Raw genomic sequence first — 72,089 nt, 5'->3', positions numbered from 1 at the left:
GAGTTATTGTAGAGACACAGAAGGACCCAAAAAAGACGCAAGAAGACACACAACCGTAAAAGGAAGATACAAAGGGATTACAAAAAGACCCACAATAGCAACAGAACAATGAAAAAATGAGTATAAAAGCACAAAACGGACACACAAAGATGCAAAGTGAGACAAAAAAAATATGTAAAAAAGACATGAAACTATTCAGAAGAGACAACAACTACACAAACATACAAAATGACAAAAAATGACACACAAATTTACAAAAAAAAACTACAAAAGATGCAAGATGCAAGAGGGTATAATCATAGATTGTGAAGGAGGATTGTGGCAATAGCTACACCAAGACGCAAAGTACCTACAAAAAGATACAAAACTACAAAAAAACGACACACAAAAGCTACTGAACGATGCAAAATGAGTACAGACACACAAAGTAACTACAAAAAGACACTAAATGACTCAAAATTACTAGGAGGAGACACACAACAGTGACAGCTCAAAGCAAACACACAACTTTATAGTTTGCATCTCTTCCTCTTTGCTTTCCTGTTGCGTCTCTCCAGTGGTTGTGTGTCTGTTTTACTTCAACTTCTGTTCAGTTTGTGTCTCTGTTTCGTTGTTGTGTGTATCTTGCTGTTTTGAGTGTTTTTGCTGTTGTGCTTTTCGTCTTTCACAACAACAGACACACAAACAGTCGATTAAAGAACGAAGGTGATGAAACACGTCTTCACATCAGAGCGACAACAAACATGACACAGTCCTGTCACTGTGAGTCTGTCATTTTAAACTCAGTTCCTTTGTGTACTTTTACTTCTAGAAGTGTGACAACTCGCAGTGCATTCGACGCACAACATTCTCAGAGGAAGTGTGTGTCTGTGGAAGGGAAGCTGGTTGGGTGGAGGGCGACTCTATTCTGGGGACTCCTTCCTGTTCGGGTGTGGCTTCACAGCACTAGTAAACACTGAGTGTCTGTGTGGCACATAAAGATGTGAAGAGGCGACAAACAGACACGCAACAGCTACACAAAATGATGCAAAGAGACGCACAACAGCAATTAAAAGATGCAATAAGACACAAAACTGCTATTGGGAGCTTTAACGATACAACATACAGCAACAAAAAGATGCAAAGAGACACAAAACAGCTAAAGAAAGATGCAATGAGACGCAAAACGAATCCAAAGAGACACAACCACGTCAGAATGATGCAAACAAAAATAAAAACTAAACTTGTGTCTCTTCCTCTTTATGTTCCTGTTGTGGTGTTGTATCTTTGTATCTGTGTGTGTGTGTGTGTGTGTGTGTGTGTGTCTGTGTGTGTTGCTGGTGTTGTGAGGACATAAATCCGTCACATTGTGTCGACTGGAATCATTAAACTACGATAAACACTCGGTTTAATGTGAGTCCTGTGAAGTGATGCAAACCCTGAGTGTGTTTTGTGTTGCTGGTGTTGTGGAAACACAGCTGTGTGTGTGTGTGTGTGTGTGTGTGTGTGTGTGTGTGTGTGTGTAGGCGTGTTCTCATCAACGCGCTCCGACACGCTTCACTGTTACAGTAACCCACACACCCGAACACGCTGCTGTTTCTGCTGTTTCCTCTTTGACCTCATTGGTTGCTTTGACCTTTGACCTTTGACCTCCGCAGTTGCTGGAGCCAATAGGAGAGGAGAACAGGCATGACATCACGTGACATCATCTGCTCAAGTCACAAGTCAAAATGGAGAAAAAAACATGAAGGGATAATTAGAAGAAGTCAGAAATGGACAGTAGAAGTTTCATAGATATAAAGTTGAGTCGTCTGTAAAGAGATGGACTTTTAGTCAGAATGAAGACAAAATAAAAACATTAATGAACCCAAACTAGAACCCTGAGGAGCTCCTTTATTAAGAACTCTCTGGTATCAGCTTATCAGATGTGGATATTTGGCAATTTCCTGCTTTTCTCTGATCGTAATCACAAAATTTAGCAACATGAACATTTGGATTTCCATATTTGGACTTCAGGGAATTTTAAACAATTAAACAATAAAATCTGTTATTTTTTAAAGAAAATGCTCAGATGTATTGGTTTTGCATGTTTTCACATAACATGCATAAATATTGTAATTTTATCTCAGAATATTTCTTATCTGACATGGAGCTGATTACAAATGGACTGATGATGTCATGACTGTCTGCCATTTTTAAAATTATTTTACTTTTATGTTTTTTAAAACAGAAATATTCTTCATTGTCACTTTACTTCAGTATAAACAGCAGAAAAAAGTGTTTCTGCTCTGCAGGAAGCCAAGCAGCTGTATGCCAGACTGAAACGTCTTAAACAGAAAAAAATAAAGCGGTCGTGACGTAGAAACTACCGGCCGCCTTCAAAATAAAATTGAAATGTAACAACTACATTGCTGAGAGATTGGCAACGAAGAAAGTCAATGACATGTCACCCAAACACGAAGTACATGATGTATCTGAAGTAAAAACAGCAGCTGGGAATCTGTTATTATTATTTATTCATGTTCTTATTTTGTAAGGTCTTAACTTTATAATTTAGATTAGTCTGGTGAATTTATTTAACTAATAATATTGTTGTATCTCAACCTTAATATATGGATTAGTCAGATAAATTCTCTTGATAAATAGTATTGTAGATATAATCAGATAATTTTGTTTTATGTTTTTAATTGGGTCTTAATTTTAATATTTAAATCAATCAGGAAACAATATATAATTAATAATTCTGTAGTATCTTAACCTTAACATTTTATTTTGTAAATAAATTTTCATAATAAACAGCTTCGTCATGATCAGAAAAAATTGACTTTATAATTATATTTATAATATTTTTGGGGGCGAAACAGTTTTAATGTTAATAATAATAACAAATAAACTTATAATTTTAAATGTTATTTCACATTTTCTTCCTTTTCATTTATTTATTTGTTTTATATTTGTCTATTTGACGTTTCGAGACTTTTACTTTGAAAGAGGGAAGCGACGCTCTGGCGTGTGTCGCGTCGAGCTTGACGTCAGACGCGGCGGCGGCAGGAGGGAGCGGCAGTGGTCGAGCGACGCTCACCGATAGCGGAGGAGAGAGAGACGGACGGTGGATGACGGTGAGTCCCGCTTCTCTTCCTCTCCTCCATTTTCTCCTCTTTTCTCCTCTTTCCTCCATCCATCACGTAGCCGGACGCTAACCCGGGACGGACCGGGGCTGGGGCCGACTTTGGGGAGACGGGCGGGCAGCGGCGGCAGGCCGGTGTCGAGCCGAGCCGAGCTGGGTTGGGTTTGCGGAAGCGAGCGACCGGCGGACAGACAGACAGACGGACGGACGGAGGGACGGGGAGGGAGACAGAGGGACAGCGGCTCCGGTAGTAGAGAGGTAACCGGGGATGGACAGATGGAGGCGGCCGTCTGTCCCTCCGTGGGTCCACTCCGAGTCTGCTGGTGGTTTGTCTCCGGTCCTCCAGAGCAGCGGGGCCTGCTGGCAGAGCTGGCCGGGTAGTGAGCGTTCTGAGGCGGCCATAGAGCTGCAGAACCCCCGCTGCTCTGCTGGAGGAAAAAGATTAAAAAAAAAAACTTATGACAGACTGTGGAGTTAGAAGCTGCCTGTCTGTCTGCCTCCCTGTCTGTCTGTCTGCCTGTCTGTGGACTCAGACCAGGCTCGTCTGTTGTGCTGTCAGCAGCCGGTATTGACAGGCCCCACCTAGTTCTGCTTGACTCAGGATCTTTAGACCATCTTTCTCCTCAGACAAGTTTACTTCAGCAGATTAACATCAGCACAGGTCCAGACTGAGTGCACGAAACACTCCAAAAAACACATTAACTGGAGGTCCAGAGGAGTTGGTGGTGTAGGAAGGAACAAAAACTACAGTAAAACTTGAAACTGCATGTGTTCTTCACTTAAATTGATGTCATTCCTTAATGCAAACCTGCAAGTAAACATAGTTTTCATTACAATTACCACAGGTTTATTAATTATTCAGTTTATCTGAGGACTAAAAATCATGGAAAATCAAAATGTTTGGTTTAGAAATGATGATTTGATGATAAAAACTGTTCATTTAATGAGTCCTCTAGTTGTTGCAGCTTGAAAACAAAGATTTCTCTGTTTTAGCTGGTTCAGAGGACCGTTATTATGTGACGATTGGCATTGGTTTGTCTTTCTGTTTGTCTGTATGCTCGCAACATTACTCAAAACGGAATAACGGATTTGGATGAAATTTCCAGTGAAGGTCAGAAATGACACAAGGACCAAGTGATTAGATTTCGGCAGTGATGCAGCTTATAGTCTGGCTCTACGGATTGGTTAAAGATTTCTGTATCATTGCCAGCTAGCGGCACGGCGTCACTGTAACCATGACAACAAGTGAACGCTACGTCAGCTGCCTGCTGATGATCACATGACAACAAATCGACTACTATGGACTTATCGGGACTTATCTGTCAGAAATGATACAAGGAATAATGGATTAAATTGTGGGGGTGTTTCTGAGTCCCATCAATTCCCACCGTCCACTACATATTTAGGTCACATGGTTCGGTGTCCGTGAATAACGTACACACGTATAACGTCTGTGCTCAGTGCAAGGTCATTTTGTTTGTGGGTACATGTGTATTAAATGATGCAGTGATTTCTGCCACAACTTTTTTCAAGATTTCATCCGTCGGAAATGAGCAGCCTTGGAGGAGGACTGCTCTCTCTGAGTGCTCTTCTTGTTAACCTTTAGGGTCAATCTGCATGTTATTTTTGTAATTATTTGGCTGAATGTTATGTTGTTGAGTTTATTGTAATTTAACTGTAGTGGACCGAGACTAGAGCCCTGTGGTACTCCATAGCCAAACCTTCTCTGGTACCAGCAGGTCAAGTTGCTGTTTTATGTAGTCAGATTGCAAGTAATTATCATTTTCATTACAGTTGCCATGAATTTATTCATTGTTTTGTTTAAAAGAGGACTAAAAAAAGAAAAAATGCAAATATTTGGGTTTAAAATGATCATTTGATTATCAAAAACTGTTCACTTAATGAATCGTCTAATTGTTGCAGCTTGAAAAAGAAAGATTTCTCTGCTTTAGCTGGTTGAGAGCACCATTATGGGTCAATCTCTGTATTATTTTCATAATTAATTGGTTGAATTTTATGCTGTTGGGTTTGTTGTAATTAAACTGTAGTGGATCGAGATTAGAACCCTGTGGTACTCCATCGCAGAAAATCTGTGGTGAAGTTGCTTTTTTATGCCATTAAATTGCTCATTCTTTAATCCTTTAATGTAAGGCTGTGAAAAAAGAGAATATTTCTGTCATTTTTAAATCTGATTATGAATTTATCTAAAAGAATGCTAAAAATAGCAGAAAATACCTTCTACTTTTATCTTTTGCTGTCTAGAACTGTCAGTTATTCCATTTACGATGACACGGAAACCTACATTTTTATTACATTTACAAAGCTGGAATCAGCAAATGTTTGTTTGTTTTGGTTTAAAAATCATTTGTTTGAGTGTCAAAGCAGTTTTAACAACTCCACACAGAGTTATTATTTATATTATGGATCAGTCTGCTTGATATTTTTATAATTATTTGGCTGAATGTTATGTTGTTGGGTTTATTGTAATTTATCTGTAGTGATCCAAGACTCGAGCTCTGTGGTACTCCATCGCCAAACGTTCTCTGGTACCAGCAAGTGAAGTTGTTTTATATAATTAGGTTCCAAATAAAGCTATTAACATCGTAACATAAAAACATCAGATTTTTACATTTGACATGCTGGAACAAGCAGCTATCTGTTTTGTAGTTAAAAAAAAAGATTATTTAATTACCAAAGCACTTTCTTTAAGTAAATGGTTGAATGTTTCGTTGCTAGATTTAACGTTAATTATGTTTTATATAAACAGAGGACTGAGAATGGAGCCCTGGGGTACTCCATCGTCAACAGTTCTCTGGTACCAGCCGGTGGAGTTGCTTTTCTGTGTCATTAGATTTTCAATTCCGTTCAATTCAATTTTATTTATATAGCGTCAATTACAGTCAAATTATCTCAAGACACTTTACAGAACCCATATGCCTGACCCCCAGAGCAAGCCCAAAGGCGACAGTGGCAAGGAAAATACCCTTTTAACAGGGAAGAAACCTCGAGCAGAACCCGGCTCTATATAGGGGGGACCCATCTGCCTGCTGGCCGGGGGGGTTGAGAGGGACAGAGGAGGGCAAGGGGGAGGGATGGGAGAAGAGGGAGGGGTGGGAGAGCAAGGAAAGTACAACACACATTTGGATACATGCATGACAGGATATGTGACACAAACAAAGTATAAGCTAACATTGAAAACTGACTCATAGTTTACTCTTATGATGTACGGCTCTGACATTAAATATACTACATATATAGCTAGCAGTAAAATTCAAACAGTATGTAGATTAGCATAGTAAGGGCGATACAGAGTTGACTGGTGGAAAAGGGCAGCTGGAAGCGGAGGGCTGGAGGAAGGTCAGTAGCATCCCACAGTGGACATGATGGAGACCTGACCAGTTGGTGGAACATCGACCGCAGACCTGATCACTGATTTAAATTTTCCATGAGTTTATTGATGTTTTTTGTCCAAAGGAAGATTGAAAATAGCAAGAAGTGCCCTTCGTAATTGTCTTGTGGTGTCGAAAACCCAAAAATATTTAATTTATTATAGCAGAAAAATATCAAATCTTCACATTTAAGAAGCTGGAAACCAGCAAATGTTTTTTTTATTCTTTAAGTTAGCATGTGATTAGGATTTACTGTCATATACAGCTGGAAATTTGATATAATAATAAGTCATCCTGGGTCTCCAAAAATGACCATTTATAGTTTCGATCAGGCTGTACATTCGGCTTTTTTAAAATTGTTTGACTCAGTACATGAAGGAAGACATATATTTTCTCACAAAAAACACACTTTATAAAAGAAAAACTTTCTTTGAATTCTCTTTTAAAAGTTGTTAAAAGTGATAAAACTTAATTATGCTGTTATTATCTTGTAAAAGGATGTTTTATCCGTGAAGTCACAATGCCTTGTGAGTTTTGTGCTTGTTCGATGAGGGTTTTCTTAAACATAATGATTGTTTCGGACATTTTAATTCACTTTTTTAACAGAAAGACATCTTTTAGATCGGCTCTGACTTGTTCTTTTGCTGCTTTGTTCTGCTGTTGTTGCGTATCTACGGTGGCATGTTCTGCATGTGGCTGCTTATGTTCAGTCAAAGTATTGCATCAGGAAGTTTTGAGGGAAATCCAGATCCAGTTGTGCTGATTTAGGTACAGATTTGTATGAAGAAATCATGAAAAGCCTCAGAGAAGGAAGTTTAGGCAGATTTCTTCTTGAGTTTGATGTGGATGAAACAGAAAAGTTGTCAGAGTTTGATGTTTGAATTTCAGCTCTTCCAGCTTTCACTTCATTGGCCTCGCCTCTGCTGCTTCGGTCCGCTGTTTCCTGTGATTTGTTGAACTCGTTGGGACTTGTTGCATTAAAATTGAAGACTGACGCAGTCAGGCAAGTCCTGTTCATACCTTCAGGCAATGAAATCCATCTCTCCCGATTCCTGCACTTACAGTTGGATATATTATACTCCAGGTGTAAACGCCTCCTTGTGTCCATCCATTCAATTTATTCACATTTAACACAGGGATAGATATATAGATAGATACTTTATTAATCCTGAGAGAAATTCGAGATGTTTATACCAAAGATGTTATATGTACCATAGATGTTTTAGGTTATATAGTTGTGTGTGCTGTGAATGCTGTATGTACTCTAGAAGCTATTGGTACCTAAGATGTTTTAGGTACCATAGATGCTGTAGATACTGTAGTACGTGTTTGTACTGAAGATGTGGTAGATGTCGAAGATGTTGTAGGTACTATTGATGTTTTAGGTACTGTAGATGCTGAATGTACCGTAGATGTTGTAGATGCTGAAGACACCAAAGGTGCTGGAAGTGTTGTTGGTACTCAGAATGCAGCAGATACCATAGATACTGTAGGTACAGAAGATGTGGTAGGTATTGATGATGTTGTAGGTAGCAGAGATATTATAGGCACCATGGATGCTGTAGATGCTGAAGATACCGTAGGTGTTGGTTATGTGTAGGTAATTAGCCTAGCCGCGCTAGACAACCCACGGCAACGAATTTAATTCTCTGCCAGGGTGGGTCTAGTTACCCTCCATAAGCCTCGAGGCTGGATTCTCCTAAAACTGGCCGACGAATCACCATGAAGTGTAGAGTCAGAAGGCGGGCGTAACGAAGTGACGACAGAGGCGCGATGATTCTGACAGAAACAACCGGAAACAACCATAGAAACAAGGATAGACAAGAAGATGGCTGCGCACAATAAACAGCAATAAACAACTTTCGACTCGGCTTTGGCCACAGCCCTTAAAGATTTGAAGCTAAAATTCAACTTGAAATATAAACAAAGTATAAGATAAGAAAGATAAATAAGGCTTCACCGAACTCCCGCATCCTCTGATTTCCGGCGCTCTAGGAACTACGTCAGCCTATTCGTTGCGCTGATTGGTTGTATACCTACCCAATTGCTGCAGAGTGATTTGAAAGACAACCTTTTAGCCCGCCTCCCTCCCTGTCGAGAGTTCCTAGACCCTTGCGTCTTCAGACCTGGGTCTAGCGCGGCTAGGCTAGTAGGTAATTGAAATGCTGCAGATACTGTGGATACGCAGGTACCATAGATATTGTAGCTACCGTAGATGTTGTAGGTACTGTACATATTCTATCTACTATAAATGCTTTAGGTACTGTAGATGCTATAATTACCACAGAGGCTGTAGTTACTGTCGATGCTGTCAGAATTGTACATACTGTATGTACTAGATGCTGTAGGTACCAATGATACCGTAGGGACCGTAGATGCTGAACTGACTGTAAATATTTTAGATGCTGCAGGTAGCGGGGATACTATAGGTACCGTGGATACTGAAGATGCGGTGTAGGTACTTGAAATGCCGTAGGTACCAAAGATGCTATTGGTACCATACCGTAAATGCTTTAGGTACTGTGGATGTTGTAAGTATCACAGAGGCTGTAGGCACGGTAGATACAGTAGTTACTGCAAATACTGTAGATGCTGTCAATGTTGTAGTTACTGTAGATGCCATAGGTATTGTAGACACTGAATGCATCACAGACACTATAGGTACTTTAGATGCTGTTGGTTCCGTAGATGCTGAAGTATCGGTAAATGTTTTAGATGCTCAAGATGTTGTACTCAACGGAGATACTACAGGTACCGTAGATGCTGAAGGTACTGCAGGTGCTGGAAATGTTGTAGGTACTTGAAAATCAGTAGGTACCATAGATGTTGTAGGTAGTGTATGTAGATATTGTACATAGTGTAAACACTTTAGATACTGTACATTATATATATATAAAATCACAGAGGCTGTAGATACCGTATATGAACCTTTACTGTGAAAGATGACAGCTGTATCTGTTGTAGAAGTTTTCTGCTCCCCATGTTTATAACAGATAATATCAGCTTTTGAAACAACAAATTCTCTTTAAATATAAGTTTACTGTTCAGTCGTTTGGGTTTTATTTCGTTGGGAGTCAGATTTGGAGTCAAGAATCGTTGAATCTAAACATTATTGGTTCTGACATGACGATATCCCATAATGACTCGTCACCACGAGTTCCAGTTTTGTGCTCATAAAACCAAAGACTCGATCACACTGAACGTTTGTCTCCGTCGGTTCGTAGTTTTTATCTGTGTCGTGTTAACAAAGGGGATTGTAGGTAAAATAAGAAGTCAGACAGAAATGTTAATGTTCGTCCTGACAGCCGCCTCGCCACACACACTTATCTCATCACCACGGCAACCACAGCAGGCCCTCATTAACAGACATGAGATGCTCGGTGTGTGTGTGTGTTTACTGTAGTGTCTGTCTTTGTGAGGACATTCTCAGGAAACTTAGGACAAAGTCACAAATATAGCTGGGATATTTTCAAAATAATGTGCCAAAATATCAATGAAATAATAAAATAATCACACTAATAACAGATATTTTTATAAGGCTGCATGTTTTTAGCTCTTTTGTAGCTTTTCTTCTTTTTTAAATGTGCAAATTCCTATAAAACTACAGCATCTTTATTTGATTTTAAACAATAATTCACTTTAACTCTACTCCTAGTTTGGGCGTTATAAAGTTATCCACACGTCTAAATATTTCACTCTTTGATTTAATAAAAAGACAGTTTGTTGGTTGATAATTAAATGCTCTATGACACTCTTTTGAAGAATTAAAATTGTATATTAAGGGTATTTGTGTGTATTTTTATCACATAGAAAAACAAGGAAATCTACAGAATTCAAGAAAATTACAATTCAATACGTACATATACACGTAATATAATAATAATAATACAGTATATTGTTATTAATAATAATATTAATTATTAATTTGTATTATTATAAATGTATGAGAAATATTTGCATGTCAGCAGAAAATTCTTGATTTAACACAGTTTCTGCAGCTCTTATTTTGAAGCCAATCGGTGTTTTCTTGTGTTTCCTTGCTTTTTGTGTGTATCTGAGTGATTCTGCTGTGAAACAAACTGAAAACACTCAGAAGTCAGTCGTGGTTTTAGTGTTTCTGCTCCGTGTCAGCGGGGGTCCTCACAAACATAGAAATGTGTGTGTGTTTGTGGCTCCGTCATGTTGCTTCTTGTTGCCGTGACACCCGGGGGCTGCACACACTTGGCGAGGCACGACTGGTATGCACACACACACACACACACACACACACATCATGTCGGCGCATAGCAACAGTAACCAGGAAGAATTCCACAGCCGTGACATCACCGCCAGCTGTGCGATCACATGACCTCGCTGGTTCCATTAAGTAGCCCCAGTGCATGCTGGGTGATTATCGCCTCCCAGTGAGACGGAGGAGGTCCTCATCTGGGTTTTTATGCTTCTGTGAGGACCGGTTTGATCTTCAAAGAGCCGTTTGAAGGTTAAAAGTTGATCAGCAGAATTAATCGGCGACAATTTTTACTGCTGATGACTCATTTAACGCGTCCAGGTTAGGATTTTATCCCGCATCAGGAGAGAAATCAGCGTTTCTACCCTAAAACGTTGATAACAAAAACAGCTTCAGACTTCCTGTTTCGCAAACTTATGGAATCGATACCATGAACTTCCCGGATGATGGTTTTCTGTAACATTATTCCCCTTCAAAATAAAATTACCAGCATATGTGACTGAATTACTCCAGTCCTGTAGAAGTGCTTTATAGTGAGCTGGTCTAGAGGAAGCAGCGGTGCTAATGGTTGATTGGAACCATCTTTCTGAATAAAAACATTTTGAATCGATAAGACAGAAAAAGAAGAAGGTCTTGCATGTCAGAAATGTTACGTAGATCAGAGGAGGCGTCACTCAGACTACAGTTCATGTTGCAGAGGGAATTTTAGGGGTTTAGCTAATAAAGCAGCACCATGACAAAGACTTCTGTGGTAGTTAGTGACCTCCAACCAGCACTCTTGTACTGAGTAATTTTGGACCATGTTGAATAGTTTTAGGCTAACTTCAAGTCATTTGAGTAATTTTTAAGAAGTTTCAAGACGTTTTGGTCGTTTCAGAGTTCAGCTGTAGTACCTGGTTGCTCCACCAGGTGGAGTCTCTTACTGTTTAATACTGTAGAGACCAGAGGAGGCGTCACTCAGTTTCTTATTTCCAAACTGAGAGCATTGTGGGAGTTCAGCTAACAATGGGGCACTATGACAAAGACTTCAGAGTTCAAATGTCATTTTGGACAAATTTTGAATCATTTTTGATTAAAAAAATTAAATGTTTTGGTCAAATCTTCCTCAATTTGGACAATTCTGAGAAAGTTTGAAAAGATTTTGAAACATTTTGAGTCTTTTTCCAATCAGACAAACTGGAATCAACTGAGACTGAGTATCACAGTGACAAAATACAATAAAGCTAAATTATAATATACTATATTATAAATTAGCTTTATCCTTTAACTGGGTAGTTAATATGACTGAGCTGCTTTAATGGCAAATTTTACGTGTCAATGTTGTGTTGATATTGTGTGATGTTGCGTTGATGTTGTTTCGATGTGTTTATATTGCTTTGATGTTGTGTTGGCGAGGTGTTTCTCGTGTTTATTTTGGTTCCTGCGTGTCGTCAGTGTCGGTCCTCACAAAGGTAAAATTCCAGACGGTTTGTAATTGGTGGTTTTCCAGCTGCAGGTGTATCAGGAGGCGGAGCTTCCTGTGTTGCTGCTCTGTGATTGGCTGCCATGTAGTGATGTCATTAATGACCTCTCTCTCTCTTTCTCTTCCAGCAGACAGGCAGTCAGGATGCGTGAATACAAACTGGTTGTTTTAGGATCAGGAGGCGTCGGGAAGTCCGCTCTGGTGAGTCTTTAATCCTCCAAACCGTCTTTACTCAGCTGTTTGTCAGAAAACACGTCTGGAGTTGGTTTTTGTTGGTCTTATCGTCAAAACACCTGATAAAAAAAAACAACAAAGTGACACTTGAAGGTTCATTATTGTCTTTAAAGTCTGTTAATACTCTCTACAGCACCAAATGTGGATTAATCCGCCGATGAAAATAGTCCCTCCTCATAGACACATAAGTTTATTATATGTAAACAAAAAGAATGGAAAATAAAGGATCTCTATAATAGCAAGCAATTAAATTCTAGAAAATAATGTAATAAATATTTAAATAAAACAACATAGAATACAAATTAAATAGAAAATTTAAAAAAAATCGAAGATAAAAACAAACAAGAATGCGCTGAGTTATTTTTTCTGATGTTGCTGACGATTGTTTTTATTATTATTGTTTATTTTTATTATTATTAATAGAAAAAAGCATTTCCTTTGAAACTAGAAATAAAACAAGTGAAAAAGACAAATAAATAAAAATTAAGTGAAAATTAAGTTAAAAAACAATTGAAATCAGGAATTTATTTTAAACAAACAAAATGTATTAAAAATATTATTAAATATTATTTAATTACAGCATTATTTAAGTATTTAGTTTTATATGAATATGAAATTAATATAAAATAAAATACATGTAAATAATTTTAGAAAGGCAAATGAATATTAAATAAATAAAAAAATGAAAATTGCAATCAGGAATTTAGTTCAAACAGACAACAATGTATTTTTAAAAAAGATGTTATTATTAAATATTAATAAATTATAACACTATTTAATTGTGTAATATTTAATTTAATATAAATATTAAATTACTTAAAATAAAACAAATTTAAATAACATTAATTTTAAAAAGGAAAATTAAGCATAAAAAAGTTCAAAAATATATTGAAATCATAAAAATCTATTTAAAAATATTATTCTTTAATATTTTATTATAATATAATTTAATTATTAACATTTGATTTAATATAAATATGAAATATTTATTATTATTTGAAATAAACTTCAATGCGTTTTGTTGAATAATTCAGTAAATTCTTACTTCAATGCGGGAATATTTTTAGTGCATTATTGATGAGAAAAAACTGCTTTTTTGTTGCTTTCTTTGTAATTAGTTTTGTTCCATAGTTTTATATGTTTTTGAAGAATAATGGGTCGTTTTTGGATATTTATTAGCGACTCTTTCTTCGATGTTTGAGCTCCAGATTATGTTTGAATCTTTGAACTCTTCAACGCTGGAATATTTCCTCCAGAATTCCCCGGAACGAGTTGGACTGAGGTCGTCCTGTTTTCTGTGAATTATCTCGACACAATGCCGGCCTTTAGTCCGGAGGATATAATGGAGACGTGTCAGTGTGTCGCATTAATTCCATCCCAACGACCTCCAATAGAACCAGAACAGAGCTCCATTAACGCTGCTGTCCTACTTCTGTTTGTCCTCCAGACGGTCCAGTTTGTTCAGGGAATCTTTGTGGAGAAATACGACCCGACGATAGAAGATTCCTACAGGAAGGTATTTAAACACGACCTCCAGGGTTTATTATCGTCATGTTTAGGTCGTTTTAGATTAAACTGGACGTTATTTAGCACCAGTAGGTAATTAAAAACAGTATTATTGCAGTATTCAGTGTTTATTTTGGTTGCTTTGGTGCGTTTAACTCATGATTTTAATGTTTTTTGTTCATTACCTGAAAATACTTTGCTGATGGATGTGATCTGTTTATGTTAATCTGTTCACTACTTTTAGCTAACTAATCCAGTATTTTAGCTAGCTACTTGTTACTTTTAGCTATCCATTTAGTCCAATAGTTTAGCGATTAGATATTCATTACCTTTATCTAACTAACTAATCCATTATTTTAGCTAAATATTTAGCACTTTAGCTAACCATTTATTCAATTATTTAGCTGGCTATTTGTTACTTTTAGCTAATTATTCTTTACCTTTAACTAACCAATCCAGTATCTTAGCTAATTATTCATTACCTTTAACTAACCAATCCAGTATCTTAGCTAATTATTCATTACCTTTAGCAAACTAACTAATCCAGTATTTCAGCTAATTATGTAGCACTTGTAGCAAACTAACTAATCCAGTATTTTAGCTAATTATTCATTACCTTTAACTAACCAATCCAGTATCTTAGCTAATTATTCATTACCTTCAGCAAACTAACTAATCCAGTATTTCAGCTAATTATGTAGCACTTGTAGCAAACTAACTAATCCAGTATTTTAGCTAATTATTCATTACCTTTAACTAACCAATCCAGTATCTTAGCTAATTATTCATTACCTTCAGCAAACTAACTAATCCAGTATTTTAGCTAATTATGTAGCACTTGTAGCAAACTAACTAATCCAGTATCTTAGCTAATTATGTAGCACTTGTAGCAAACTAACTAATCCAGTATCTTAGCTAATTATGTAGCACTTGTAGCAAACTAACTAATCCAGTATCTTAGCTAATTATGTAGCACTTGTAGCAAACTAACTAATCCAGTATTTCAGCTAATTATGTAGCACTTGTAGCAAACTAACTAATCCAGTATTTTAGCTAATTATTCATTACCTTTATCTAACTAAATAACAGTCTTCTATTATTTTGTGCTTTAGCTAACCAATGAGTCCATTATTTTAGCTAGCTATTTATGACTTTAAGCTAACCATTTCATGCATAGTTTTAACTAATTATTTAGTACTTTTAGCGAACCATTTATTCAGACATTTTAGCTTGCTAGTCATAATTTTTTGGTCACCATCTAATCTATTATTTTTTTATTTATTAATTTTTATTAATCATTTAGTCTCATATTTTAGCTAGCTATTTATTACTTTTAGTTCTGTGTTTAATTCATGATCTTAGCTAACTGTTAATTAATTTTAGCTATTTAATGCAGCATTTATAAAAAAAAAATTTCAATAATCACTTCAGTATTTATTACATATAACTATCCATTAAATTCGTTATTTTACCAACCATTTATTTAAATGATTTCAGCTAGCGATTACTGTAAAATATTATTTTTTTAACTGTAGTTTTTGTCTAGATTTGTAAACAATAACATAAAATATTGCTAAAATATGGAGGTGAAAAGTTAAAATCAAGATGTGAAAGCTGCAAATTATAAACCACGATTATGACTTAATAACTAAAGAAGTTCAGATATTATGCCCTCGTGATGAGATTATATTAGAATTTATGAAATAAACGTATATTAAGACGTGTCACGGTTAAATATTAATGTTTGTGTTTGTTTCTCTGCAGCAAGTGGAGGTGGATGGACAGCAGTGTATGTTGGAGATCCTGGACACGGCAGGAACAGTAAGAATGGAACGGCGTCCACAAACTCCTGGTCGTTTTCTACCCGTCTGTCTGACCGACCGTCTGTCTGTCTGTCTGTGGTTCTGTAGGAACAGTTCACGGCGATGAGAGATCTGTACATGAAGAACGGCCAAGGCTTCGCTCTGGTTTACTCCATCACCGCCCAGTCGACCTTCAACGACCTGCAGGACCTCAGAGAGCAAATCCTGAGAGTGAAAGACACCGAGGATGTAAGAAAGACCCAGAAATGAACCTTAAAGACGTCTTTGTTAGGCTAAAATGCGATTTACCTGATAGAAACTCACTGTCGGTCGATAAACGGAGGTCGAATCCCAGCTATAAATGCATTTAGAGGCCTGAAATGTGAATACAAACCCACATTTAATGGTTGTTCTTGGCCCTCAAAGACACAAAAAATGATTAAATTCATTGATCGTACACCAATTACAGATTTTAACCTTTAAATTAGTGGCTCAACATTTTAGAAAATACGTTTGTTTCTTGTCATTTTCACACAAACAAGATAAAACGTGTAAATCAAAGAAACAACAACAGAAGAAAACTGATATTTCTGTCAAAATGCTTAAACCTTGAACTGTGTCGCCTCCTGCTGGACGTCCCAAAGATTTACAGTGATGAAGCAGAAAATAGAAATATGTTATTTTCAACAAGCAAATAAGAAATAAATTCATGATTTGAAATTAATTTTCAGCATATCAATAAGTCAGTAATTAATACATTTCCAGTCAAATATTTATTTTCAACAAACAAAAATAAGGAAGAAATAAATTCACACATTTAAAATTTAACAACATAAATTTCCTTTGAAACTAGAAATAAAAATAAAAAAGACGAACAATAAAAATGTATTTAAAATAAAAAATAATTTAAAAACAAATATTTTTTAAGGAAATAATATGTTAAGACATTGATACATTTAAAAGACATTTTAAACAAAAAACACAATAATAATAATGTATTAATTTTACAATAGAAATGTGGAAATCATTTTCAGCTAATCAACATTTTTAATAAATAAATGTATATATTTAAAATGTATTTGTAATTTTTAAAAAAAAGCAACAAATAAATCCCATTTGAAGTTATAGGTTAATATTAACTAAAGCAAATAAATAATAAATAAACAGATTTTAAATTAGGAATTTATTTTTGAACAAAAGCAAAAAACTAATAAATATATTTGGAATAAGAAGCTTACTTATCTGTAGAAAGCAAATAAAGACAAAAATGAGCATTTATTTAAAACACGCAGAAAATGTATTATGTTTGTAATGTGGAAAATTTGATTAAAATGTACCGAGCTACAAATTTAATGTCATAAAGCAGCTTAGAGCTCTAGATTTAATTATATGGGACGTTTGTACCTAATAAGACCTCATTAAACTCATGAAGATGCTTCATCTCTGAATGCTTGATGTTCAGTTTTTGGTTTAAATGTGGTCGTTTCAGGTCCCGATGATCCTGGTGGGGAATAAATGCGACCTGGAGGTGGAGCGAGTCGTGGCCAAAGAGTCGGGCATCGGACTCGCCCGCCAGTGGAACTCCTGCGCCTTCCTGGAGACCTCAGCCAAGAGCAAGATCAACGTCAACGAGGTGAAAACCAGTTCCTACGTCCTCTAACCGGGACGGAAACCTCTCAGAGTTCAGCTGTTTTTTATTTACTCGTCTTCGTGTCTCTGCAGATCTTCTACGACCTCGTCCGACAGATCAACAGGAAGAGTCCAGTTCCAGGAAAAGCTCGTAAAAAGCCGACATGTCAGCTGCTCTAATGACAGGTAGGTTCAATACAAGGACATATATAGTATTTTATATGCATATATATATATATATATGTGTAGTATAGTATATATAATATAATACATATATTCTATATATAGCATACTACATGTATAGTATATATAGTATAGTACATGTATGCTACATATATAGCATAGTATATATGTAGTATAGTACAGGGGTATTGTACATATCAGAATCACTTTATTCATCCCCGAAGGGAAATGAAGTTGTCAGGGTTCTACAGTACTACTACAGTACAAATTATTTTTAGTAACCGAATTACTAAAATAACTCGAGGAATCGTTTCAGCTCTACTCCAGTGCATGTTGTCACGCACACATGTCATACGTGTTTATATTCACACACTCTGCTTCTCTTTGCAGCTTTCTGCTCTCTCGACCAACAACCAACCAACCAACCAACCAATCACGGGACATCTTCCAGCTGGCCACACCCCCTTTATTAACACCACGCTATGTCATCATCAACATCAGCCACCTTTGACCTCTGTTACCGTGACGACCACATCTTCCCCATCCCCTCAACACACTGTCAAACGGAGACTGTTGCCTTGGAAACATTAAAACCAAACATCAAGAGACTGCGATGATGATGATGATAACGATGATGATGATGATGATGACGGGGATTCTGCCGTCGGCAGGAATGTGGGGGTTTCTCCGAATAACTGCCCGAAATCTAAACTCCGGTTCCCATCATGCTCTCTGCTAGGCCGTTCTGCGCTGGGGAGTGGCTTCTCGCTTTTTTTATTTTTCATTTTAAGTGTTCCTTTCCTTCCTTTTGCTTTCTTTTTCCAGTGGCACCAAGCCACGGACGCAAAGTTTGGCCGTGGTTGTCATAGCAACGGCTGCGCGTTCGTGGTTCCGGTCGAACCTGTGGATTCATAAAGTGATTATTATTATTAATATTATTATTATTATTACAGTGATTATGATTATAAGTCTGTGTGAAAAGATATAAAAAGTCATTTAATGTTTTTGATTTTGATTTTTGGGTGGGGGGAGGGGCGGTCGGGTTGGGAGGGGGGAGGGGCAGCAGGTTGTGATGTCAGCTCACCGTGGTGATAGCATTAAGCTAGCTTAGCTAACAGCTAACTTACCTAACAGCTAACTGAGCGAGAGGATAGGTAACATTCAGAGCTAAGTATTCAGATTTGTCAAAATGTCTCTTAAATGTCACAAGATTCTAAATTATTCCACCTTAAGAACTTAAAAACAAACTATTTAGATTTAAAATTTTTAAAACTACAGACCCCACAGTAGGAACTCAGTGCAACAAAAGTCCTTTCATTACTAAGATTCAGACCTTTGACGTCAGGACTATGCATTCACTGTGGTCATCAGATGTTTGATTTTTCTTTTAACTTTATATATCCACTTTTTTATTGGTATATACTGAGCACGGAGGAGGCATCATCATCTTATCTGTCAGTATTCTGGTTAATCCTCAGACATTCACCTATATATGTCACCTTTTGCACTCACACAGCTCCATATCAGAACACCTTTATCCTTGATTTACACTCGGCATGGAGGAGGCATCATCATTGCACAGGTGTGTTCTCATCTCAGTTGTAATAGAATACAGTCAAAACATTGGGAACAGATGCCGTTTGTGGGGTGTTAGCATTGATAGTATATTCCTAATGAAACTGATGGTAGCCATTGGTTGTTGGGTTGTTAGCTCGTAGCATCAATATGACGTAGCAGACGAGATGCTAGGAGAAAACATCGCCAATGCTAACACACTGTGGAGCCTTTGTTAGCATTTTCTTTGGGAAAGCTTTGGTCTACTCTTTAGCATAATGGCAAGGAAAGGAACAGGCTAGTTGCTAGTTCCAGCAGTTAATCAAAAGCACTGGTAGGAGTGAATGCTAACCTTGCTAACACGCAGTTTGTGACATTTTTAGCCTTGTTAGCATTCTTTTAAAGATAGTAATGTATAGCTTTGGGCTACATTAGGAATATTTACAATTTTATTGTGCCGTTTGCTAGCTTCTAGCTACAATAGCTGATGGAATGTATTACCTGTGTGGTGAGGAAATTCTAACATTTTGTCCACACATCAAGTTAGTGAGTTAGTTTACCACTTCAGAAAAGCTAATAATGCTAACACGTGAGGCGTTTTGAGATATCAGCAGTGCCCCAGAGGGAAGTATTAGCTAGCTGTGCCATGCTTTCTAAACAAAGGAGTGTTCCTATCTGTGAGTTATCTTGTTAGCTTAGCATCACTGCGGGCTGACGTTTGACCTGCTGCTCAGGGCGGACATGTTGCCTTTTGACAGCAGACTCACACTGGTCCTTAACTCTGTGTGTGTGAGTGTGTGTTTGTGAATGTGTGTGAGTGAGCTGTGTAACAACGACGAAACCGGGCCAGTTTCTATGACGACCGGCGGTGTCGTGTTGTATTTACCGAGCGGGACAGCCGGTGTTGTTTCTGTGGTATTAACCGTATAATTACATGATTATTAATTTCATTAATGTGGCGAATCTGAGGGGGAAACTCTGAATTTATCCCTTTTCGGACACGTTTCTGCTGTTAAAGTGACGGCATTCTGTCATTCGTACGACGGTCGAGTTTAATCGTCCACATGGCTTCATTCAAGCTCCACAGTGACGGAGAGTTTGTATTATAATAATAATTCAGGAATAAACAAAGACTAAATCTACATTAACATGTAGAAACAGTTGATAATGATAAAGTCTCTTGATTTGTGACGATAATATAACTGCTATCAGTAAAATGAAAAATGTCTGATGACCACAGTGGATGCATCGCTGTCAGGATTATGCATTCACTGTGGTAGTCAAATGTTTTATTTTTCTTTTAACTTCATATGTCCACCTTTTCATTGATTTAGACTCAGCATGGAGGAGGCATCATCATCATCTTATCAGCGAGTATTGTCCTCTGACATTCACCTATAAATGTCTCCGTATCATCACACCAGGACGACCACAGTGGATGAATAGTTCTTCACTGTCAGGACTATTCATCCACTGTGGTCGTCCTGGTCAGGTTCCAACACGCTGGACTCCCGACAAATTTATCTTCATCTGACCGCAGAATGTTCTCCAACATTCATCAGGGCTTCTTTTCATGTTCTTTAGTTCCATCTGGAAGTTTAGCATCCTAGTGAGCATAGTCAACGAGGAAGGATACTGTCTTCTGGACTAACACTGGCGCCGAACTGTGGAAAAATCGTTAGTGAAATATTACTCGATCCAACCTTACAACTTTTACGTCGTTTTCAGACAGATGCCGTCAGGTTAACAGGAAGTCGTCTGAAAGGGGCTTTATTGGTCCAGTTGGCTCCTTAAACTGATGGATGTTTAAACCATCCATGTATGGGGCACCGAACTCGAGTCGGTCGCCCCGTACTCTTGTCATCTTGTGGTCTTTGTCATGCTAACACTTTAGCATGTACTGGGTCGAGTGGAACGAATCTCAAAGCTTACATGCTAAACTGTTAGCATGGAGTACCATTATTCTTATTAGTTGAGGACGCATTTAAATGTCGGTGTTTCTGTAGCGTGACTGACCAACCAGAGGGGGTTGGGCTTTAAGCAGGAGCCCCGCCCCTTTTCTGTAAGGGCGTGGCTTGTTAAGCAGCAGCCACAGGAAGCCCTTGAATAACTGTTTGTAATGTGAGCGTGGTCAGAGGTGGTAACCTCTGTGAGTACTGCTGTGTTGTACTTTGGGGAGTACTGCGGTGTTGTACTATGGTGAGTACTGCGGTAGGTACGGTGCGGTACTGCTGTCAGTACTCTGGTCCTCCTCCTTCAGTCATGTAGCATGTTGATGTTTCCGTCAGTCGGACCTCTGGGATGCGCTGCGACAGTTTGCATGCCGAGCAGAAGCTTCCGGGTCACAGGTCTGTTTGCAGCGAGGCGAGGCGAGAACGACGACGACGTCCAGTACGAAAAGTTTAAACTTCAAGCGCTGCAGATGCTCATTACTGCCCCTAGTGGTCGGAGTTAGGAAAACACCCACTGCTGCTACTATAAACGAGCCAAAAATGTGCTATTGATCAGTGTTTTCTAACTGTATTTTTTCGTCTTACTTGGAATTTAGCACTTCTGAACAGTATATAAACATTTAATTGATAGTTTTTGAAACTAAACTATGACGCAATTATTAAGTGTTTACTTATCTTTTAACGCAGCAATGAGCCACTTCGACTATCTTTATCAGTGTTTTGTAACTGGATGTTTAACAAACAAGACTCCAAAAAAAAAAAAAACGCTGTAAACTAATTGTAAAGCGACAAGAGGACATTATTATACATTTACCCTCCTGTTGTCCTCATTTACAGGCACCAAAAAACATTGTGTTGTTGTCTGAAAAAAATCCAAAAATTCAGCAAATTCCCCAAATTTATGAAAATTTGCAAAACCTTCAGGAAGAAAATTCCAATAATTCCTTAAAAGTTTCCCTTAAAAGTTTTCTTAAATTAAAAAAAAAAAGAAATCCACCAAATTTGGTCAGGAAATTCTTGTAAATATTTTCAAAAAATGAGTAAAAATCCTCCAAAAGAAATCCTAAAAGAATCTAAAGTGATTCCATGTATATCAGTTAAATTTCCAGTATTTTCTTTAAGAACATTCACATAAAAATCAACCAAAATCCATGTGAATGTTCTTAAAAAAAACATTTTTTTACATTTCTTGTAAAAAAAAAATCCCACCAAACAATGTTCAAAAATCTCCCAAAAATGTTGAAAATATGGAAATTTTTACTGTGAAAATGCTTCTTTTCTCCACACAAGGATTAAAAAACACATTTAGCTTCAATATTAAGTCTTGACCCTAAAAAACATTCTTGAATGTACAAACAAGTCATTAATAAATGCAATTATGATAATTCATTTTAAGTGTAATAAATAGACACTTTGTAATATACAATTAAAATATGGAATTTATTGATTATAGTTGTTCATTTGCAGGAGACAAACACTTAGAAATGTCCTCATCTGTCTTTAGAATTACTTTAAATTGAATGATTGAGTGTTTAAATGCAGCTCAGACCAAATTCTCGAGGTTTTTCTTGCTGTTCAGCCGAGCCGAAGCTGCTTTCAGACCTGTCCGACCTCCAACGAATACCAAGGCTGCAGCAGCATTCGTCATTTCGTGCCACTTTGGTTTTATTTTTAACAGATCTAACAATGTCTTCTCGATGATTTCTGTGATGTCAAAGTCATTGGAAGACATTCATAATGACGCGTTGAACAGAAGCAGTCGAGAGAAGAATGGAAAAAAGCAAACTTGGCCTTAATTTCACTGTAAAGTCGCTGCGATTGTTGGTTTGTCTTCTTCAGAAAGTTCAGCTGAAGCATACGGAGGCCTTCCCGGTTTTTCTAGCAGGTCACACTCTGCTTTGAGTTCCCATATTTAGCATTAAAAACATTTATTAACGCGCCATAATGTTGTTTTGAGCAGATGTGAGTATTTATGTGAATTTCTTTGTTTTATATTCTCACATAGACGTCCTCATTCCTGGTCACAGCTGCATTATAACGTGTTTCTGGACTTATGTTTTGTCTTTGTATGTTCTACTTAACCCTCCTCTTGTCCTCATTTACAGGCACCAAAAAATATTGCTTCCTTGTCTGAAAAAAATCCAAAAATTCAGCAAAAAAATTAACAAATTTCTGAAAATTCACAAAACCTTCCAGAAGACAATTCCAATGATTTTTTAAACGTTTCGCTGAAAATGAATTTGGCAAGAAAATTCTTGTAAATATTTAAAAAAAAAAAAGAATAACATTCTTCCAAAAAAATCATAAAAATATCTAAAGTGATTACATATATGTCAGTAAAACTTATGTTTTCTTTAAGAACACTCAGAAAAAAGTCTGATTGAGCCGTTTTAAAGTTTGAAATGTGGAAAAAGAATATATTTTCACAGTGAAACTTCTGATGTCCACATTTTCAACATTGTTGGGAAATCTTTGGACATTTTTTCCACCAAAAAATGTTCAAAAAATTTCCCAAAAATGTTGAAAATGTGCAAATTTTCACACTGAAAATGTGTTTATTTTTTTTTCTCCACATTTTCAAACTTTAAAACGGGTCAATTTGACCCACAGGACGACACGAGGGTTAAGGTGAGCTGTCACCGGCTAGCAGTTTCCCTTTGTTTCCAGTCTTTGTGCTAAGCTACGCTAATCGCATCCAGACCGCAAAATGTCGTCGTGACGATTGCAGCTGCAGCCAAAAAAGAATCAATTTTCCATTCCTGAAATAAATCTGCTTCTTTTTTCTCTCTATGGCATGACGACCAGTGAAATGTACAAGAAACCAGTTTGGTCAGTCGGGTTGAAGAGATTTAAACTGGTGTGGAGGCGGTCTGAACTGGTTTCCTTCCAGAAAGCAGCAGGGGGAGACAAACGAGGGAGGGAAGGGAGGGAGGGGAGGGGAGGGGGGTGAAGCCAAATGTAAAGTTAAAACTAAAAAGCCTTAAATGAATAAAAGTGGTGCAATTTTGTAACAGCAACCTGCGATGTGGAGTCTTTCTGAATGAGATACACAGAACTACAGGCAAGAACAGACAAATGAAAAGTATTTATAAACCACATTTTAAACAACAGACATTAAAGTAAAGTGCAAAGAAATAAGATTAATGTCCCAAAACAAATTTTAAGCCTGCTATATTATATATATATTATATATTATCATATTTTGTTATTATTGCAGTTTAGTCGTTTTATAATGTATAAAATATCATCATGAAGCAAAACTAGTGAGAGTTTTTGGACTTTTCATATATATAGGTACAATTTATTGTACAGTATTATATTTAATTAATTATATTATACAATATTATATTTGACTAAAATTAGGTTAAGACTTTTGAACATTTCTCATTACATAAATTGACCTGATTTAAACATAATGATATAATATATTAAAATGTTCTTCTTATTATTATAACTATTATTATTACAGTGACAGAGTACTGTAAAAATAATGTTTGTTTTTTATTAGTATCAGGCAGTCAAATATAGTATGATTTACAATAAATGTAGTTGTTTAACTTAAAAAATTTATTACTTTAAAATTAATTTTGAAAATTTGAAAATCATGAAATGCAATTAAATTTTAAATCAACAAAAATGGCCTAAAATCAATATAATCCTTTCAAAATGCTCTTTTTAAAATATAATATTTTTATTTATTTATTTTTATTTATTTATGGATTTATTTAATTTTTAAATTAAATTTTACAGATAATTTTATTTATTTCATAGAAATATTTATTTATATAGAAAAATGTTATATATATTAAATTTTATATATATTTATATATTTCTATATTTATGTATTTTTACAGTGACTTAATTCTGAAAAAATAAGCAAATATAATTTTAATTTTGTATTTATTTTTTACAAATGTAAGTAATCAATATGATTTTGTTTTTGCAGAGTAAAGTTTATGAATTAAACTTTGAACTTTAAAAATCCATTTATCCATCCACCGCTTTATCCTCACTAGGGTCATGGGGGGTGCTGGAGTCTATCCCAGCTGACTCGGGTGAAGGCAGGGGACACCCTGGACAGGTCACCAGTCTGTCACAGGGCTACATATACAGACACACAATCACACTCACATTCACACCTACGGACAATTTAGAGTAATCAATTAACCTCAGCATGTTTTTGGACTGTGGGAGGAAGCCGGAGTACCCGGAGAAAACCCACGCATGCTCAGGGAGAACATGCAAACTCCATGCAGAAAGATCCCAGGCCCAGGCCGGGATTTGAACCGGGGATCTTCTTGCTGCAAGGCGAAAGTGCTAACCACTACGACACTGTGCAGCCCACTTTAAAAATAATTACTATTTTATTTTAGAAATAATGAAATTCCAAAAATCATAGAATGCAATTAAATTGCATTTTAAATCAATAAATGCATTGAAAAAAAACTAAATATATTCCTTTTACAATGTTCTTTTAAAAATATATACATTTTCAGTTATTTTTATATTTATTTGAGGATTTATTTACTCATTTAATGAATTTAATTTTACAGACAACTTTATTCTTTTCATATAAATATTTATTTATTTATTTCAGATTTAATAAAACCTGTATTTTGTGTAAAATACTTGTTTTTACAAATTTATTTATTTAAATCTAATTAATTAAAAACGTAAAAAAAAATCAGGAAGCTGCTGCTGACGTCACTTTTCAACGGTCTTGCCGCCACCGCGCCTGCGCAAGACGCTGAGCTGCCATGGCAACGGCTGCAGCTTGTCACCACCGGAGCCGGAGGAGAAGCGGGGCCGCTAGTTAGCTCGTCTCCGAACTGAGTTAACGACTTTCTCCCGCTTTTAACTCGCTCGTTAACGAACTCAGGACGCAGCGGAATGACGGAGGAGTGAGTTCTCGTGGTGTTTGGTTCACTGCGAGAGCGCCATGACGGTCCGCTTTAAGGTAAACAACAGGTGTTAGCATTAGCAACGGGATAACCAAACAAAGTGATGCTAACAGACACCTGCTGACTGACTGTTTATAGTTAGCTAGTTAGTTAATAAGTCAGTCTGTTAGTTAGTTACTTAGTTAGTTTGCTTGTTGACCAGGTTTACTCAGTAACCTACCTGAGACAGCAGAGTCCGGATTAATATGGGTTTAATCTGATTGATCAGTTAATCCATCAGCTTCATGAGAACAGACCTCAACTGCTAACACACAAAACTACACAGTAACGGAGTACATCTACTCCAGTACAGCTCTGAGGTACTTTTACTTGAGTATTTTCATATTAAGCTCATTTATAACACACGGTGCAGGATTAATACCTCTTTAATAAACTTTTAGCTGATTATTCCACTCACATAGCTATAAAATACATCATAATATGAGATGATATAAATCTATACTTCGCATTTATCTATTAGATGTGACTCATCACATGTCATTGAATCAATCACTGAAGTTTTTGTGCCTTTTCCATGTGGATTCTTTTTTATTTTTAGTCAGAGAGGATCAATGAAAACAAAATTGTGCAAGTAAATGACAAAAAATATTACTTCAAGTACATTTTTTGATTAAAAAGAGGCTTAAAGGCTTCAGAAATGTTATTGTTGACTTTGTAAAGTGTAAAAATTCCAGAGAAGACATTAACATTTTTGTATTATTTTGTCATATTTTTGTTATTTTTTGTCTTTTTTATCTGACTTTGTCGTTTTGTGTTTCCTTTTAATGTCGCTTGTGTCGTTTGTCTCATTTTCTGTCATTTTGTTTCTCACTTTAGTCGTTTTGTGTCTCACTTTTGTAATATTTAGTTTCATTTTTGTTGTTTTTGTGTGTTTTTTCGTCTGACTTTTGTCTCTTGTCCATTGTTTTGTTGCTTTGTAACTTCTTTGGCAAATTTTTGCCTTTTTTTTGTTTAGTTTCATCTCGTTTGTCTCATTTTTTTTTGTTGTCATTTTGTGTCTCATTTTTGCAATATTTTGTCAGAATGTGGAAATAGCCTGAACTAAAAGTCTGACACCCCTGGCATAGATGGTGAAAAAATGATGGTTGCAGTAAACAAGTGAAGGTAGAGACTCTTATTCGCAACTCAGAAAGCAGAATCTCAGTTCTGTGTGTTTGTTTCAGTGTCAGAGTGAATACCAGAGGAGTTACGGCACTCATCGGTCTAGAAGTGTTTCTCCTCAGCGCTGCACGCCGTTAGCAGGACTTCGATCCGATCAGATGGGTGAGAAATTTGACGATTAAAGGAAATAGCGTTTATAGAAACGCATGAGGAGGCCTGAGCAGACTGACTGATCCTGCAGAGGTAATCCTTCATGTTCTTTGTCTGTCAGTTGTCACCAGAGAACCTCGTCTGCAGCACCGCAGGAAGCTCGGTCCGGTCGGTCCGGCTCGGTCCTGCAGCTCTTTGCTTTTTCCAGCGGATGTGCAGAACTCTGAGGCTGAACCAGCTGCTCGCTCTCACACCGGTAGGAAGGCCAACCTGAATATTTAGGACAAGATGAAACGAAACTTCATCTATCTGGAAGGAAATTCTTCCCCCAGATGTTGCTCAGAAAAACATAGAATAAGAAATGTGGTGCATTAAAAGTAGAAAAGCAATAAAATAAGCTGTTATTTAACGTTATAGTAACAAAATGAACTGTTATACACAGCGTATTAGCATATTAGCATGCTACACTTGGCACATCAATGATTATGTAAATAACAGCTTCCAGAAGCCGCTCAGCCGACACCAAGGAGCCCAAACCTCCAACGCCTCCTAAAACTCCAGCCGGACCTCGACCCGCTGCAGACCCGAGACCTTCAGAACCTCCAGAACCAGCAGCAGAGCCAGCATCTGAGGGGAAACCTGGTAAATATGTATATTTATCAGTTAATTTGTGTGATTGATTTAGAAGTTCTCAGACACATTGTTTATTTTTTAACTTTATTTAAAAGACGCAGAATTTGTGTCTTTTAAATAAAGTTAAAAAAACAGCAGAATGAGTGAAAAGCAGGATTAGAACAATAAAATAATCTATCTTTGATGTTTAAATTTCTCCTCTCAGTGTAATAGACAGAGATAAAACATTGAATCTGGTTTTAACTTGGATAAATCTGACTTTTGAACGCCTTATTTCTCTGTTTTTAAACAGTTTTTTGGTCTCACATCCAATAATGATGAATAATTTCTTTAACCTGTTGCCCGTTTTCAAGTCAGATTGCTTTTATTTGTGCACTAACTTCTACTGCAGCCTGCATGTGAGGCGTTTAGGGAACATCTGTACAGCAAATGTTCAGCCAGAAAGGAGTTCTGGACTCCATTTATTTTGCATTTAGCCTTTTGGAGGTCCTTTGAATTCAGATGAAGTCTCGTTTTGATGCAGGATTGAAGCATAACGATGAATATTTTGTCCTTAAAATCAATAAAAACAGTGATAAATATTCATATTTGTCAATATTTTGACCATAATTGTGCAGCTTTAGTCAGATTTGTGGAAATATTTCGAGTACAGGAGGAAAAACGTTTGCAGAAGCTCCATATGAGGAGCAAACCAAAAAATAACCAAAAGCAAAAAATAAACTATTTTAGATCTCTGTGCTCACGTTACACCACATGTGAAAGGTTCTAAATTTGTAAATTCCTTTTTTTAAGTATTTTTTGATTTTCTTTGCAGATGTTCTCACTTACAAAATCATCCCCAGTCATTCTAGAATGATTGTTTCTTTGCTAATTGAGTTATTCAAGTTAAATTGTGAAAATTCTTGTTGTTTTTTTGTTGTTTTGATAATAAAATACAATTTTTTGTAAATTTTTTCCAGTCTTGTGTAGTTTTCTGTGACACTGTTTGGATTTTTAGTGAATCTGATTCATGAATCTGAGCACCAACTCAAATCAGTTTATAGATTTTTACAGATTTCTCTCTTTGGTTCATTTCTGCTGTCTTTGTCTCCTCAGCTAAGCCCCGCCCCTCACGTCCCGACAACCAATCACAGCCCAGCCGACCTCAGACAGCAGCACCTGATGGACAGCAGCAGGTGAGTCTCCTAAAACCTGCTGTAATATCGTAATATTTTTTAAAAAAAGAACCTTCAAATGAGCGAGTTTCTGCTGCAGGAGGATGGAGTGATGCGATGGAGGGCGGGGCTTCGATCCAGAGGTCAAAGGTCAGAGTATCACAGACAGTTTGGCTGGAAGAAAAACGCCGCTTCACCTTTACTGAGTGCAGAACAGGTGAGAAACTACCTGAAAGTTCACCTCAGCAGGTTCCTCTCCAGCTAATACCTCCAAATGTTCCTGTAATTACATTTTTAGTCCAATTATTTACACATTTGCACATTTTTTTGCTGCTTTCATTCATGGTTTTGGGCTGCTTTATTGTGAAATTATAGTATATTTTGTTACTATAACATTAAATCATAGTTTATTTTGCTACTTTATTCTTAAATATTAATTTATTTTTTTAATTTATTGTTAAATAACAGTTTATTTTGTCACTATGTTGTTAAATTACAGTTTATTTTGCTACTTTATTGTTAGATGATAGTTTATTTTGTTGCTATAGTGATAAATAATAAATAATTTTGTGAAATTTTGTTACTATAACATTAAATTCTAGTCTATTTTGTTAATATAATGTTAGAATAGATTACTTTATTTTGTTACTATATTGTAAAATTCTAGTTTATTTTGCTGCCATATTGTTAAATTATACTTATAGCATATTTTGTTATGAAAAAGATGATAAAATTAAAAACCTCCTTTTCTCCTGAGAGACTTTCTCACAGTATAATTATTTCACCGACTCATGATTAAAGATGTTAAAGTGGATTAAAGTGGCCATCTTTGTAGTCCTAAAACCCCACAGTTAAACCTGACACCAGCTGTAGTTCCTCTGAGTGTCCAGCAGGAGGCGGCGGTTCCTCTATCAGGTCAACAGTAAATGAACTCTGACTCCGTCCTACAGGTGCTGAACTCCGTCCCTTCCTTTAAGAAAAACTCGGTTCCCATGGAGACAGAGTACAGACGGAGCTTCCTGGGTCAGGCCCCGCCCACTGGGCCACGCCTCAGGAAACACATGGAGCTCCAGAGAGTCCCGCTGTTCCACACACACGCGGTAAATACAGAAAACACACATATTAAATACACAAAACACACACATAATGTTTGTTTTAATGAACACAATCAACTGCAACTACTTGCCAAAATGATACCACAAAACGACCACAAAGACACACAAAATGACAACAAAGAGAAACAAAATGACCACAAAGAGACACAAAACGAACCCAAAGAGACACAAAACGACAACAAAGAGACACAAAATGAACCCAAAAAGACACAAAATAACCACAAAGAGACACAAAATGACAACAAAGACACAAAATGACCACAGTGACACAAAATGTACCCAAAAATACACAAAATGACCACAAAGAGACACAAAAATGACTGCGAAGTTATGCTGACCAACAACACAGAAGCTCAAAACCAACATAAAGAGGCAAAACTGTTGGAAAATAATGACAAAGAAGCACAGAACAACTGTAAAGAAATGCAAAATGATTTATATAATTATATGGAACATGACCAGAAAGAAACATAAAAATGCCACAGAGACGTAAAGATAAAAAACACGCCAAATTACGAGAGAGAGAACATCTGTAAAAGTGTTTAAAATGACAAGATATACATGGAAAACAAGCATAGAGATTCTATACGACAACAAATAAACACAAAAAGAAAGTAAGCAGCTGAAGTTTATGATCTTCTGATGCTCACACACATTAAACCTGACGCCTACATTACCCAGAATGCACCTCCAGACAACCAGGTACAACAACCAGGGCTGTTGTACTGGTCATCTGACTCAGGTGTTTGACCTGCAGACCAACAGGAGGAGGGAGGAGCCACAGAAGAAGCTCCGCTCCGAACAGGAAGCTGCTCTGAGAGACGACGCCGCATCACACCTGAAGGCCACGCCCCCTCCTCAGGTGCAGAGAGGACTCAGGTGTGTTTCTGTGTGTGTTGTTGTGTTTGGTGAGTAGAGTGATGACGTCGTCTGTGTGTCTGACAGCAAGTTTTGTTTTCTCAGCAGGAACCCAGAAGGATGCGGAGCCACGGAGGGCGACGCCCACCAGGTAGATAAATCAGAACTAAACTCCATTTCCCAGAGTCCTCCACAGGCTGGCCAAGGAGGCGTGTGTGTCTGTGTGTTTCTGTGTGTTGTTTTGTTACTACTGTGTGTGTTTTAGTGTACAATATCATCAGTGTATAATTCATCCAAAATGTCTCAAGAACCATCCAAACTGACTGGAGAACTGCCCAAAATGCTAAAACTTGTCCAAAATTTATCAAAATTGATCCAAAATGTCTCAAAATTTGCCCAAAATTACTTGAGAATTGTCTTTAAAGCAAATTGTCCAAAATTGGTCCAGAATGTCTCAAAAAGTCACTCAAAATGACTTAGAATTTGTCCAAAATGTCAAAAAAAATCATCCAAAATTGCACAAAAAATGTCCAACTTGACAAAAACTCTCCTAATTTGTCCAAATAAGTTTTCATTTCTCCAAAATTACTCAAAATAGGTTAGAGTTTGTCCAAAATGACTTGAGACAAATTGCAAAAACTTGTCCAAAATTTCTCAGAATGTCTCAAAATTTGTCCAAAATTGGTCGTAATTTGTCCAGCATTGCTTGAGAATTACCTTTGTGGCAAAAACTTATCCACAATCTGTCCAAAATGTCTGAGAAACCACTCAAAATTTCTTAAAATTTGTCCACAATGTTTCACAATCCTGTAAAATTCTTCAGAATTGGTCCAAAACAAGTTAAAATGTGTCCAAAATGTCTCAAAAATCATCCAAAATGTGTGTTGTTGTGTTGTTGCCTATTATTGCGTTTTAAACCACAAAGCTTCAGTAAACAGCTCTCAGTGAGTCACTCAGGTTTATTCCCACCGTTGTCGTGGAAACGGCAGCTGAGGTTGTAGCTGACGGCAGACACACAAACTCAACACAACAGACACACAAAAGCAGCAAATGAACACTTGGAGCTGAAAACTCAAAGTGCAGCTTCTCTGTTTGTGTTTTATGGTTTTCAGTGTGAAGGCTGCAGTATTGTGTGTGTTATTGTGTTAAAGTTGTGTGTTATTGTGTTAAAGTTAGCCTGAAGACTCACACTCTGCTGAACTTTTAGTTTCTAGTGGGCTGATGTGATTGATGTGATGTGGTTGAAGCTGATGCAGCAAACTGTGATGTGGTTAAGATGTCAGTTTTACATCCTGAGGTGGAAACAGCCTCGTTATCAAAACATCCACGGAATCAAAAATCATCTCAGAATGAGTCCAACACAGGTTAGAATCTGTCCAAAATGACTTGAGAATTGCCCAAAATGCAAAAACGTGTACGTAATTCTCATAATTTATGCAAAATAAGTGCTAATTTCTTCAAAATTACTCAAAAAAGTTAGAATTTGTCTGAAATGTCTCACAATTTGTTCAAAATAAGTCGAAATCTGTCCAAAATTTCTTGGAAATCATCCAAAATAACTTAAAATTTGTCTAAAATGTCTCAAGAACCATCCATAATGACCTAACAATTGGCCAGAATGCAAAAACTTGTCCCAGATCTCTCATAAATCATTCAAGATTAAGCAAAGTTTGTCCAAAATGTCTCAAGAACCATTCGAAATTACTTGAGAATTTCTCAAAATTGGTCTAAAACAGGTTATAATTTGTCCGAAATGTCTGACACAGTCATCTAAAATGTCTCAAAATTTGTCCAAAATAAGCTGTAATTTCTCCAGAATTACTCAGAATTTGTCCAAAATACGTTATAATATCGTCCAAAATGACAAAAATATGTCCATAACGACTTCATAATTGACCAAAATGCTGTAAAAGTTTATCCAGAATTTCTCAAAATTGGTCCAAAACGAGAAGTAAGTCGTCCAAAATGTCTCAGAAATCATCCAAAATTGCTGAAAATTTGTCCAATGTAAGTCATAATTTGTCCAAAATATCTCAAGAACTATCCAAAATGACTAGAGAAATGCCCAAAATGCAAAAAACCTGTCCAAAGCGTCTCAAAATTGGTTCATAACAGGTTATAATTTGTCCAAAATGTCTCAAAATTTGTCCAAAATATGTCGGAATTTGTCCAAAATTAGAAATGACATAGTAGAAGAGAGTAGAAGAGTCAGAAATAGACTAAAAACAACCAGAAATAAACAAAAAACAACCAGAAATACAGTAGACACAGAACAACCAGAAATAGACACAAAACAACCAGAAATAGACACAGAACAACCAGAAATAGACTCAAAACAACCAGAAATAGACTCAGAACAACCAGAAATAGACACAGAACAACCAGAAATAGACTCAAAACAACCAGAAATAGACACAAAACAACAAGAAATAGACAGAAAACAACCAGAAATAGACAGAAAACAACCAGAAATAGACACAGAACAACCAGAAATAGACAGAAAACAACCAGAAATAGACTCAAAACAACCAGAAATAGACACAAAACAACAAGAAATAGACAGAAAACAACCAGAAATAGACAGAAAACAACCAGAAATAGACAGAAAACAACCAGAAATAGACACAAAACAACCAGAAATAGACAGAAAACAACCAGAAATAGACTCAAAACAACCAGAAATAGACAGAAAACAACCAGAAATAGACAGAAAACAACCAGAAATAGACACAAAACAACCAGAAATAGACAGAAAACAACCAGAAATAGACACAAAACAACCAGAAATATTGCCATTTCCAGCTAATTTTAGGTGTTTTGTTACTGATATTCTATTTTACATCCATGTCTGTAGTTTAACCCTTTAAGCTTCAGTCAATTCCAGCCATTTTCAGTACAAAAAATCGCTAACATTCTATTTGTAAATAAAAAATATGACGAAAAATACAGGGAATATTGGACGCGCATCGCGAGGTGCATTTCCTTGAAAACGACCGATTCGTGGATTTTATACCGACTTCAGGACATGTTTTGGACAAAATAGTTTACTGACTTGTGTTGTCTGGATGTCCAAGGTTGGATTATGGCCGTTTTTTGTGGAATCTTTTTTTCTGTGTGTAATAATGAACCCGGAAATGTGAGTCGCGCTGTGTGCGTTGAAGCCGTGTATAGAGAACGGATGGATGGATATTCGTTTTTGTCGGACAAATGTGTTTTTCTCACCCGCTGTGGTAATCACATCTGAAAGTGGTTTATACCGGCGGATTCATGAGAATCTAAGCTTTCCATCGGCGTATAGTGTTTGTATAATCGTGTTTGCAGCCGTCGGACATTCTTGAAATTCCTATGCAAATTAGTAGGTGTACCGCCGGCGGTACACCTACGACGCACTGAAGCGTAAAGGGTTAATGTGGCTTTAAGGCAGTAGTGTTCTGTATTTAAATAACCTGACAGTTTGCTATGAACTGTTGTTGAACTGTGATAAAATTCATCTTCATCATCAAACTGCCGATTTACTCAGAAAGCAGCAACGTGACGAGACAGAGTCTGCCGGGTGTCAAAACATTTCCTCCAGAAGTAGGACAAAGCATGATGAAAGTGTGCAGAAAGCGTGTGGGGTGTTGCCTGAAGTGACCACATTACCAGAGGAACCAGGTGAGACCCAAACAGAGGAAACGCTGAACGACAACTTTCAGGCACTTCTCAGAAGTGATGGAGAGGTTTGTGGTTTTAATTCCCTGTTGGGTCAGAAAATCAACCAAATCTGAGCAAGAAGTTCCCCCGACGTCCTCAGAATCAGCTGATATCAACCAACTTTGAGCATCAATATTATGGGATGTATCACAGTTTGAACCGTAAAACTGCAACAGTTTAATGTTCATAGTAGAGCCATAGACCAAAAGAGTTCCAAAATGCCCCATAATTTCTCCAAAATCTGTCCAAAATATCTCAAAGTTAACTAAAGTGTTTCTCGAATGACTTGAAACTTTTTCAGATAAAAAAAAAGGTGTCTAGAATGATTCAAAAAATGGCTAAAACTTACCAAAGTGCCTCAAAGAATTTATAAATCACTTAATATTTGACAGAAATGACAAAAAAACATTCAAAATGGTCCAAAACCTGACCTAAATGAGTTTAAAAATTTAGCAAAATCACCAAAAAAATGTCCAAAATATTTCACATCAATTTTATTACCAACTTTGCACATCAGTATTATGGGATGTATCAAAGTGTGAACAGTTTAATGCCTATTTCTAGTGTTTTCTGTCTGTTTCAGGTTGTTTTGTGTCTATTTGTGATCACTTTGTGTCTATTTCTGGTTGTTTTGTGTCTATTTCTGACTACCACAATGAATGCATAGTTCTGACAGTGAAGCACGGAGGTATGGGGCCAGAGAACACTTTAAGAAGTGCATTCTGGGTAAACTTTCATGGCTCACATCAGCACGTGTGATAATGTGGTCAGAACAAGTTGTAGACAATGAAAGGATAATTTTTTACTAAATCTGATACCACAATCATCTCATTTCAAAGCACCATTCCTTCTGTGTCAACCCTATTTTTTCCATATCGTCACATTTTGATATTTGCATTTGAGACTGAGAGGAAAATCAAACCTACAGGAGTTGTTGGAGATACGTTCAGCATGGTGGAACATCTTCCTACAGATGATGAACAGAATAGTAGGAAAAGTTAGTAAAAACGTAAATAATAAAATATATATGGACTTCGTATTATAGTGACAAATGAGCCTACCGTTGTTGGGGTTTTAGAGAGTTCGGTATCTACCAGATCATCATCAGGGTCTAAAAATAGTTCCTGCCTCATGTGGTTTTACTTTCCGATGGCTGACGAACCGTCGTAGGTGTTTTCTTCTGACGTCTGTTACCTCAGTGACCTTCTGCTCTGGACAAAGCTGCTCATTGAACCAAATATCTGAGATCATCAGTAAAAGTCAGTTAGGATTCAGCTTCTGGAGACCATCAGGATGTAAAGCTACTAGTCTGGTCTGTAACTGCTGGGTGGAATATGATGATATTAAGAATGTAAAGGAGGTTGTGGTGGGGAATTTTTTTCAGTTTCTAACTCTTAAGAAGTCCCTCCTCCTGTGGTTGAACTTTCCAACAGTCCAGTAAACACTGTAGATGTTTCCTCTTTGATCTTGTTCACATTCAGAAAGTGTTGTTACACAACTTGTTCTCAACTACTGAATAGTTATTGAAGAAAAACACATTGTCTGACCGCAAATTCCGAATTATTTTTTGGAATAGTTTCTTCTTTACCTCCATTATCAAAGCCAAAATGCAAATCCTTGTCATCTTGGACTTTAGGAAACCTCAATATTTTCCACCATTTTCTAATATTTTTGAGAACAAACAGCTGAGAGAAAATAATCGACAAATTAATTGACAATTAAACCAATCATGAGTTGCAACCCATTTTTTTTATAACCTCTGCATTTTAGAGTGACTACTGCAGTTTGTGCTTGAGCTTCCCACATGCTCTGGTCTCTACAGTATTAAACTGTCAGAGGTTCCACTTGTCCATATTCATTCTGAACATTCCAAAATGAGAAAAATATTTAACCAAAATGTCTCAAAACTTTTCCAAAATTTCTCAAAATAAGTCTAAAATGACTTAAAATTTGCCTGAAAGTGTTCAGCATTGTCCAAAGTTTTTGAGACTTTAGTTGGAAGTCATTAAATGTCTCAGAACTCTTTGTCATGGTGCCCCTTTACTCACTAAACACCCATAACACTCTTAGATTGGCACCATGAAACTTCCCACATGTCCTTGTTTTTGTTGTTTTGAGTCTCGTTTTCGTTTAGTCTTGTTTTTGTTTTGAATCTCGTTTTTGTTGGTTTGAATCTTTTTTGTTGTTTTGTGTCTCATTTTTGTTGGTTTGTGTCTCGTTTTTGTTGTTTTGAATCTCTTTTTGTTGTTTTGAATCTCGTTTTTGTTTAGTCTTGTTTTTGTTTTGAATCTTGTTTTTGTTGTTTTGAGTCTTGTTTTGTTGTTTTGTGTCTCATTTTTGTTGGTTTGTGTCTTGTTTTTGTTGTTTTGTGTCTCATTTGTGTTGTTTTTGGTCTCATTTTTTGTTTTTTGTGTCTCGTTTTTGTTGTGTATATTATCTAGGAAAACTACTACTAAATATTAAGTGACTTGGATCAGACTGGGAGCAATAAGACAAAACTTTATTGGGACGTCTCTCAGTAAAGGATTTTGTTTGTTCCAGATGAAAGACTTGAGACAGAAGACCTTGGGAACCAACTTCATTTTCACTATTTTCTGACATTTTAGAGACCAAACTGCTAATTAATTATTCGTGAAAATACAATAAAACCAACTGTGGGTTGCTGCCTTTTTCATATACTTAGTGTTTTATGAGCCAGTGCTGGAATTTGCAAGCATAAAAGGATGTCCAGAGTTTACACGTGATCATTAAGCTTTACAGAAGACTTTGTCATGGTGCCCCTTTACTAGCTAAACTTCCACAGTATTTGAAATGTGTTTTATCTGCGTCTAGTAAAAGACTTTCTGTTTGTTTCCATCCAGGTGAAGGAGTTGAGGCAGCAGGCCTTGTCGTACCGCCAACGCGCCTGGGGAACCAACTTCTCCAGAGGACACCTGAGCCAGCTGCTGTCTGAACACAACTTCCTGTGGGAGCCGTCGGACGCCACCGATTCACCGGCCGACACCGCTACCCCCCGACCGACAGCCGACCTCCATCCTGAGGCAGACAGTCGCAGTCCTTCACATGTGGAGGTCCTGGACCTGGCCAGGTGAGAGACTCTGCAGGTAGGAGGTAAAAACATCATCTGAAAACTCAGATGTCTGACGATCTATCTGTTCCTTCCAGTAACTCCAGTAAGACGGCGTCAGTTGTGGGTTCAGGAGGAAAACGGCACATTCGCAAGAAGACACAAACGAACCAACAAACACCTCCAGGACCTCCTGAACGACGTACAGCCTGGGGAGAAGAAGAAGAAGAAGAAGAAGAAAATACTGATGAGTATGTTTCTCGAAAGATTCATAGCAAATTCTTACAGTATTAGATATTGATTGATTAAAGGTTTAACTATATCCCAAGTTAGGTTATATGGAGAGTCAACACATCATCCTGCCGTTGAGTTTTTAAATTGCAGTTAACGTTTTTTGTCTTCCAAGCTGTTTCTAGGTGTTTTATTTGCTTTTGTTGCATTTTTTACTCACTGTGGACTCATTTTTCTCTGCAGTATAAATTTCTGAAGCTCTATGGAAACAGAACAACCATGATTAAGGAGAGAAAACTCTGTCGACTTTTCCTCTCTACTCTGCTCATCATCTGTAGAAAGATGTTTCTCCATGCTGAATGCATCTTCTAACAACTTGCTCCTCTGTTCACTGGTTCATGCTGCATTTATTTTATTGATTCAGTAACTTTGACAGAACTGTACATATTGTATAATTTAGTAGCAGAAATGTGGAAGTCAAGCAAGTTGTTTTAAGATACACTCTACATGGTGAAACAGCTTTCTTGAGTTTAAGTGTATTTACCATAATGGACAAATTTCAACTTATGTTGAACACATTTTGAATAATTTTGGGTAAGTTTTTGCATTTTGGGCAATTCTCAAGTGATTCTGAGCAAGACTTTTTCTTGTTGGACATTTTCTGTGTAATTTTGCCAGATTTTGGAGACATTTCAAGCAAATTAGACGATATTCAGAACAAATTTTCAGCAATGTTGGATTATTTTTGAGACATTTTGGACAAGCTTCAAGTAGAATGGCCTGCGATCATCTTCATTGTGTTCCAATGTTGCATTTAGCTGCTGAGTGTCCACAAAGTTGCAGATGGAAACAAACTTTAGTGTCCTAGATGGAGATTTAAATGCAGTTAGCAAAATGTCTGTTAAAAGCTGCTTATTTCCAGTTTTGTTTCCACCTGTAGTGATGCATTTAAAAAACACTTCAACGCACATTTGACCACAACAAAAGACGAATGTGATTTCAGTCTGAAACATTTCTGGTTAAAAGAGAAAGTGTGTCAGACACCTGAATCTGTGTCGTCCCACCAAACCAACGTCAAAGCAGCTTCTCTGGAAATGACTCTGTGTTTACTGCTGTTCTGGTGTTTGTGCAGAGAGGAGGGTCGGCTGCCGACTCCCAGGCTGAAAATGAGGCCGGTTCAGAGGACTCACCATGACCTCACCACACCCGCCGCCGGTAACCACCAGCAGAAACGTTGACAGAACTTCATTCACTTCCTGGAGACTTTCCGTCACCTCATTCATAAAACAATTCATCCTAAGTTTAACGACAAACATCCTGGGTCAACATGTTTTCTCAAAATTAATTAACCATTAATTTAAAGCAGAACCTTTAAGAACCATTATTTTTCTGACAGTAGCTAACATGCTACCTGTTAGCATGCTCACAAGTTGTGAACACGCTCGTGTTGCACACTTAGTCCTGTTTTCTGTATAACAAACTGCAGATTGTGCTTCATTTTACTCAATGTATAGCTCCAAAACTTTGAAAGCTAACATGCTTGCTAGCTGCTGGATAAAAGAGAGCTAGCTTACAGTTAGCAACCTAATTTAGAACATTCTAGTGTTACATACTTCCTCCTGTATTCTGTATAACAAACTGCAGATTGTGCATACATTTATTCAATATAAATAGAATATATAGCTTAAAAGTTCTAGGAGCTAACAAGGTTGCTAACTACTTGACAACAGAGAGCTAGCTTACAGTTAGCGGCGTAGTTTTGAACATACTAGTGTTGCGTACTTCCACCTGTATTCTGTATAACATACTGCAGATTGTGCTTCATTTTTGTCAATATAAAGTTAATATGTAGCTTAAAAGTTCTGGAAGCTAACAAGCTTGCTAACTACTTGACTACTCAGAGCTAGCTTACAGTTAGCAACCTAGTGTAGAACGTGCTACTGTTACACACTTCCTCCTGTATTCTGTGTAACAAACTGCAGATTGGATCACCTTCGTCAGTATAAAATTAATGTGTATCGTAAAAGTTCCAGGAGCTCGCTAGCTACTTGACAACTGAGAGCTAGCTTACAGTTAGCCACCAAGTTAGCTTATTCTTCACTCACATCAAATCAAAGTCACCAATTTCACCACTTGTACACGGCTTTTAATTTAACGTCCAAGTTGGAATCTTTATAAAATTTGCAAAAACAACTAAAAAGAAAATGCTGATTCTGGTTGTTTCCATTTCCTACTTCGTCATGAACAAACCAGCTGAAGAAGTGATGAGAATCCCAAAGACGGTTGTGATAAACTCACTTTTATTACTTGTGTATTTCTTCAGTTTTACCCCACACACAGAAATGTAAAAATAATTACCGTATGATGGGTGTATTTCATCCATCTGTGGACTTTCTTTGCACATTTTCTCAGTTTGATCTCCACAGTGTGACAGTTTTGACCTCTTTGTCCTCCAGGTGGCGCAATAATAGTTGGAAAACTGAAGGGTGCTGATGATTTGTCTCCGTCCAAACAGGTAATAACTCTGTAAGTAAACATTTGTTCAGTTATATTTTATTATGTTTTGTTACTGATGTTAATCTTTCTCCGTTCAGAGATCTGGATCATCTGTTTCCACGGCAACGAGGGCGGAGACTGTTGCCGACCTGCCAGCCAAACCAAAAGAGGCGTGGTCAGACAATAACCCTGCTTCCGTTAGCCACTCCTCCGAGCACAAACCAGCTTCCAATCTTCCGTCTAAACCAATCAGGACGAAGCAAACTCCTATGTCCCCTGTGGCTCCGCCCCCTCTAGTGCCGCTGCCTCAGCACTGCATCCAGGGAACTCTGAGACACCCGGACTTCCAGCACAACGGTGAGCGTTACGACTGGGAACACTGGTGGCGATTCAAGGGCTGCCATTTATTTAATTTCTGCTGATTGATGAACTAACAATTATATATACGCACAGACACACTAACATAATTCACCAGGAAAGTGAAACACAGACAGAACGAGGCGAGAACGTCTCCTAGAATGACCGTGTTGGTGGGTTTGTCCTCAGGTGAGCTCGGCCTGAGGTTCAGGGAGCTGCCGTGTCCAGGTGGAGGCTGTGGATCAGATGAAGGTAAATCTCTGCACAGCAAACATCCAGAAAACGTTTTTCTAACTGACCTGAACACCCCTTAACCAAACCCGTCGCTGCTTAGACGACCGGCTCTCGGTGATGTCGTGGCGGTCGGCCGCCTCCTGCTCCATGGCGTCCGCCGTCCTGGAGCGCGCTCAGAAGAGACGGGAGAACTTCTGGGGGAAGAGATGACGTTGCCATGGAAACTAGCGTGTGCTGCTTATAGAGCTGAGTGGTTCGTGTGTCCGATGGATGCGTTTTTACACTGAGACTTTTTTTATAGAAGAATCCAGGATGTAAATATTAAGTCACTGAATTTATGTTGCTTTTTATGTAAATATGAGCCAGTTTAAATGGAGGTAATTTTACATAAAACAACCAAATCTAAAAAAAGTTCCTCCTAGACCTCCTCAGAACATCTGGTTCTTCATCTCCAGTAACTTTATCAATGATCAGAGTTCTACCTTCACACTGTGAATATTTCCAGAGTTCCAGTTCCTTAAAGTGCATAGAGGAGAACGTCCCTGTAGAAAGTTCTGGAGTAGACCTACCGACAACTGGACAGTTCTCCTTTCTTTCTTCCAGTCCTTCAGTTTAGTCTCACTTAGAAAATTTGAGGTCCTTTAAGTCCATAGAGGAGGGTCCAGATTTATCACTTTTAATGGACTTTTTCCATCATTTCAGCCTCAGAACTTCATCAGTCCAGCAGATAGAACCATGACATTTAGGAGGAAAAACTGCAACAACTAGCTGGAAAATTACCCCAAAAACAGACAAATGAACCACAAAAAGAGACCACATTTCCACTGAAAGATGCAAAATCACCACAAAAAGTCCAAAACTATCACAAACACATACAATTTCTGTTTGTTTTGTCTCATTTCTAGTAGTCTTCTGTTATTTCTGGTTGTTTTGTGTGTATTTCTGGTTGTTTTGTGTCTATTTCTGGTTGTTTTAAGTCTTTTTCTGGTTTTGTGTCTATTTCTGGTTGTTTTGTTTCTATTTCTGATTGTTTTGTGTCTATTTGTAGTTGTTTTGTGTCATTTCTGGTTGTTTTGTGTCTATTTCTGGTTGTTTTGTGTCTATTTCTGGTTGTTTTGTGTCTATTTGTAGTTGTTTTGTGTCATTTCTGTGACTACCACAGTGAATGCATAGTCCTGACAGTGAAGCATGGAGGTAAGAATGTGATGGTATGGGGCCAGAGAACACTTTGAAAGGTGCATTCTGGGTAAACTTCATCCTCATATCATCATGTTGGTAGGTGGTTGGTCAGAACAAGTTCTGGAGAATGAAAGAAGAAGCTGAGCTCATCTGGAGACAGGATTCCTGCTCTGTTTTTCTAATAAACCCATATTTTAACACATGAGAATGTAGCTTCTGTGCAGTTTGCTTTTCAAATTTACTTTAACTCTAAAAATACTCATAGTATGAAGGTAAAACTTTGCTTCAGTAAATATACTAAAGTTACTGCAGATAAAGAACCAGATGGTTGGGAGGAGGTCTAGTTGGAGGTTTGTTTTTTATGGGATGGTTTTTCACTGCTTGCCCAGAAATGTGGAAGCTGTTGGTTGCTAACAAACACAACTTCCACTCATGTTGAACTTTAAGGTCAGCTGCACTTTGTCTGTTTCCTCCTGAGAACCTGAAAACTTCCTGAAACATCCTTTACTTCTGGATCTCCAGCAGTCGTGCTTTTCTATGTTGACGTCAAACGTCAGATTTTAGTTTCAGCCCAATAAAGTAAACTCTTGGGCTGCATTTCCATTGAAACTTCCAGGAACTTCTACCCACCCGTGAAAGTTTCCAAAGAACCACAGATTTCTTTACTATCATCTGTATTTGTCTAAAGATTAATCAGCAGAAAGATGTTTGATGAAACAGCTAAAATGAGAATTAATGTAACATGTAGAATCAAGTGGTTTTGATGAAATGGCATGAATTAAATTTAAATTTGATTACCTTTCCCAACAGAACAGCACGCTGCGAAGGAGTAGTTGAAGTAGAGTTGATTTGTTGACCCGTCCATCCACCCCAACCTCCTCCTGTTATATTTACTTAAACCACCAGAGGGCGCTTCACAAGAACATGTAGCAATGGTTCATTAAAAAACAGCTGCACAAACTTACATTAAGAGCATTTTTAACGTGAGGAAACTCAGAAACTAGCAATTATTTTGTATTACTGATCAATCTGTTGGGCATTTTTTTGTTATTTATTAGGTTGTTGTTAATAATGTGTCCGATAAACATTCATATTTTGAGTCAAAATGTGCTTTTCTAAGGTTAGATGACCTTAGTCTTTATGGTTACAATAACAAACATGCGGGGTTTTTTTTTTTTTTTTTTTTAACATTTTTAAGTAATATTGTCACTTTAAAGAAGAAAATGTCCGTATTAAAGTCCTGCTGTATTGTCGACCCGTCCATCCACCCCATCCTCCTCCTCCCTCCACACTGGTCAGAATTACTTTGGCCACTAGAGCGCTTCAGAAGATAACATAGTTACTTCTGCTGCAAAAAAGAAGCAATGAGGTGATTTTTAATGAGAGGAACCCAGAAACCAGCAATTATTTTTGGTACTGATCAGTCTCTCTGGTATTTTATTAGTTATTTGTCAGTATTTATTTTGAGCTAAAATGTGCTTTGTTGAGATTAGAGGACGTTCGTTGTCATGGTTACAATACCAAACATGCGGTTTTAAAGTTTTAACGTGACGCTGACTATCGCTTTAAAACAGAAACCGTAGTAAGATCCTGCTGAACTGTTGACCCGTCCATCCGCCCCAACCTCCTCTAACAGTTATTTTTGTGTTCCTGATCAATCTGTTGAGCATTTTTCTGTTATTTATTAGTTATTTGTCAATAATGTTCTGGATTAAAGTCTTGTTTGCAACAAAAGAACCCAAAGAAAAGCAGCGGATCATCTCCATTTCACTTGTTACACTTAATATATATGCATTTTTTTTTTAAATAAAATAAAATAACAAAATAAAGTTTGTGTTGTTATGATGCTCTCTGCTGGTTTCTATTTTTAGCCGTTAGTTTTATTAAACTGGGAATTAACAGCAAAAGCCCTGAAAACGTCTCCAGTCCACGCCTCGTTCTTTGCTGCCTGCTGTGTTGTTTGGATTCTCTGTTGTAAGGTGACGTCAGAGGGACAAACGCTGTCGTTACGACTTCCTGCAGTCTGACGGGCAGCAAACGCTCCGGAGCCGAGCAGGTACGAAACACCTGAGCGGTGAATTCCCCTCGTAACAATGTACAGCTGAGCAAACAATGTACAGCTGGAAGACTGATTTAATATGACGAGGTGCATGGGAAAACACAAAACACACAATGTGGGGGGGGAATCTGAAAAAATCCATTTTAAAACTACACAAAAAGTGCATGTTTTATGTCTTAGATTATTCCAGCTGATTTTTCATGTGAACATCACAATCTACATTTTAAAAACTAATTTCATTTGAAAAAGGTGCAAATCTCAAAGTCTGTACCATTCAAAAACTGTAAAAACAATAAAAATAAGAAATATCTGTAAGATTATACTTGAAACTGATTTATATGCAGTAAAAGTCACACATTGTAAAAGTATTAATTGTGAAAACACACATTCTTGATGTGGACCCCATGCTGTTATGTTAATTAAAACTTTTTCTATGTTTTTACTATTTATTTATTTACTATTTATACATTTGCTTTTGCGTAATAATTAGCTTCTCTCTATGACTTTCCCTGTGTAGTTAGCCTCTCTTGATGACTTTAGCCGTGTAGTTAGCCTCCATGTTTTTAGCCTTGTAGTTAGCTTAAAGTTTAAATATTAATGTTTGGAAATTCAAATTTAGCTGGCTAATTGAAATATTATGATTAAGACTAAGCAATATTCTATCTTAAGCTTTCATGTTTTGTTAACGAAGTAATTCGTACAGTTTAACTTGTTCAGAGTAAATGATCACTTTAAATATCAGTTTTATGGAAATTAGCTTCTTATTCCTAAATATTTAGTCACTGCTTTGTTTTTTTTCATCTAAAATAACTCAGAATTAGTCAGTTTCTTGTCCGCTATGAATAATTTTCCCCCTGAAGTTTGAAATAAAGACTCAACAAGCGACACAAATCCATTTTTGAGTAACTGTGGTGCAGAAACGACTCGGTGAACGTGGCTGCGGTTGTTTCCCGTCACGTTAACCGGGTGTTCTACTTCAACATGTTGCAACAAAGTCATGATGAAGGTTCTGATGAAAAAACCTGATGTGATGGAAAGCAAAAAATCCTGCAAACTAAGCAGCAGTCTGATCAGAATGTGCTGCTGCAGGCGGAAATACGACCAGTTAGATGAATTCTGAACAGAAAATAAAGTAGAGTCAGCCTTAGAAGCTCCGACTGTTGTATCTGTGCAGCCCTTAACCCTGTTATCAGCCTCCCAGGGACTCTCACACCCTCGTCCAACACAATAAATGAAGCAGAAACGCGATCTGGCCACTCGATCCTCCAACCAAACCCGGAATGAGAATCGGTTAAAGGCTCGGATGCAACAGATAAAGTTCAGGGAAAGTTGAGTGTCGGCGTTAATCAATGAGGTCGTTTTACTTTCCTGCGGTGTCATGGAGTCCCTCAGGGATCTATCCTGGGTCCTCTTTTATTCCCTTCTGATAATTTATTCATCGGCTTCCCTCGGGAGATATTGTTTGTAGCCGCGGTACTAATTTTTGTGGCATTGAAGAAGACTTGCTTCTACTTTTTGCCGTTTCCTCCTTTCCTTTATTGTTGCATCACTGCTTTTTAGTGCATGTATAAAGTCTGCAAACTTGGGTTTTGAGAAATTTTCATCCCTTTTTTTAATCATTTTCCATTTTCAGGTAATTTTGAACAAAGTCAGACAAGTTTCATGTCACTTTGCACAAATTTCAAGTCATTCTGGGAATGAGTTTCGGGCATTTTTTTTGGTCATTTTTTGACATGCCAGACATGTTTCAAACCGTTTTGGACATTTTTTTTCATTTTGAATGTGTTTTAAGTTATTGTGGCCAATTTTCAAGTAATTTTGAACAATTTTTAGTTGTTCCGGGTAGGTTTTGAGTAATTCTATGCAAATTGTGGACCATTTTTTTATGTCGTTACGCACAATTTTGAAATAATTTTGAGCATTTTTCTGAGCCATTCTGGACGTTTTTAAAATTTATTTTGGAGAATTTTTTTGTTGGAGGCGGAGAGTGCATTCATGCTTCCCAGATGATGAATTCAGTTCTTGCTGCGAATGCTAATTAGCAAATATTAGCATGCTAACCTGCTACAATGGTGAAACTGGTTTGTTTCATTAAAATTTTGTTAAAAGGTGCTCCAATTTTGGATGGAGAACTTGATGACTGTTTTTTGACATTTTGTTTTCATAAAAAAACAGCTGGACAAGTTTAAAAGGCAAATTATCTTTGTTTTGTTTTTTTATATCACCAGAATGACGCCATTTATCAGCCAGAAACTGTAAAACCAGAAAGAATCAACAGATTTTCAACTTTCTAGCGTTACTTGAATGCATCATCTGTGTCTAATCCTTAAAATAGATGATTTTTCTTTCAAATTACAGCAAATATCTGTAGAATAATTACATTTTTCGCTGATTTAAATCAGACCAGTGTTGGCCTGTTCTTTTTTTAACATGAATTTATACTTTATTCTGTTATTTTGCTACTTTTTTAATCTGTAATTTAACAAAATGCATGAAAATCAGTAAAATGACAGTAAATAATTGCAAAAAGCGAAAGTTAAAAGAACATAAAGCATGGAAACAAATTAGAAATGCAAATATTTAAACATCTGTAGCATGTGGAGCCCAGGCTTTTTAACACGTGGACTCAGGAAATTCAGCTTTAGCTTTATGACTTTATATTGCAAATAAAACTGCTTAAGGTGGAATAATTTAGCAGAGACGACGAGCTTTTTAGTGTTTGTAGCTGCTGTTACATCATCAAGTCACATCTTTGCTCCTGCAGCTGAACAATAACTGGTTCAGTGGTTCAGTGTTACATAAGATGACAATAAATCTGCCGGTCAGACATGTTTTGTTTGGTTTTTTTCTCAAGGAAGTTACTCTAACTTCCAGTTTTTAATCCACCGGGGAACTCGACCCCACGGGGAAATGACGCCTTCGCAGGATTAAAACGCTCTTTTAGCAAACTGATGACAAACGATATTAGCCTGACAGTTAATTTCCTCTTTGTGTTGCAGCAAACAGAACGTCTGATCTCAGCGATGGGGCTTTTTGGTTGCCCTATATTCAGCGGAGGGGCGGAGGGTTGAGGTGTATAAAGAGCCAGAGATCACAGACGTCTTCACTCCAGAAACTCCAACAGGTCAGAGAACTTTCTGAGGCTGCAGCTTTGTGAACTCTTCCACTGCCAGGATCTGTCACTCATCGTCTGTTTGTGCTCCACAGGTTAAAACTCATCACTGTGAAAGGATTAAAAAAAAACTCCTCCTGAAGAATGAAACTCAACGCCTTCACCTCCGTCCTCCGCCAGGCTGCCGCCGCCGCCATGCTCATCCTCCTGCCGCTACTTCTGATTGGCTGGACCGAGCAGACAGTGGCGCATCCGCTGAACCAATCGCTCAGCGGGCCACTACGAAACCCGCAGACATACCAGGATGTCCGAGACGTGTCGCATCACGTGAGTCCAGACTTTAGTGTTGCAAATGGGAATTAGATCAGATTTGGTATGAAAACACTTTAAATCAGTGGCTAAAGTAAGGACAAGCTTTTTGTTCAAATTTAGCTTAAATTAAAAAAACTGAATAAAAACTTACTGTTTTGGCACTAATTGTACTCCATATAGGTCAGTCAATACAGTGTGGTTTAAAAGTGCAGCTTTAGAGCTCTTAATTTCAATTTAAGCTTTAATTTTTTTGAAAAAAAACCCCTAAAAGTTGTTATTTTGGCACTGTCTGTACTCCATATTTTTTCTGACATTTTATGCCTTATGTAAGTCAATCACTGTAATGTGATTATAAAGTGACGTATTTACCACTAAAATATAGCAAAGTACCAAATTTTTGTCTGGCTTTAAATCCTTTAATTTCAACTTTAGCTTTGAAAAAGTTGCTGATTTTGGCACAAATTGTACTCCATAGTACATTTTATGCCCGGTATGAGTTGATCAATGTGGTGTGGTTATAAAGTGCAGTGTTTACTACTAACTTTAAGTCAAAAATCTGGCTAAAATTTAGCTTAAATTAAAAAAATACAGAATAAAAAGTTGTTGTTTTGGCACTAATTGCACTCAATATAGGCTAGTCAGTGTAGTGTGGTTATAAAGTGCAGTATTTATCATGAACAAAAAGAAAAAGTAACAACTTTGAGTCAAAAATCGAGCTGTAAATACTTTATCAACTTAAGCTTTGAAAAAAGTTGCTGATTTTGTCACAAATTGTACTCCATAGAGCATTTTATGCCCTATATGAGTCAGTCTGTATAAACTGCACAATAAAGAAAAAGTACCAACTTTCAGTCAAAACTCGGACTACAATTTTGCTTATATTTAAAAAAGATAGTAAAAAGTTGTTGTTTTGGCGCTGATTGTACTCCACAGTACATTTTATGTCCTATATGAGCTGATCAATGTAATGCAGTTATAAAATGTAGTATTTACTACAGCAATACATATAAATTCCATAAATTTTCATAAATATTCATAAATTTGGCTTTAAATCTCATAACTTCAACTTCAGCTTTAAAAGAAAATAATTAACTTGTTGTTTTGGTACTAATTGTACTCCGTAAATCATACAAAAATACAAAACTATAATAGATAAGATCACCAGAAAAACATATGATTAATTTTAAAAAACATTTCACTTTTTGGCACTGATGGTACACCATACTCACAGTTTAGTTAAAAATAAAGCATCATATTTGAAATAGTCGACATATATTTAGAATGTAAAATCTGACTGTTAAACTAAAAAGTACAAAAATCTGCAGTTTTATTCTAAAAATCTGAGTTTGAAGCTCAAAATTTCAATTTTCCCTTTGAATAAAAAAAAATCATTTTGGCACTACTTGTATTCCCTAGATGTATTTTAAAGTCATTTTTATGTTATTTTAGTCACAAATAAAGATTTTAGTGTTTTTAACCTGATACGGTGCAGAAACTGAAACATTTATTGTTTATAAGAATAAACTTTAAAACACTTTAAATGATAAAAAACTGATATTTTAGATATTTTAGAAGTTTAGTTTTTGCATTTTTGCTACAAATGAAAAGTCCTGATTGTGATTTTAATCCTTTTTTCTGTGTTTTCAGGCTCAGGGTGTTCAGACTGAGGAGGACGCCAGCTTCAGACTGACGCCGAGGTTAACCAACGACCACACTGTGGCCTTTTCTCAGGTGAGTTTTCATCGCAATATTTTTACTTCATGATACTCGTACTGCAGTAAAAGTATTTCTCACCGCTGACCTGTCCCTCGACCTCCAGGACCAGCTGAAGATCTGCTGCCTTCACGCCAACATCCTGGACTTCTACCTTCACAACATCCTGCGTCACGCCGACAACATGCATCCCAGCATGCACCGGCTGAGGACCGACCTGCACCGAGTCAGCCAGGACCTGAAGGGCCACGGCTGCGTAAGTGTTTGCTGCAGTTAGCGTAGCTTAGCATAAACAATGGAAACAGGTGGAAACTGCTAGCATGGTTGGTTGCTAACTTACACCTATAAAATGTACTAATTTAATCTTATTTTGTCACATTTTTATTGGGAAGCAATATTTTCTTGTACGTTTTCTTCATCTGATGTATTTCTATTGTTGATGTTTTTATTTGTAGCACTTTCAGATTCGTTTTCAAATGTAAAGTGCATTATAAATTAAACTTATTATTATTATTATTATTGACTCCTCTGAGAACTTTGCCGTTGCTAGGAGACGGAGTTGTTGTTGTTTAGCGTTTCCGTGTGGCGTGGCTGTGGTCGATCCCAGAATAAAGACTAATCTGTGGCCTGAAACTCAGAGATCGAACCGATACCAGCCGCTAACCTACAGAACTTTGATGTTTCTGCAGAACGTGACTCACTACCACGACCATCAGCACGCTGTGGAGTTCCGCAAGAAGCTCGCCCAGGTAGGAGTTCAAATCCAGACGTTGAAAACACGTTTACATCTGCAGATTTTAACAAAATAAAGACATAAACAAACAGACATTTATACCGAGGAAACATTTAAACCACATCACAAAACATAGCATCATAATTAATGAAAATCTATTTTTATTCCATATTTTTTATATTGTTGAGAAGAACTGAGGTTAAATTACCTATTTTATATTTTAATGTATTGTTTTTTGGGATTTTATTTGGGACTATTTTCAGCGTCGGATTGATATACGTTAGCATAATTAGCATATTCCTACACCGATCCTGTAAAGTTTTCTGCTGTTTAAGAAGATTATTCTACTTGATTGGTGATTTCTGAGTTTTTTCAAAGGCAAATCTATTATTTTACATTTTTAACATTAATAACTTGTCAAATACTTAAAACTTGCACAACATTTGCCACATTTTATCCAAAAATCAGACTTTAAATCTCATAATTTCAAATCTAGCATAAAAAAATGCTATTTTGGCACTAATTGTATTCCATACAGGTATTTTGCCGCCAAAAACACTTCAAAAACATGCCATAAATGTAATACTTAATTTTTATTAAAGTCACAGTGATGTTTTTAAAACAGGTTTTATTTAAAAAGGAGAAAACTGTGATTTTATTTGGGACTATTTTCAGCATCGGATTGATACACGTTAGCAAAAAATCCGTTCCAAAAATCAGACTTTAAATCTCAAAATTTCAAATGTAGCATAAAAAAAATTGCTGTATTGGCACTAATTGCATACCGTAGTTCTATTTAGCTATCAAAAACGCTTTAAAAACACCACAAATGTAAAACTTGAGTTAAGCGTTGCTTTTAGTTGGGACTATTTTCAGCGGCGGATTGATACATGTTTGGTGTTCCGGTGTGTATTTTATCATTACGTGTTTCTAACGTGTTCCTGTCGGTTCCAGATGGACCCAGAACGTGGAATCACCAAAGCCATCGGGGAGATCGACATCCTGTTCGCCTACCTGCAGGATTCCTGCGTCCAGCCGAACAACGCCACCGCCGACCCCTCCGCTGCCGCCCAGTGACGCCTTCCACCGTTTCCACCGAGATGATTTCCTATTTATAATATTTATCTGCCACTTTTATACCAACAGCTTTTATACGCCTATTTATTGATTTATTTAACACTGGAACACGTTTACCATGTTGTTGTTTTCTGAAGAGTAAAATATTTATATTGACTTATTGATTTATTTATTGATCGGAATGTTTTCATGAACTCCGGTGTGGATCCTGTTGCCATCTTATGGCCGATTATTGTTCTGAAAGGTGTTGCAGTATTTAAAGATGTATGAGGTGTTGTTGAAGTTTCTCAAATAAAGAATTTATTTAAAGGTGATTTACTCCATTTATTATTATTACAAGGCAACAAAAACAAAATATGCAAAAATAACAACAAACACTACGATTATGTTGGAAAAACATCAAGAACTGCAGTAAAGACGAAGATGTCGCGATGATACAAACGTCTTCAAAACATAAGAGTTCATAGACCAGTCAACTATACATTTACAGATGAATTAGTTTTGTAAATGTAGTATTAGAGGGCTAGCAGCTGGCTAGCATAGCTTAGCATAAAACCTTGAAACAATGCTAACTGCTAGCCAGGTTTATAAATGTTACTAAAGAACACATAATCTTCTTACTTTTTCAATGTTTTTTTTGCAAGAAGTACATTTGTTTGTTAAATATTCTGCATTAGTCAACAGTTCACTAGCATAGCTTAGCATAAAGACTGGAAACAAGACTAACTTCTAGCCAGGCTTATAAAGATACTAATTAACAAATCATTTTCTTACTTTTTCAATTATTTGTGGGTGTAAAACAAGCTTATTTTTTAGAATATGAAGTTATAATCAGCCACTGGTTAGCGTAGCTTAGCATAAAGTGTGAAAATAAAGCAAACTGTTAGCCATTTTTGTCAATGTTACCAATTAATATCCTTTTTAAATAAATTGTTTTAATGTTTTTGCGTGAAATAGGCTTATTTGTTAAAATCTTCTCCATTAGTCAGCAGTTGATTAGCATAGCTTAGCATAAAGACTGGAAACAAGGCTAACTGCTAGCCAGGCTTATAAAAATACAAATTAACAAATCGTTTTCTTACTTTTTCAATTATTTGTGGGTGTAAAACAAGCTTATTTTTTAGAATATGAAGTTATAATCAGCCACTGGTTAGCGTAGCTTAGCATAAAGTGTGAAAATAAAGCAAACTGTTAGCCATTTTTGTCAATGTTACCAATTAATATCCATTTTTAAAAAATTTGTTTTAATGTTTTTCGCGTGAAATAGGCTTATTTGTTAAAATCTTCTGCATTAGTCAGCAGTTGGCTAGCATAGCTTAGCAAAAGGACAGGAAACAAAGGTAACAGCGATAAATTTTACCAATTAACACATTACTTTCACATTTTTTTCAATTATTTGTGGGTGTCAAGCTTATTTGTTAAAGTATGAAGCTTCAGTCAGCAGATGGTTAGCGTAGCTTAGCATATGGACTGGAAACAAGGCTAACAGCTAGCCAAGCTTCCAAATGTTACTAATTAACATAATTTTCTGACTTTTTGAATGTTTTTAATGTTAATTTCTCATAAAGGCTCAGTGATGTCATCTAACAGCTGGAGGTTTTACTGAAACAGGAGGAAACTGTGCATTTTTTGGGACTATTTTCAGTGGCAGATTGATGCACATTTGGTCCTATGGTGTATATTTTGGTTTTGTATGTTTCTGATCTGCAAAGAAAGTTCTATCAAAGCTCTTTTCAGATCGTCAGTGTTCACACTTTTCATTTTTGGCTCCAAAAAAGCTTGAGATTTCACAGTTTTTACTCGTATTTTTGTAAAAACTGAACACTACCGACTGAATTTTAGCAGTAATTCATGAGTGTGTGTTGTTTTTGATGATTCTATTGTGTATCTCTGTGCTTGTATTTATATTATCACCAGCTTTGACAGTGAAAATGATGAGAAAACTCAGACGTCAAATGTTATAAGCAGCTTTTTTTTCATCTGTAAGGGAAACACTCAGATAGGGATCCAGGAGTGAAAGTTCTGCCCCTTAAAGTAAAAATGGAAAAGCATCATCAGCGGAACGTTAAAGGTTAAAATCGCCCACATCTGCTGCCAACGTCTTCGTGCTCTAGAACTCACCACTGGCCTATTTCCACATCCAGTAACCTTTAACCAGAGAACACCAGCTCAGACGCTGTAGAACATCTGGAATCAGCGTCAAAACTCAGTGAAAAATGTGAAATTGATTTATGACGACCAGCTTTAGCAGATAGAAGCAGAACTTCTCTCAAATACTAGTTCAAAGTACCTTCAGAGACTGAGGAACTTCTACATTTAGAGGATGGTTCTTCATGTACTTTAAACTACTAAAGGTTCTCCACTTTTACTGGACTTCTTTGGTTTGGTGGCAACAAATTAAAGCTGCAACTATTGATTATTTTCACTATTGATGGATCAGTTATTCTATAAAAACCACATCATAGAACAGAGAAATCTCCACCACCATTTTACAAACCTCAAACTGGCATGTTGTTCTGTCTCACCAACAGTGTAGAACCCAAAATACTAAATGTGTTCTTTCTTTCAAAACAGTTTCTTTAGCATCTAAAGAGCCATTAGTGGTGCCCAAATGAGTCATTTTTTGATGGTTCTTGGAGGCATTTTTGGGGGTTTCAAAAAGAACTGTAAGACAAAATGTTGACAGAACCTCTTGCTAAAAGGTTCTTTGTGGAACTAAAATTGTTTCCTCTGTGGCATCACTGTGTAGAACCATAGTTGGTTCCAGCTAGCACCAGCGTAGAACGGTCTAATAGGTAGGTCCACAAAGAACTACCTGGAAAACGGCTTCTTTTACTAAAGTTCTTTGGATCATCATTGGTGGTGTCTAAAGGAACCATTTTTGGACGGTTCTATGAGGTTCTGCAAGAACCCCTGAAGGTGCCACATAGAACCATCCAAAAATGAGGCACCTTCAGGAGTTCTTCAAAGGATCTCTTACTAAAAAGTTCTTTGTGGAATTAAAAATACTATTTTAGGTTCCATTTAACACCTTTACTTGGACGTTCTTGATGATGTTCTACTTTGGATCCTGCATTCATGTAAAATGTGGAATTTCAATTTCAGTTTTATGTGTAGTATTACTTCAGTTTTATTGCCAGTTCAAGATCTTATTCTTCTGTTCTAGACATATTTTCACAAATTTTTTTAATTTGAAGAATGAATCTTACTTATATCTCACTGCTTTTCTATTAGACGGTGTAATTATTGATGTTATTGTGATTTTTCTGAGCATGATCGTATCTTATCTGATCGTATATTGTCTTATCTGATCTTAAATCGTCTTATCTGATCGTATATCGTCTTATCTGATCGTACATCGTCTTATCTGATCGTACATCGTCTTATCTGATCGTACATCGTCTTATCTGATCTTAAATCGTCTTATCTGATCGTATATCGTCTTATCTGATCGTACATCGTCTTATCTGATCGTACATCGTCTTATCTGATCGTATATCGTCTTATCTGATCGTACATCGTCTTATCTGATCGTACATCGTCTTATCTGATCGTACATCGTCTTATCTGATCGTACATCGTCTTATCTGATCGTACATCGTCTTATCTGATCGTACATCGTCTTATCTGATCGTATATCGTCTTATGTGATCGTATATCGTCTTATCTGATCTTAAATCTTCTTATCTGATCGTATATTGTCTTAACTGATCTTAAATCATCTTATGTGATCGTATATCGTCTTATCTGATCTTAAATCATCTTAACTGATCTTAAATCGTCTTATCTGATCGTATATCGTCTTATCTGATCGAATATCGTCTTATCTGATCTTAAATCATCTTATCTGATCTTAAATCGTCTTATCTGATCTTAAATCGTCTTATTTGATCTTAAATCGTCTTATCTGATCGTATATTGTCTTATCTTGCCCAATCTTTTCTGACCTACTCTCGGTGTGACTCGTGACTTTAACTGGTGCAGAAAAGTGCAGAAACCGCATCTAGATGAGACCTACTTACCTACTTTCCATGCCGTAGGTTCAGTTCCAGCTCGGCCTGTTGTGCGTTTGCACGTTTCTGCATTGTTGGTGTGTTTGTTGTGTGGTGGGGAGGATCCCTGCAGACACTTCAGGATCTTAAACTAGTTTATGTTGCTGCAGCTTCAGTCACGAAAAGCCTGAACCTCCAGTGAATCACAGTAAAAATGTTTTTTATCTGGTTGAAGGTTCTCCAGTGTTTTTGGATTCACTGATGTTTAATTTAATATGTGATGAACATTCTCCCTTTCTTCACAATGAAACTAAATAAGCAGTTTTTGGATCCCTGTAATTGAAACGGCAGAATTTCTCCACTGATTAAGAATCAAAAACTAAAACTAGAAACATTATATTGAAAATTTAGACCCCGAAGTAGAACCTCTATGCAAGAAAAGTAAATCCACCTGTGGTTTGTAATCTGTCTAACTACATGAATGTGGTTCTAAAATGAGCTGTGACCATCTATGTCTGCATCAAGGCTCTACATGGAAAAGAATTGAACAGAGGAAGTGAAAGAAATGATGGAAAGATGGAAAAAGATCCAGAAAAACTCAGTGAAACACAGTGTCAGCAGGAATCAGAAGGTCTAGAAGGAGTCGTAGTTCTACTGATCATGGCTGCAGGGGTCGTCTTTCTAAAATAACTCCATGGGCAGTGAACTACTTTCACAATCCAGCTGTGAAAAGCAAACAGATGCTTCAGACTTGATAAAAGAGTTGTCAGTGGAAACCAGAGTTAGTGTGAAGATCTGACAGTGAAGAACATCGTCTATGGATCTATGATGAGAAAAAAAGAGTCAACTTTTCTAAAGAACAGGAAAGGAAGCCTGGTGATTGTTGGAGAACATTCTTTGGTCTGATGAAGATAAATTTATTATTCTCAGATGGAGTCCAGGATGTTTGAACCAGACGAGGACAACCACAGTGGATTCATGGTCCTCACAGTGAAGAACGGAGGTGTGGAGATATAGAGGTGACTGAGTGGATAAGGTGTTGGAGGACATTAGTAGATGGATCTGAGTTTAAACCTAAACACTGTCTGACCAGACGACTCTGCAGAATCTGGAAGAAGATGAGTTTTTAAAGAAATATCCACAGGAAATCTGAACTGTTTGTAATTCAACATAAGAATAAACATTTAATGTTAAACTTGGAAGTTTTCCACTCACTGTGATGTGATCTGAATCATCTGACATTTCAGTCATATTACTCAGGATGTTTTCACTTGTTTTAAACTGTTTAACATCAAAACTTTGGACTTTTACAAACTTTGATACGTGTGGAAAAGAAGAGCAGAAACCAAGAAACGTAAACGTTAAAGAGTTTTATTGTTCATACTTGTGTGCATTTTTTGAAGAAAGAAAACCATGTTTTTGATGTCTGACATTTAAACGGAGATGAAAACGGTTTTCATGAAGCCACACAGTCAGACCTGCAGCTGCTCACTCAGCTGATGGTGATTATTCTGATATCAGGCCTCATGGTGGAGCTCAGGATTCAGTCTTCTGCTGGATTCTGAGACCAAAGCCTTCTTCACTTCTACTGGAGTCAACGAGCAGAAAAACAACACAAACAGCTTTATTCCCCTTTACGTGAGTTTCTCGTGTTGTTTTACAAACTTACAGAACTATCAGCTGTAACTATGTGTGTTATCAACAACAGGAACATTTAATGTCATGCGTTTTCTTTAATCGTGTTTCTGTGATGTTTGCTGAAAGGTTTAAATCAGAGGTTTTTAATGTGAAATCATGTCTGAGGCAACTGCAGAATCATCCTCAGAGTTTGATGTCTTCTAATGTCCAAATACAGACTCAGATCTAATGTTCAAGACTAAAAACTGATTTTAAAAGGTCAGAAATGAACCCAAACCACACTAAAACCAGTTTAAAACCAAACCAAGCATAGTCCAAGACCAAGGTTAAAACAAGTTTAATACAATCATAAAAAACAGTTTTAAACCAAGGCCAAAGCAGGTCCAAAACCAGTTCAAGAGAGTTTAAAACCAGCTTAAACAGAAAACACCTGAAGTGAAGTCACAACTAGTCTAAAACCAAATCTGAAACATCTTAAAAAAGCCCAAAAAGATTTCTGAAACAAAGTCTGATGTTGGTCCAAAGCTGGTCTAAAACTAAGTCTACCAATGTCTGAAACTAGTCTACAATCAACCCTGGACCAGTCTAAAACCAGACCAAAGTTAATTTAGCATCAGCCTCAAATAAATTGAAAAGAACAATCCTAGACCTGTTTAAAACCTGTTTAGCCCAAGTGCAGCCCAGAAACTGTTAGAAAAATGTCCAAAACCAGTCCAGGATCTAAAAAAACTCTCTAAATAAATGAACCAGTCCTAAATAAATCAGTTTAAAGAAATGCTGACTGTCAGAAGAAAACTAAACTCCAAACTTTGACTCTCAGCTGTAAAACTCCACCTGGTCCTCACAGAGAGAATCTCACACACCCTGAACTCTTCCCCTGCAGCGGGGGCGGGGCCTCCGCAGCCACCTGTATGATGTCATCACAGGGAATTTCCCAGACAGGTGTCACCAGGAAATCCAGAAACTCCAGCAGACTTCCCAAACTGGGTCAGGATCTGTTGAAGGTATTTATAGGACAGACTTCAGCTTCCAGACATGAAGGTTATCGATCCTCCAGATGATCAATAATCACAGAGTTTCATCGACTCTCTAACAGCAACGTCCCACCAACACCTTCATGTTCAGGACCAATCAGATGAGAAGCTCTTTGTTTCACAGCTGCTTCAGTTTCTCCTCACGGCCACCAGGAGGCGTTAATGGGTTTAGCGTTAGCATCAGAAGTTCTAAACGTTTAAAAGGCTGAAGAAGAACTTTAGTAGTTGAGTAAAAACAAAAACAGTTTGATCAAAATCATGGTGGAAATGTGGAGAAAAACTAAATACTCAGACTGAATCTAAAGAAGCTCCAAATCCATGTCTGGAACCAGCTTAAATCCATGTCTGGAACCAGTTTAAATCCATGTCTGGAACCAGCTTAAATCCATGTCTGGAACCAGCTTAAATCCATGTCTGGAACCAGTTTAAATCCATGTCTGGAACCAGTTTTAAATCCATGTCTGGAACCAGCTTAAATCCATGTCTGGAACCAGTTTAAATCCATGTCTGGAACCAGCTTAAATCCATGTCTGGAACCAGCTTAAAATCCATGTCTGGAACCAGCTTAAATCCATGTCTGGAGCCAGTTTAAATCCATGTCTGGAACCAGTTTAAATCCATGTCTGGAACCAAGCTTAAATCCATGTCTGGAACCAGTTTAAATCCATGTCTGGAACCAGCTTAAATCCATGTCTGGAACAGCTTAAAATCCATGTCTGAACCAGCTTAAATCCATGTCTGGAACCAGCTTAAATCCATGTCTGGAACCAGCTTAAATCCATGTCTGGAACCAGCTTAAATCCATGTCTGGAACCAGCTTAAATCCATGTCTGGAACCAGCTTAAATCCATGTCTGGAACCAGCTTAAATCCATGTCTGGAACCAGCTTAAAATCATGTCTGGAACCAGCTTAAAAATCATGTCTGCAACCAGTTTAAAAATCATGTCTAGAACCAGTTTAAATGCCCATAATCTGGAAACCAGTTCAGCATCCCTGAAACCAGTCTTAAATTTAGCTTAAATCCAGTTCTAAAACCAGTTTAGAAATTATGTTTAAAACCAGTTGTGAAATCCATTAAAAACCAAGTCTGAAATGAGTCTTAAACCAAGTGAAAACAAAGTCTGAAATAAAATCTGAACTATTTAAAATCAAATCTAAAGACCTGTCTTAACCAATCTAGAAAAAACAGGTTTAATTCAGTTTAAACCCAGTTCAAGTTTGAACCGAGCCTAAAACGCAAAACCAGTTTAATATGAAACAATGTCTAGGATAATAAATGTAAATGAAAACCAATTTGTCCTGCACTGAACAAGTCCAAACTGAAAGTCTGGAACCAGTTCAGTCGGTGCTAAACCAAGTCTAAACCAGTCTGAACTGGTTCTGAGCTGACTTTGGACTAGGTTTGACTTTTTTTTTAATTGGTTTTGAACATAAAGAAAAAAAACTGCTGCTCAGCGGATAAACCAAGGACCTACTTTTTATCCGACGTATGTTAAAAATTTGTCATGAAAACATTTCCTCAGTCAACCAAGTCCTAAAGGTTTGATTAACTGATCCATTAATCAGTCACCAGACCAAGGAATTTAGTTTATCTGGTGGTTTTATGTACATTTTGGCTGCTTCCGCATGTCTTTGTCGTGGTTTTGTATTTTTCAGTAGCAGTTTTCTGTATTTTTGTAGTAGTTTGTGTCTTGTTTGCAGTATTATGTCTCTTTGTAGTATTTTTGTATTTCTTCATGGTAGTTTTGCAGCTCTTTGTAGTAGCTGTCATAGTGTTTTGTCTGTGGTGTTTTCCCTCTTTGCGGTAGTTTTGTGTCTCTTTGCGGTAGTTTTTGTGTTCTCTTTGCGGTAGTTTTTGTGTCTCTTTGCGTTTGTTTTGTGTCTCTTTGCGTTTGTTTGTGTGTCTTTGCGGTAGTTTCGTGTGTCTTTGCGGTAGTTTCGTGTGTCTTTGCGGTAGTTTCGTGTGTCTTTGCGGTAGTTTCGTGTGTCTTTGCGGTAGTTTCGTGTCTCTTTGCGGTAGTTTCGTGTCTCTTTGCGGTAGTTTCGTGTCTCTTTGCGGTAGTTTCGTGTCTCTTTGCGTTTGTTTCGTGTCTCTTTGCGTTTGTTTCGTGTCTCTTTGCGTTTGTTTCGTGTCTCTTTGCGTTTGTTTCGTGTCTCTTTGCGGTCGTTTCGTGTGTCTTTGCGTCGTTTCGTGTGTCTTTGCGGTAGTTTTCGTGTGTCTTTGCGGTAGTTTCGTGTGTCTTTGCGGTAGTTTCGTGTGTCTTTGCGGTAGTTTCGTGTGTCTTTGCGGTAGTTTCGTGTGTCTTTGCGGTAGTTTCGTGTTCTTTTGCGGTAGTTTCGTGTCTCTTTGCGGTAGTTTTCGTGTCTCTTTGCGTTGTTTCGTGTCTCTTTGCGGTAGTTTTGTGTCTCTTTGCGTTTGTTTTGTGTCTCTTTGCGTTTGTTTCGTGTGTCTTTGCGGTAGTTTCGTGTGTCTTTGCGGTAGTTTTCGTGTGTCTTTGCGGTAGTTTCGTGTGTCTTTGCGGTAGTTTCGTGTCTCTTTGCGGTAGTTTCGTGTCTCTTTGCGGTAGTTTCGTGTCTCTTTGCGGTAGTTTTGTGTCTCTTTGCGTTGTTTTGTGTCTCTTTGCGGTAGTTTTGTGTCTCTTTGCGTTTGTTTCGTGTCTCTTTGCGGTCGTTTCGTGTGTCTTTGCGTTTGTTTCGTGTGTCTTTGCGGTAGTTCGTGTGTCTTTGCGGTAGTTTCGTGTGTCTTTGCGGTAGTTTCGTGTGTCTTTGCGGTAGTTTCGTGTGTCTTTGCGGTAGTTTCGTGTCTCTTTGCGGTAGTTTCGTGTCTCTTTGCGTTTGTTTTGTGTCTCTTTGCGGTAGTTTTGTGTCTCTTTGCGTTTGTTTCGTGTGTCTTTGCGGTCGTTTCGTGTGTCTTTGCGGTAGTTTCGTGTGTCTTTGCGGTAGTTTCGTGTGTCTTTGCGGTAGTTTCCGTGTGTCTTTGCGGTAGTTTCGTGTGTCTTTGCGGTAGTTTCGTGTGTCTTTGCGGTAGTTTCGTGTGTCTTTGCGGTAGTTTCGTGTCTCTTTGCGGTAGTTTTGTGTGTCTTTGCGGTCGTTTTCGTGTGTCTTTGCGGTCGTTTCGTGTGTCTTTGCGGTCGTTTCGTGTGTCTTTGCGGTCGTTTCGTGTGTCTTTGCGGTCGTTTCGTGTGTCTTTGCGGTAGTTTCGTGTGTCTTTGCGGTAGTTTTCGTGTGTCTTTGCGGTAGTTTTGTGTCTCTTTGCGGTAGTTTTGTGTCTCTTTGCGGTAGTTTGTGTCTCTTTGCGGTAGTTTTGCATCTCCTTGTGATGCTTTGTACCATTTTGTAGTAGTTTTGTGTCTCTTTGGGGTAGTTTTACGTGTTTTCGGTAGTATTTTTGCATCTTTTTGTGGTTGTTTTGAATGTCTTTGTAGTATTTTGTGTTTATTTTGTATCTCTTTGTGGCTGTCTCTGGTTGTTTTTTGGTGTCTTTGAAGAGTTGGAATAAGAACAAAAAACTTTAGTCGTCATGAAACGTGCATCTTTTAGCAACTTAAAACATAAAACTGAAAACACAGAATCATGGAGAGATATTTTCTGAAACAGGTGGAGCTCAATGTCACAATAAAATAAAACAGATAAACTTTAATATGAAATATTTGGTCAGAAAAATGACTTTAGTGGAACTTTTATTACTGACTGAGCAGATCTGAGCAGTTTGCCACATAATTTAAATATCAGTGGAGCTCTGTAGTTTTATGTCTCATGATGTTGCTGCAGAAACAAACTTCGGTTCGGCTTCGTAACATTGAACTCAAGTTTTCTCATCTCTGAGGTTCAACCTTCGATCAAATCCAACCTTCAGGAGTCACCAGATTCGGGTCAATGACTGAACCGCTGACAGAATCGCTGAGTGTCTAAACATGACTTAATGAATCCTCTGTTTCCCAGCATGCACTGCGTCTGAATCTGCCTCTGAATGACTCGACAGAATCGATGATATTTTTTTTTCTCTCTGACCTGCTTCTGACTTCCAGGAACATCTCAACGAGTTTTCTTTGACTCAGACTCTTCTTCTTCGCCGTCGACCTGCTGACGTCGTCGTTCCGTCTCTATCTGGGTCGGACGGAGACTCTGAAACCTGCTGAGATGAAAAAAAGCGAAGAAGAAAACCAATCTGCAGAGTCAAAGATTCTTCAGCTGCGACGCCGCAACCCAGTTTTAGTCGGACCGCAAAGAACGAACGCCAAGAACCGGGTTCATCAGGAAGGATGACATCAAGATGAGTCAGCAGGAGAAGAAGGAGAAGGAGGACAAGGAGGTGAAGAAGACGATGATGGAGGAGAAGAACGAGGTGATGAAGCAAAAGGACAAGAAGGAAGAAGAGTAGAAGGACAAGGAAATGGACGAGCTGATGAAGGAGAAGACAAAGAAAGAGGACAAAGAGTAGAAGAACAAAGAAGAAGAAGGAGAAGAAGAACAAGACGGAGAAGGAGGACAAGGAGGAGAGGAAGAACGAGAAGATGTAGATGAGGAGAGAAAATTTTCTTGGCAAAACAAAGGAGTTTTGAGGAAAATGAAGAAAAAGTGGAGGAGGAGAAGGAGGTGATGAATAAGAAGAAAGAGGAGGAGGAGAGACAGGAGACAAGCGAAGGAGGAGATGAAAGGAAAAGAGACAACAGAGAAATGTGGAAGTCCTGAGGAGAAAAGAACAGAGAGATGGGAGAAGAATCAGAAGAGATGTAGGAGTCAGAATGAGGAGAAAACAGGAGAGAAAATGTTGGAAGAAAGGAAGAGAACGGACAGGAGAAAAAGAAAGGAGGAGGGAAGATAAAGGAGAAAGAAAAGGAGGGGAGAAAACTGATGGTGGGAAAACCAGGAGGAGGAAGTTTGAGGGAAAAATGAGAGAAAAGAGACGAGGAGGAGAGACGAATGAATGGAGGAGAATCAGGAGGTGATGTCAGGACGGAGCTTCCCCAGAAGATTTAGCAGCAGTGAGTCAGAAGAAAGAAAGGAGGAGAAAGACGTGAAGAAAGAAAGGAAAAGAGGAGGAGAATAAAGGAAAGGTGAAAAACAGGAGAAAGATGTCAAGAGAGGAGTAGAGAAGATGGAGAGAAATTAGAAATGAGGAGGAGAACATGAATTAAGATGGAAAAAGGAAGATGAAATTAGGACACATGAGGAGAAATAAAAAGAAAAAAGGAGGTGATGAAGGACAGAGGAGATAAAAGGAGGTGAAGATAATTTCGGGGAAAAACCAAAGAGAAAGTAAAAGAGGAGGATCAGGTGACGTCAAGAATCTGGAAGTTTTCATCTGTAGAGAAGAAGAAAAGAGGAGGAGACTCAGAGAGGAGGAATAAAAAGCTTCAGAGGAGAAGAAGAGCAGCAGTTAGAGAACCGGCAGGACAGAGAACGTCTGTAGAACGTTTCCAGAACAACTTCAGGACATCTCCAGACACGAGAACATCTTCAAACCTCCTCCAGAGCATCTCCAGACCTCCAGAGCATCGCCAGACCTCCAGAGCATCTCCAGACCTCCAGAGCATCTCCAGACCAGACCTCCTCCATCATGTCGTCTTCGTCGCTCCTCATCAGGACCCTCCTCGGCATCCTCCTCGTCTCCACGGCGACGGCTGAGCTCACCTGTTGGCAGCAGGTTCCACCTCTTCTGATCCGAGACCTGTGAACCAAAGCAGAGTTCTGATCAACGACCTGCCGGTAAGATCAATACATCCATCGATACTCTGGATCAATACAGCTGTTAGTTAATCACTGATCAGTCTGATAATCAATACTTTAGGACTTTTCAGTCGATCAATTTCCTTTAAATCCAAAAACCATCTGATCAATATTTATGATCAGAACTGAAAACTAATCAATAAACTTTATTACAGACAGTTCATGTTCATTGATCAATTACAGCTTATTGATCAGTTCCTTTACTTGTCAGTTAATTGTCTGAGAGCCCTTATTGATTAGTTTTATCATCAATAATAAATCAATAATCTGCTGATCAATGCTTTATGATCTTCACGTGTCAATTATAACTTTATTGATCCTTGTATTAATAAAATTTTTCCAAACTTTCTGATCGGTTCTGAATTATCAATAAATCTGATCAATATTTCAGTTTCTGTTAATTGATTGAAACTCACAAAACGCTGATTAAAGCTTTTATTTTGAAAACCGGAGCTTCACGGCACTGTAAAAAAATTCAGAATAAAAAGTAAAATATAATGTAAAAGTTATAAAAGCAGCCAATATCTGAAAAATAATTATATTTTAGCATTTTAATTCAGTAAATTATCTCCAATTAAACCAAAACATTAAAATCGCATAATAACAATTAAAAAGTAATTCAACATTTTACAGCCCTTAAAAAAATCATTTTTCTTTCAAATGATGATATAGTAATCAAATATCTGTAAGAAAAAAGTTTGATCATATTGAAATACAGTAAAACTGTAATTTTACAACACACGAGTAAAGAATTTAGATTTTTTTTTTAGTTTTTGTTAATTTTTTTTACAGTTAAAGATTTAATTTACTTTTTTGTGGATTTACTAAAAACTATCAATAATTTAACAAAACAGAGAAAATCTGGAAAAAAAGTTTAGTTTTAATACACATCATTTTTCTCTCAAATACCAGAAAACATCTTTAAAATATTTCTTTATTTTTAATTATTTAAATACAGTTTAAATAAAAGTTAATTTTATGGTTAAATGCTGTAAAAAGAATTAATTATTTGTATAAAAAAATTTTTTTGATTGTGACACTATTTAGTTTTTGGCTTTTTATATAAAAGGTCAACAAGTAAAACAAGATTTTTAAAAAAAATTTTTGCTCGATATCTGTAATTAAACAAAACTGGGGAATTTAGTAAAATAACAGATAATTTTTGAGACATTTTTAAATCAAATAATGTACATAATGTTCCTTTCAAATGAATTATAATAAATAGTTTTGCTCATTCAAATACATAAAAGATTAAATTTTAAGATCAAAATGTTAAAAAAGAACCAATTAATATTTCTAAAAATATAAATATTTGATGTTGACATTTGTGGGGGTTTTTTTCTTTTAAACAATAAAATCCAAATAACTTTAAGGTTTTTACTAGATAATATCTGGAACTTCAACACTAATGATACATAATATTTATTTTTAAGTAACAGCAAAAATATATAAATAATCACATATTTGCTGATTTTAAATACAGTTAAAGGTCATTTATGGTCACACTGTAAATGACCAAATTATTGTTTTTTTTAAAAAAAAATATTCTTTTGTCTTTTTTTAAGGGTTAACATGAAATAAATTAATACTTTTCAAATATTTGTAGATTTAAAAAACAGGGAAAATAACATAATTTGCAACTAAACATTAATTTTTTACAGTGTATTTCCACAGTATTATCATAATTACTATTAACACATGTTGGCGTATTTAGATATTTAAACTCTTTTTGCTGATTTGAAAGAGAAATAAAAACTAAATTAATGATAAATTAAGAAACGTTTCGTCTCCTGATTGTTTGCAGACAGAAAACTCGTCGGTTCAACACAGATTTCTACCAAACTTCTGCACCAAATGTCCTGAGGTGAGTAAACGCGACCTCACCTGAGCCACAGGAAGTCTGAGGGTTTCTGTTTTTATCTGCCAGAGTTTCAGGAAGTGGCTTCACCTGATGACATCATCAGATCCACATTCATTTGTCATTTGAATGTCAGCAGGCTATGCTAACAGGCTATGCTAACAGGCTATGCTAACACGCTGTCGTCTCCTCAGCTTGTGATTGGGTGGTCGGACATGAAGGCTTTGATTGACGTCTACCAGAGGAGTGTCTTCAAGAGATCAGCTGTTCAGAAGCTCCTCCCACTTCACTACCCGGAAATGATGCACCGCCTCCAACACACACTGCAGCTCTGCGTAAGTACACAACGATAACACACACTGTAACACAACTATCACAAACACTATTCGCATCTGCTCTAATTGTGTGTACTTTGTGTTCAGGTTTCTTCCTCTGAAACTCCAAAACATTTGAAACTCATCCAAAAATTTGAACAAAAAATCAAAAAGGTAAACATTTACACTGTACTATTACTACTATTACTACTACTACTACTGTTCCTGTTACTGCTGCTGTGAATGCTACTAGCTGCTACTGTTAGTATTGCTTTTTCTACTAGTACTGCTTGTCTTGCTGTTAAATCTGTATTGCTACTACTACTACTATACTATAGTTACTACTATTAGTACCACTAGTGTTGCAATTAATGCTAACTGTTGCAGCTGGTGGTGTTGTTTCTACTACTACTGGTGTTTCTGCTACTACCACTATTACTGCTACCTTAATGCTACTACCACAGTTAACGTTGCTGTTTACTACTAGTAGTGTTGCTGCCGCTACTATTCCTATTGCTGTTAATGCTACTACTGCTGCTGCTGTTGCTAGTCAGTGCTACTCCTATTAGTGTTGTTGTTGTTTTTACTTAGCGTGACCATATTCTGTTTCTCTGAAAAGAGGACACACTTTCAGCTCGCGTGCAAAAAAATTTCAGTTTATTTCCTCCATTTTTAGGGGTTGTCCGTGGGTCAGGGGGCTTCCTGTGCTTCTAACTCAGTTAAACAGATATTCTGAATTCCCCAGAAAAGAACACTTTACCTGGATATACAGAAAAATAGCCCAAAACACTCACAAACAGTTGCTTTATAAATACTATATTTATTAATCTAAAGCAATTCTCCTAAACAATATAATCAGTCACATACAAACATGGCATGCTCTAGTCTTTAATAGTTATTGACTCAAGTTGTGTAGGAACACATGTATTCAGATGTGTAACAAAATAAGAAATAATCATCTCTCATAAGTCTGACACTTACACCTTAGTTAGGAAAAGTGAGGTAGAGTACCATTCTTCTAAATAACCTCCCAATTATCAATTATGTAAAAATAGAAATAATGCCTCAAAATATTAAACAAAAAGAAAAAGAGAGGTAGCCTATTCTTCAATGTTCAGTTAGCCCATTCTTCAAAATAATGTGTCTAATGGCAAATTAAAAAAATATAGAAATAATGCCTCAAGTCAACAGTCCTTTTTTCCTTCTTTTTCCTTTTCTTATTAGCTACAGAGACATAAGTCCCAGCTTTGCAGACTGTACATTCTGCCTCCCATTTGACACGACCCGGACGAAAACAGGGGGACTTTTTTCACATTTCATCAGTGAAATGACATTTGCGTTTCGGCATTTTCTTTCGGTTCGAGTGTTCTCTCGCAGTGTGCCTACCTGCCTGTCAGCCTGCGAGGAGTGAGTGAGTGTGGAGCGCCTCTGTACTGCTTTGTGAATGATTAATACACGTCCCTAGTGTTGCTGTCACAACTAGTACTAGTACAGCTGTTAATACCACTGCTACTAGGGCTTCTACTACTACTACTACCAGTGTAGGTGTTACTTTTACTACATACTACTGTAAATGTTTTTTTGAATGCTACTTGCTAGGCTACTACTAGTGCTGCTGCTGCTGGAACTAATAGTACTAGTGTTGCTATTATTACCACTGTCAATGTTGCTGTCAATGCTACTACTACTAGCACTGCTGCTGTTGTTTTTACTACTACTACTGCTCATGTTTTTATTGTTACTCGTGCCTTCAGTGTTGCTGTTTATGCTGCTACTACTAGTATTCTAGTACTGCTGTTACTACAACTGTTACTACTGCTAATGTTGCTGTTTTGCTACTGTTGCTGTTAGTGTTGCTAGCACTACTAGTGTTGCTGTTAATACCAATGCTGCTACAGATGTTATTAATGCCACTACTAGTGTTGCTGTTAGATCTACTACATACTACTGCTAGTGTTGTTTTGAATGCTACTAGCACTGCCATTGTAGCTGTTTATGCTATTACTACTACTTGTGATACGATTGATGCTAGAGGTACGGACCCGTACCCGTAGCATCTGTACTAGAGGTACGGATATAGGGCATATATGACATATACATTGCCATTGTTTCATGCCGTGATTTTGTTTGTATGTATACAGCTGTTATATAACTTTAACCATGATATAGATCTACTGAAATACATCTTATGCTCTATTATAAACCTTTCTACACCGCGTCAATCTCATTCATCTTTATTACTTTTTAAATAACTGGCCAAAGACAGCGGGTGTAACTATAGTGAATGCAGTAGAGATACATGTATATAGAGCACAAGCCAGTTCATATCGACATGGAAGTCCTGTTTGCTGTGAAAATGGCCACTCGATAGGGGGCGCTGGGGTATTTCAGGCAGCGAGAATTAAAGAAGCAAATGGAAAGTGCCGTATCCGTAGGCCACAGGCTACGCGTACGGATCTGTATCTGTAGACTCTATGATGTGATACTGCTGTTACTACTACTGTTGTCTTTGTCGTTGTTGGACTTTGTTTATCCAACCCTACTAGTGTTAATTATGCTTCTACTTCTACTAGTGCTGCTGTTACTACTAGTACGACCAGTGTTGCTGTTGTTTCTACAGCTAGAACTACTACTCATGTTTTTATTGCTATTAGTACCGTCAATATTGCTGTTTCTACAACGAATATTGTTGTTACTACAACTGTTACTGCTGCTACTGCTAGTGTTGCTGTAATGGTAACTGCCATTACTACAGCGAGTATTGTTATTAATGCTACTAGTACTAATGTTGCTATTGCTGCCACTGCTACTGCCAATGTTGCAGTTAATGCTACTCCTTGTAGTGCTACTGTTACTACTACTGCTACTACTCGTGTTTTTATTGCTACTAGTAGCATCATTGTTGCTGTTTATGCTGCTACTGCTGCTCGTGGTACTAGCACTACTAGTATTGCTGTTAATACCACTGTTACTGCAAATGTTATTAATGCTACTAGTACTGCTACTAGTGTTGGTGTTACCTCTACTATACATACTACTGTTAATGTTGTTCTGAATGCTACTAGCTATGCTACTACTACTCGTATTAATAATGCTCCTGCTTCTACTAGTACTATTGTTCCCACTAGAAGTACTACTACTGCTGTTACTAATGTTGCTGTTGTTTCTACTACTATTACTGCTACTACTAGTGTTTAATAATACTGCTACGTCTACTTGTACTGCTGGTACTTCTATTAGTATTACTGCTAGCGCTACTGTTGCTGCTAATGCTACTACAACGTAAACAACTTGATACATTTTTATTGTCATTTTAAAACACTTCTTTCCAGCTAGTGTGGCCTCAAACATGCAGTATAACATTACACTACGTGTATTTGTACTATTTCAAGTATTAATACTACAAATACTACCTGCCTGTCTGCAGAGAAACGGAGACAAAGGAGCTCTGAAGGCCATCGAAGAGTTGGACTTCGTCTTCAGATGGATCGATGAGCTGCTGCATCATCGCGTTCAGTAAAACCTCGCAATCAGTGGCGTCATAATCGGTGACATCATCTTCGTTGTCGTCATCGTCACTCTGGATCCAGTTTTCTGTTGTTTTTGTAGAAGTTAGTGTTAAGTCACTTTTTGAAGTATTTACAACTATTTTTGCAGCTTTAATCAGTTTTTATAACTTAAATGGTATTAAGTAGCATTTTCTTTTATTTTAAACTTGTATCAGTGTTGCTTTATTTTCAATATAAGTTATTTTTGTGAGAATATTTATTCACATTGAAGTATTTAATGAAGGAAAACTTGAAAATTTAATATATTAAATACATAGCAAAATGAAGGAACATATTTTTATTTAAATTAAGTTTTTTCTATTTATATTAAGTTATATTAAATTTGTCAAATTCTAATAGAAATAAAGCAGATTGTTTATCTTCCTCACTTTCCAGGTGTTGGTTTGTATCTGAGAGTAGAGTTTTGTTTCCCTCTACTGGTCAGCATGTGGTACTGCATGTAGATTATTTTTTAAATATATTTGTATAGTACAACCAAAACCTGTCAACGGGAGCATTTGTTTAGATTTATATGCAAAATTTAACTTCACAGTAATTGGAATTAAATCTGTGTGAAATGAATTTTAAAATATATTTTGTTTGCAAAAGATGCATTTTGTGGCAGATGGACCTCCTAAAAGATACTTTAGTCTCCTTAGAAACTGTTCTTTTGACAGAACTTCAGCTAAACGGTGTCTTTATTTAGTAAGTTCTGCATATTGATGAAGCTGCTGTTCTGTTTTTCAGTGACTACAGCTTGATTTACTGATCTTTTGTGGCTGTAAAAGCTCCTCTTTGCTCAGAGAAATGATCAGATTTGTGACTTTTTGACTTGACGCCACATTTTTGACAATGACAGAACTATTCTGCTGGAAACTTGAGTCAGAACCGTTTTTCTAAGAGAAGAACAAAGTCTGCAAGTTGTCTTTGTTGAGGGAGAATCAATTAGTCCACAGCAGCATTTCTTTTGATTTAAATGCAAAATTTAACTTTACAGTGATAGTTTGAAGCCAGAAACTGGAATTAAATCTGTGTAAAATGATTTTCTGAACATGTTTTGTTTGCAAAAGATGTATTTTGTGGCAGCTTCCACGACCGTGGACCTCCTAAAAGATACTTTAGTCTCCTTAGAAACTGTTCTTTTGACAGGACTTCAGCTAAACGGTGTCTTTAATTAGTAAGTTCTGCATATTGATGAAGCTGCTGTTTTGTTTCTCAGTGACGAAAGCTTGATTTATTGATCTTTTGAGGCTGAAAAAGCTCCTCTTTGCTCAGAGAATCTTTGACTTGATGGTGGCATCAAGTCAAAGATTCTCAAATCTCGAGTCAGAACCATGTTTCTAAGAGAAGAACAATGTCAGGTTGCTTTTTGTTGACGGAGAATCAGATTAATCAAACAAAACCAGTGTTTCAAGGTGATCCGGCCTTCGTACGAAAAGAACTCCTCAAACAATCTGAGGTTTAAGTGGACTTATCGCAGCAGGATGGGACGAAATGAAGACTAGAAGGAAACATCGCGCTACACAAAGCAGAAGAAATGCTGATGAACGCAAAGTCAGAGGAGAGTGAAGTGGAAGGATTAAAGGAAAGGTTCATTCAAAAATAGCACTGAGTCACCTTCTTCTTCTTACCTGTCAGTGGAAACTCTTACGAAGACTTTAGGACGACCAGCGAAACCCACACCATGATCTCCGCCTCCACGCAATGACGCAGCACTGAACTTGTTGCCGACACCATCATTTTCATGCTGAGTCAACACGGTCACAGTATTCCCCCTCAGGATAAGAAAAATCAGAACAGGCTTGTAACTTTTTTTAGCTTTAGCCCCAAGTTGTGGTATTTTTGGCAGATTTACTGGTTCAATCTTGACAAACTTGACGAAAATAACCGTTCATTCTGAATCCACCTGCAGCCTTTTTTACTTATCGAGTCTCAAATACAGGAAATGCTGTGAAACCGACATTATGACTCTCTTTTGCACTGTAAGATTTATGTAGAAACTGCTATAGTCCTTCTCAGACATGGCTTATGAAACATTTCTGAGACCAGTCTAGAGCCTTCATTCCAGCCTGATGGAACCATTTCTTTACCACGTCTGTGTGTTTGGACTCATTGTCTGGTTGAAACATCCAACTGTGTCCAAGATCAACCTTCTGCTGATGGATTTAGGTTTTCCTGAAGAACGTGGAGGTGATCCTCCACCTTCATGATTCCTTTTATTTTGCGTAAAGCTCCAGTTCCATAGAGATGCAGTTCCATGCCCCATTTAGTGTCCTTGGGGTTAAAAAAAAGAAGTCTAAAACCTGCCTGAGACAGTCTGAAACCAATCTTCAAAAATTCGAAAACTGGGATCAGAATCAAACCTAAACCAGTTCAGAAAAATGTTCAAAATCAGTCCTAAAATACTCAAAAACCGGTGCTAAATTGGGACCAAAACCAAACCTAAACTACTTCTAAAAAAGTCAAAGACCATTTGAAACCAGTCCTCATCCAGGACCCGATCCAGAGTAAAATAAATCCTAAACCAACTTTAAATCGCATCCAAAACCAGGAGAACCAAGACCGAAATCAAACATAAACCAGTCCAGAGAAAGTCCAGAACCAGTCCAACATCCCGTCTGAAACCAGTCCAGAAGCTCTTCTGAAAAGCCCCAGAGCATGATACTGCCACCTCCATGCTTGGTGGTAGGTTTG

General features: G+C 37.2%; 3 protein-coding genes across 5 annotated transcripts; all 3 read left to right on the top strand.

The window, feature by feature from the left end:
- Positions 1-2,979: 2,979 nt before the first annotated feature.
- Positions 2,980-18,543, top strand: LOC110955806 (ras-related protein Rap-1b). 2 transcript variants are annotated; one of them, XM_022200936.2, is made up of 8 exons: positions 2,980-3,098; positions 12,317-12,386; positions 13,867-13,935; positions 15,690-15,746; positions 15,836-15,976; positions 17,217-17,360; positions 17,450-17,542; positions 17,930-18,543. In XM_022200936.2, exons 2-7 carry the CDS (start codon positions 12,330-12,332, stop codon positions 17,534-17,536), a joined length of 555 nt encoding a protein of 184 aa, XP_022056628.1. In that variant the 5' UTR covers positions 2,980-3,098; positions 12,317-12,329; the 3' UTR covers positions 17,537-17,542; positions 17,930-18,543. The 2 variants fall into 2 exon arrangements, with proteins under 2 accessions (XP_022056628.1, XP_022056630.1); XM_022200938.2 differs by having other exon boundaries at positions 2,993-3,098; positions 12,314-12,386.
- Positions 18,544-25,740: 7,197 nt separating this feature from the next.
- mdm1 (Mdm1 nuclear protein) lies at positions 25,741-44,195 on the top strand. 2 transcript variants are annotated; one of them, XM_022200940.2, is made up of 16 exons: positions 25,741-26,002; positions 27,170-27,269; positions 27,379-27,513; positions 27,756-27,899; positions 28,986-29,065; positions 29,145-29,261; positions 29,995-30,144; positions 30,917-31,038; positions 31,126-31,168; positions 37,572-37,798; positions 37,876-38,028; positions 39,141-39,223; positions 40,465-40,523; positions 40,603-40,861; positions 41,051-41,113; positions 41,196-44,195. In XM_022200940.2, exons 1-16 carry the CDS (start codon positions 25,985-25,987, stop codon positions 41,303-41,305), a joined length of 1,863 nt encoding a protein of 620 aa, XP_022056632.2. In that variant the 5' UTR covers positions 25,741-25,984; the 3' UTR covers positions 41,306-44,195. The 2 variants fall into 2 exon arrangements, with proteins under 2 accessions (XP_022056632.2, XP_022056631.2); XM_022200939.2 differs by having other exon boundaries at positions 31,123-31,168.
- Positions 44,196-44,247: 52 nt separating this feature from the next.
- Positions 44,248-51,594, top strand: il22 (interleukin 22). Its single transcript, XM_051953593.1, has 7 exons — positions 44,248-44,330; positions 47,333-47,457; positions 47,541-47,772; positions 49,405-49,488; positions 49,577-49,726; positions 50,160-50,219; positions 51,158-51,594. Exons 3-7 carry the CDS (start codon positions 47,590-47,592, stop codon positions 51,278-51,280), a joined length of 600 nt encoding a protein of 199 aa, XP_051809553.1. The 5' UTR covers positions 44,248-44,330; positions 47,333-47,457; positions 47,541-47,589; the 3' UTR covers positions 51,281-51,594.
- Positions 51,595-72,089: the final 20,495 nt, after the last annotated feature.

Source organism: Acanthochromis polyacanthus, chromosome 1 (assembly GCF_021347895.1).
Source record: "Acanthochromis polyacanthus isolate Apoly-LR-REF ecotype Palm Island chromosome 1, KAUST_Apoly_ChrSc, whole genome shotgun sequence".
Taxonomy (NCBI): domain Eukaryota; kingdom Metazoa; phylum Chordata; class Actinopteri; family Pomacentridae; genus Acanthochromis; species Acanthochromis polyacanthus.
The sequence above is the reverse complement of the archived record's forward strand: the minus strand, read 5'-3'. Positions and strand labels throughout refer to the sequence as shown.

Bases quoted from the DNA above. Each gene is read 5' to 3' on its own strand.
- LOC110955806 (XM_022200936.2), top strand. From the start codon at position 12,330: ATGCGTGAATACAAACTGGTTGTTTTAGGATCAGGAGGCGTCGGGAAG. The intron at 12,387-13,866 runs GTGAGTCTTTAA...TTTGTCCTCCAG, and splicing joins GCGTCGGGAAGTCCGCTCTG to ACGGTCCAGTTTGTTCAGGG. The intron at 15,747-15,835 runs GTAAGAATGGAA...GTGGTTCTGTAG, and splicing joins TCCTGGACACGGCAGGAACA to GAACAGTTCACGGCGATGAG.
- mdm1 (XM_022200939.2), top strand. The intron at 29,066-29,144 runs GTGAGTCTCCTA...TTTCTGCTGCAG, and splicing joins CACCTGATGGACAGCAGCAG to GAGGATGGAGTGATGCGATG. The intron at 31,039-31,122 runs GTGTGTTTCTGT...TTGTTTTCTCAG, and splicing joins CAGGTGCAGAGAGGACTCAG to CAGGAACCCAGAAGGATGCG.
- il22 (XM_051953593.1), top strand. From the start codon at position 47,590: ATGAAACTCAACGCCTTCACCTCCGTCCTCCGCCAGGCTGCCGCCGCC. The intron at 49,727-50,159 runs GTAAGTGTTTGC...ATGTTTCTGCAG, and splicing joins ACCTGAAGGGCCACGGCTGC to AACGTGACTCACTACCACGA. The intron at 50,220-51,157 runs GTAGGAGTTCAA...TGTCGGTTCCAG, and splicing joins TCCGCAAGAAGCTCGCCCAG to ATGGACCCAGAACGTGGAAT.